The sequence below is a fragment of the Pectinophora gossypiella genome, unplaced genomic scaffold, assembly GCF_024362695.1.
Source record: "Pectinophora gossypiella unplaced genomic scaffold, ilPecGoss1.1 Pgos_34, whole genome shotgun sequence".
NCBI lineage: Eukaryota > Metazoa > Arthropoda > Insecta > Lepidoptera > Gelechiidae > Pectinophora > Pectinophora gossypiella.
Window position 1 is genome coordinate 382,781 of NW_026063244.1, and position 72,089 is coordinate 454,869.

The following is a 72,089-nucleotide window of genomic DNA, read 5'->3' on the forward strand; positions in this document are numbered from 1 at the left end:
TTTTCGTGTGTAAGATAAACATACTGGCGGCGTAGGGGTGGCCCAAGGGCCACCCCCGCCGCACCCTAACCTACTGTTATGCCTTGTAAAAATTTAAAAAAAAAGGATTATGATAATTTAAATTATGACAAAAACATTTATGCGTTTTAATAGAATCCTGTTTCAAGTAGTTAATGCCATCTGCGGCATATCTACAATAAGTCACGTCAAAAAAAGAAACTTTACGGACAGTAGGATCGTCTATATTTTTCTTTTTTAAAATTAATATCTCTTCATTCGCAGTTTTAATTATATATCATATTTTGAAATCCAATAATAGTCCATTGATTTACGTAGCGTGGTCACTCGACCTTCATTATTTGCCATATAACCTAAAAATAAAAATAAAGTTGCTGTCTACTGTTAATACGAGTTTATCTTTTCACCTTAGTGTCAAAACATTGCTTCAATGCACTTTTATCTTGTATTTGCTCATTATTATTCGTATTATTCGCGTTCACACAAGAATAATTATTGTCCGCCGCCATTATGCAAAACATAAACAAAGCGACACCAGCGCCACTACCGGTGGATAATGTTACTATTTTACGATATGATCGCTAACGTTTGGCCATATCATGAAGTAGTCATGCATTTAGTTGGTCATATCGTTAAACGTTTTGTGTTCATTGATCTGGCCAAACCACACCATGATGTGGCCAACGAATGTTGTTCTATTTCATAAAATACGACCATTTCATGAAATGGTCGATCATTTCATGAAATGATCAATTCTATGATATGGCCACGATATGTTCATTGATCTGGCCAAACCACATTATGATGTGGCCAACGAATGTTGTTCTATTTCATGAAATACGACCATTTCATACGAATGTTGTTCTATTTCATGAAATACGACCATTTCATGAAATGGTCGATCATTTCATGAAATGGTCAATTCTATGATCTGGCCACGACATATACATTGCTCCAGTAAAACAATGCCTTCGATGCATGCGTTATGGACATATAGCGAAATTTTGTAAGAATGCGGAAGTGTGCTCTATTTGCACTGAAAATCATAGTTACCGATCTTGTCAAACGAAAAATGATGATGCTAAGTGTGTTAATTGCAATGGTAACCATGTTGCTATTTCTGCTTCATGTCCCATAAAACTAAAAAAAATTGAGGAAAACAAAGTAAAGTCTCGCTCAGTCCAATATTCAGACCTTTTCAATGAAAATTCTTTCCCTTCTCTCTCATCAAAGACAATTGAAACTAGTAATAAGCTTATTTTAACTAATTTTCTTCATGATTATAATATTCACATTGCAATTATTTCTGAAACATGGCTACGACCTCATCAGAGGTTTAATATAAGAGGATATGACACTGAAAGAAATGATACCGGTAATAAACATAATGGTGTTGCTGTATTGATTCATAACAGCTTACATTATTCCAGAATCAATACCTATTTTGATAATTCCCTTCAAAATGTTTGTGTTCGTTTAGTTATAGGTAATCAAGAGATAAGCATTGTGAGCTTTTATAGCCCAACTAATTGTGAACCTGCATTTAACAAAAATAAATTTGATTCACTTGTAAAATCGATTCCTCAACCAATGATTTTTGCTGGAGATTTTAATGCTCATCACATTTCCTGGGGCTGTCATTCTACGTCTCTCCGTGGAAGAGAGGTTTTAGAAGTCATTGATGACAATAATTTGGTCTTGCTTAATGATGGTCAATTTACTACAACTGGTTCTTTAACATGGCGTCAAAATGCTTTGGATTTATCCATTGTTAGTCCTTCTTTGGTTTTGTCCTGTGATTGGTATGTTCATGATGATCCACTTGGCAGTTACCATTTCCCTGTAATGATAAATGTAATTTTAAATATTAAAGAACTGTACCGCTACATATTCGAAACCTCTTTATTTATGAGAGTGGCAACACTGTCTTCTTACTGATTGGTCGGCGGCGTATGTACCTGTCCTTTTCTATCATATTTCTATCTCTTTCACTTCTCCCACCAGGCAGGTACTTCTAGGGTTGAAGTGTACTTTGTCTCATTGGCGATTTGTTCTTCGAACCGAGTGGTCGTGGTAAGTGAACATTTATACCATTTCTAATTTGCATAAATAACGGTTATTATCGTTCGATACCTGTTCCTTATTATTATTATTATTATTATTATTTTTTATTACCCACGACGGAACGGAGCAGGTATATGCGTTTAGGGTGAGAGATGTTTGTGTGTGCGTTTGTGCAAAGAAATGTTATTAATTATCTTCTAAACTAATAATCCGATTTTGATGCGGTTTTCAATAACGGGTTTGTGTTTGATGAGTTCATGTTATTAGACAAGTGTCATGTCTGTAACTCACTAGGGGGCGCCACAATATTAGTCTTTAGAATAAATATTATCCGAAACGCCTCTTCAATTTATAATAGCAATTTATTTGCAATAGTTTTTATTAGTTAATTGTTTTTGACAGGCGTTTTTTTTTTCGGTTCCATTGATTACACGTAATTACGTCAAACACGGTGCTGTTTCATTGCTACCTAAATCCCTTAAAAATCAGTAAAAAGGCATTGATATGCCTTTTTGCCTGATGGCATATTCATGGTCCTTCGAGCCAGATTTCAGAGAAGATCCCAGATCACAATCAATAAATTGTAGATAAATTAATACGAAGTGATTGGCGAAGATTAAAGAGAAGATTAAAGAAAAATCAAGATCGACTATAAGTGGCACGTGGATTGTGTGGTCAAGTGAATCAAATTCATCCAATTAATCCTCATTTAATTCATAAAGTTGAACCCATCACTCAATAATCAGGTAGTATTAAGTAAACAGCCTCCGTGGTCTAGTGGTTAGAGCGTTAGGCTCACGATCTGGTGTTCCGGGTTCGATTCCCGATGGGGACATTGTCGAAATCACTTTGTGAGACTGTCCTCTTTGTTTGGTAAGGACTTTTCAGGCTTGAATCACCTGATTGTCCGAAAAAGTAAGATGATTCTGTGCTTCGGAGGGTACGTTAAGCCGTTGGTCCCGGCTATTAGCCGTAAAAACACCTCCACCAACCCGCAGTGGAGCAGCGTGATGGAGTATGCTCCATACCCCCTCCGGTTGATTGAGGGGAGGCCTGTGCCCAGCAGTGGGACGTATATAGGCAGTTTATGTATGTTATGTATTAAGTAAAGCAAAGTGTTGTTAATTACGGTTAGTATAATTTTAATTACATTTATTACCCACGACGGAACGGAGCATTTATATGCGTTTAGGGTGAGAGATGTTTGTGTGTGCGTTTGTGCAAAGTAATGTTACCACCTATCTTTTAAACTAATGATCCGATTTTGAGGCGGTTTTCAATAGCGGGTTTGTGTTTGATGAATTCATGTTCTTAGACAGGTGTCATGGCTGTAACTCACTAGGGGCGCCACAATATTAGTGCAAAACAATGTTGCAATATAATCAAAACGAAATGTCCGATTACAATTCTGTTTTCGGCAATGTGTACGTGGTAGCTTATTGCATGTTCCCAAATAATAAAAATTACGTCTTTAACTCACTAGAGGGTGCTACAATATTAGTGAAAAATAGTATTGCAATAATATTAAAACGAATTGTCCGATTTCAATGCGGTTTTCAGCAATGGGTTCGTAGTTGAATGGTGCATGGTCTAAGATAAGTTTTATGATATTAACTCACTAGGAGGCGCTGCTATATTAATGTGAAACGTTTATATTGCAATATTATTAAAATTAAAACGTATTGTCTGATTTCAATGCGGATTTCAGGAATGAGTTCGTGGGTGATTGGTGCATGTTCTCAGATGAGTGTTATAGAGGTAACTTTAAACAGAAAGCAACTGTATAATATATAATAAGGGACTTAATATTATGTGGTAGGATGAATCACACTTATTGTTTTGCGAGATCTTACCTACACATTATATAGATTATGATTCGTATATGCTCTCTAAAAAGTCTGAAATAAAATTAAGCAAAATTAAAAATTTTGAAAAAACCCACGACGGTAAAAATCTCATCGAAAAAGAATAAAATAACTCAAAACCCCCGACATAACCCAATTATTATGTAACGAAATATTATATTAGACTTAAAAATACTTTCTAAAAAGAGTTGATATCTCGAGACATCGGTAATAGATATACTTAACCGTCGTGGGTTTTTTCAAAATTTTTAATTTTGCTTATTCAATAAACACGCTTCAATGGAGCATTCTCCATCAATAACGCCTACAGGCAGTAAGCGTAAAGCTGTCGACTCAAATAAAACCGACAAACGCCCGCGTTATTTTGACCCGAATGTAATTAATAATCTAGCAACGCAAGTAAGTCATATTCAAAGTTTTTTACAAACCATGATGCAGAACAATATTTCATCTGAACATGATAACGATGAAAATAAATGTAAGACGCTATATCCCTAAATGCGAGTGGCGAACTTTTTGAAGAGGGAGAGTCTAACAATATATTACAGCTTAACACCCCAATAGAATCTGACAACCCGCAAATCAATAATAGCCTGCCGGAACCCAACATTCCGCAGGCCAATAATCTGCCTCCAGAGGCGACACAAGATTTTTCTCTTGAGGTTAACACTACAATCAAAGAACCATCTATGCCTAAAACTGACCCATTACGGTAAGAACGACTTAAATCAGTTCAACATTTTTGTTTACAAGACTGGTCCGAGCTTCGTTATTCAGATGCCCAAAAACGTTTTTGTTCTGCCCCCGGTTTCACTAACCTAGAATGTAACGATGAAATAAAACCCTATGACAGGTTTAATCACCTAGCAGTTACTGAAAAAGGGTTTGCCGCAATCACTCAAGGTCTACTCAAACAACAAGAAAATGTTGAACATGGAATACGTAGTTTAATCTCATGGTTTAGAAGTTCTGACGTCATTGAAATGTCTGTAGTAGAAAATAAAATAAAAGAAATTTTCTCGGGTGATTATCAAAAAACGTCAAACGACTTGTTACAAATGGCATGCGGTCATCGGGCCGATTTGATTGAACAACGCCGTGACGCAATTTTACGAACTGCCAAAGATAAATTCATCAAAGCAAACTTGAGAAAAATACCCCCATCTTGCGATTATTTATTCTCGCCCGACGAATTTTCGTCTGCTATTGATAAAAACGGAGGTATAACCAAATGCTTTTGGCCTGTCAAAACACTGAATTCAAAATCAGTAATGCAAACCGTAACACCTAGACATACTAAACAGCCGCCTGCGCAAGGCTTCAGTGCTTTTAACGATTTTTCATCCAGTATAATGCAAAGTGTTCCTCGACACATGGTGCCAGCGCATGGCATACCTTTTAGTCAATATACTATACCTCCTGCGCAAGGAGGATTGCCTTTATACAGCCCATTAATGAACTCTAACACTACCCCACGTGCTCACATGCACGGACAAACTTTTCGCCCTCGCGGGCCTAGACCTGGCCAAGAAAACACTAATAGAAATAACAACAAAACAGGACCTTCTCGCAGAGGTACAAACAGACGTAGATATTGACTCGCCGTTCCTTGCCGGTCGGTTACATTCCCACTATCAACATTGGGAAAATATGGGCGCTCCAGTTGTAATTCTAAAAATGATCAAGGTAGGTTATCGCATCCCGTTCCTTTTGAAACCACCACTTGTTATTCCTACACGCAAAAATATAACAGTCCCATTTTCACCCGATATGGTGACTCAAATAAAAACTTTAAAGGAGACAAATGTATTGGAAACGGCACAGATATCTCCAAGTTTTCTGTCGAGCATGTTCCTCCGTCCCAAACCCGACGGTACGACTCGGCCAATATTCAATTTAAAACAACTGAACGAATATGTTCACATAAGTCGGTTCAGGCTAATCAATCAACAGAAAGTCCCATCATTTCTACAACCAAACGACTGGCTTACCAAAATAGACTTATCAAATGCCTACTTTCATCTACCAGTAGCTCAAAGTCATCGAAGGTTTTTAAGCTTAGTTTTCAACGGAGAATTACTACAAATAACTTGTCTCCCTTTCGGATTAGCCACAGCCCCCAAAGTATTCGCAACTATTACAAACTGGATTGGTCAGAAACTCAGAGAAAAGGGCATACGCGTCATAATTTATCTCGACGATTTTCTCCTAGCCCACCAAAACAAAGAAATACTAGAAATTCAGACACAATACACGATAGAAATGCTACAGTTACTGGGATGGCAAATAAATTTCAAGAAGTCTATTCTAACACCACAAACAACTATCGAGTTTCTCGGTATAGTTTGGGACCCGTTCCAAAACACGAAGTACTTACCGACAGAAAAGCTCATAACTATAAGGGATCGATTATGTCGAACTCTAGTGAAAAGAACTTTATGCCTGAAAGAAGCACAGAGCCTTACAGGAATATTAAACTTCGCAAGCATAACAGTACCATACGGTCGTCTCTACTTTCGAAATCTTCTATTGTTTACCAACAGCTTATTAAACAAAGACCCTTACAAACAATATACAGTTCCAAGCGAAGTACTGTCAGAGATAATATGGTGGATGCACTTTCACACTACCCAGTCTCCATTACACACTCCAGCCGTGAGCCACTACATCTCAACAGACGCCTCGAGCTCGGGCTGGGGAGCTCAACTTGACAACACACGACTAAGTGGGAAGTGGAAGACAACAGAAAAATTACTACATTCAAATCAAAAGGAAATGATGGCCATTCTGAACGTCATAAAAGACCACGCTCACTACCTAGCGAACACGACTGTTTCACTGCAATCGGACAACACAACAGTTTTAGCTTATCTCAAGAACCAGGGGGGGACAAAATCAAAACCGCTAATGAAGCTAACCTACCAGATATTCCAATTGCTACAATGTTTCAACATCCACTTAAATCTACACCATCTACCAGGGAGATACAATGCAGAAGCAGACCGACTCTCACGAGGAGCTCCTCATCCAGAGTGGCACCTCCTACCAGAATTCACGGAGAAGATATTTCAAAAATGGGGGGTACCACAAATAGACCTTTTTGCGTCTCGACAAGCTCACGTTGTGCCAACCTATGTATCACGGGAGATGACGGACAAAGAGGCAATATTCATAGATGCCTTCACTCAGGACTGGAATTACACCCTTGCTTGGGTATTTCCACCACCGTTTTTGATTCCAAAAGTCCTTGCACATCTAAACAGATCGACGGGAACCTACTTGATAATAACACCTCGCTGGGAAAAAGCGTTTTGGCACCCCGATCTGAAAAGGAGAGCAATAACGGCTCCTTTCACCATACACCACCTCCAAACTGTGTTGATAGACACAGCAACAGGTCTGCCTCCACCAAAAGTAAACGAACTAACGTTAGAAATATGGAGATGTGGGGGTGGGAGGTAATTTTGAGGGAATGGACACCCGAACAGCTCAACTTATTGCAAAGTAGCTGGCGAAACTCTACGAAAAAATCATATAAAGCGGCATGGTGACGTTGGTACGACTGGGCTGCTGAATATTCGGTAAACCCTCATCATCCAAGTGGCTCTGACCTCGCTAGATTCCTAGCAGACTTACACCAGAAAAACAACTTTGCGTACAATACAGTTTTGTTTCATAGGTCGGTAGTATCCACGTTGTGCCATCCTAATCAAGAAAAGCTCAGCACACATCCTCTTGTAACCCGCATTATTAAATCTATCGGCTCGCAAAAGCCTAAATTGATGCGACCACCTATATGGGACGTAAACGATATGTCATCATGGCTGTGCAGAAATTTTAACAGAACTCCTGGCTTATATGAATGTTCGCAAAAAACGGCATGTTTATTACTGTTGTGCTCAGGTCGCAGAGTCCACGACCTCACCCTACTTAGCATCCACCCAGATCATTTTTATATGTCTGACGATTACATTACTTTTTGGCCATTGTTTGGCTCCAAAACCGACGCTCATAACTACCAACAATCCGGATGGAAATTACTTAATAACCCGAGCAACGACGCACTGAACCCTATATTTTGGATTAAACTACTCATCGCGCTATCAAGAGACCGGAGATCTAGAAGCAATATTTATAATCTTTTCCTTACAACACGTGGAAACCCTAAAACTGCATCACGGACGGTTATTGCAAATTGGGTAAAATCACTTTTAAAAAACGCAGGAATCAAAGCTTCTCCTGGAAGCTGCAGATCAGCTGTTGCGTCAAAGAACTGGATGCTCAACTTCCCGTTAGACGACATCCTGAGCAGAGGAAATTGGAGATCTCAAACTACATTTTCAAAATTCTATAGGCGAGAAATTAGAACTAGTAACGAGACTTCCTCATTGTCACAACTTTTCAAACCGGTATAAAAAAGTATAAAGTACCTACTCCATAATTCATTATCCATACTAATATTATAAATGCGAAAGTAACTCTGTCTGTCTGTCTGTCTGTCTGTCTGTCTGTCTGTCTGTCTGTCTGTCTGTTACTCTTTCACGCCTAAACGGCTCAACGGATTTTGATGAAATTTGGTATGGTGATAGATGATAACCTAGAAATGGTCATAGGCTATAAATAATCACGCCATCGTTCTTAGGGGGTAGGCAGTTGGCAGATAACTAAATTGATTTAGTGATTTGTAGTCGTTTTTGTTGGGACTTTTGCTCTTTCACGTCTAAACGGCTGAACGGATTTTAATGAAATTTAGTAAGGTAATAGTTGGTTATCTAAAAACGGTTGTACGATCAAATTGATCACGTCATCGTACTTAGGGGGTAGGAAGTAGGCAGAAAACTGAATTGAGTTAGTGATTTTTTTATGGTTTTTGCTGGGAGTTTTGTCTATCATGCCTAAACGGCTCAACGGATTTTGATGAAATTTAGTTAGCTGATAGATAGTAATCTAGAAAAGGATATGGCCTATTAATATTTATGCTATCGTACTTAAGGCGTAGGCAGTAGACAGAAAACTAGGTTAGTGATTTTTAATTGTTTGTTTTAAAAGTTTGCCTCATTCACGCCTTAACGTCTGAACGGAATTTTATAAGACTTGGTTAATTTAAAGATAGGATCTTAGGCACGGACACAGGCTACTTTTTATGGCGGGAAAATACCTCATTCCCGCGGAAATCTAGATTTCGTGATCGTGTCAAGAAGCGCATGACGCCATAGCTACTGGAATGATTTCGATGTTTTTTTTTAAACTGAGTGACCTCAAGTTAGTATTTGATCACTTTTCTAACTTAGAGGGTAGGTAGGCGCCATAATTTAGGGAATTTATGATAAAATTTTGATGCAACTGTCTTTATTAAACAGTTATATCTCATTCCTACAGGAACCTACACATAGCTATAGCTAGCTATCTATTAACATTAAAACTCTTTCTAGAATCACATTACGCCAATTAATTGATCTGATTTGTATAAGTTTTTTTATTCAACTAACTATTACATTACATACAGATAAAATCTAATTACTTACACCACATAATTAATATAGTACTACATGACTAGCTACGCTTTAAACTTGAGGAGGTAATTCGATAGACATTTATACGAACTTTAAGCCCAGTAATCAATCATAGTAATAAGGTAATACTCATTTTAGACAAAGAAACGGATAGGTAATCAGTTCGTCAACGAAATTATAACACCTACACTTAGTTTGTTTACTATTTAACGAGGGAAAATAATCCTTACTAATATTATAAATGCGAAAGTAACTCTGTCTGTCTGTCTGTCTGTTACGCTTTCCCGCTAAAACCTCTCAACCGATTTTGATTAAATTTGGCACAGACAATCTTTAGACCCTGAGAAAGAAAATAGGATACCTTTTATTGCGAAAAGAAGGGACGAAGAGATTGAAATAGGGGTTGAAAGTTTGTATGGGATATTTTAATTTTAAAATATAAATCCATGAAACTTTATATTTAAGCACTTGATAAAAAATAATTAAACATTTGTTCTAGCGTTGCTGAAATTTCGACCAGTGAGGGAGTGAAATGAGGGTTGAAAGTTTGTATGGGAGTTCGTCATTTTTGGGGATAAAACCACGAAACTTTATATTTAGGAACTTGATAAGAAATAAAAAAACAATTTGTTAAAGCGTTTTTGAAAATTCGATCTTTGAGGGGATGAAATAGGTGTTGAAATTTTTTATGAGGTTCGTCATTTTTCAAGATAAAAATATTAAATTTTGTGTTTAGGCACTAAATAACAAACAAAAAATCGTTTGTTCAAGCATTTTGAAATTTTTACCAGTATGGGGGTGAAATACGGGTTGAATGTTTGTATGGGTATTCGTCATTTTTGAAGATAAAACCATGAAACTTGGTACGTAGGTCTCTTAGGATGTGCAGAGTTTTTCAACAAACGGATTTTCCGAAATTCGAACGGAACGGAACGGATTCGGAACGGGAACTACGAAGCCAAACTTTTTGTATACAAAATATTAACCACTGAACCTAGGAACATGATATTTAGTAGTTTTGGGTGTATCAAGTTAAAAAAATTTGGCTTTTGTAGATAAAGTTCCTTTTAACGAATACTCTGCATCGCCGCCACTGCCGTCGGTCGTCGTTCGTCGTCGCGCACATTCGCCGAAGTGTGGCGGCAGTCAACGGCGCTGTCTTGTGGTGGGGGAGCGCACGTGGTGTATACGTGGCCTGCTCGCGAGTGTCGAGTCCAAACAATTTCTACATTTTAACAAATAATAACAAAATAGCAAACGTTGTGTACAAAAAAGTTTTAAATTAGGTCATTTTAAAATATTTTTGTACACAACGTGACGCTGACCCCTGTAAGTGTCTTGGACATAAGGGACCGATAAATATTCCTAGGTAATTTCTGCCACTCAATGGAATACATAGGTACTTTATAACGACTGTAAACAGATATTTTTTATTTTTTTTAAATATACCTACTTACTCTCTTTTAATCACATGCTATACCGTTCCTTTTATATAATCCTTAATATTCAAATTAAAAGTACGCAGACGAAGTCGCGGGTACCAGCTAGTTAATTATAATTGTATGCGTGCAGTTTAATTTACAATATTACTATGTGTGTCTGATTATGTATAATAAACAATAAAGATAAGGATGATTAATAATAAAAACGATTAAACATTCGGTATAAAAATATTTTATTTTTGTTCTTCAAATATATTTGTTCAACACACACTAAAATGTTTTTACTTACCAACTCCCACATAGTCAATAGGTAGTTTGCATTATCCTAATTACTTTCTTGACGTATTCGTTTCCTTGAAATACAGGCATCCTATAAATTACTTACACACCAAGTTTGGTCTTTGTTACACACCCATAAATTTTCAGTTAGTCACTAGCTCATACGCTAAAACATTAAGAAGTATGCAGATCTCACTACCAATTCTTATTACACCTTGAGTTTACATGAAAGCATTATGCATCACTACTTTCACTCCATGACAGATACTTCTTATCTTATCACATTGGCGATTCCACCAGGCGATAACAGACAGCTCTCATAAATAAAGAGGTTTCGAATATGTAGCGGTACAGTTCTTTAATGACAGCGTTTTACCAAACAATAAAACGCTTATTAAATAACTTACCATACATATTCGAAACCTAAAGTTTCTTCACCTGCCTGGTGATATAAACTAAACACAAGTACTCACTGTAATAAAAGTGTATTCACTTACATACACAATAGTAAAACATGCACAAAATTTTATGTTTTACAATATGTAGGTACTTGTAGATAATATTATTTATGTATCGCAATGAGACAAAGTACACTTCAACCCTAGAAGTGCCTGCCTGGTGGGAGAAGTGAAAGAGATAGAAATATGATAGAAAAGGACAGGTACATACGCTGCCGACCAATCAGTAAGAAGACAGTGTTGCCACTCTCATAAATAAAGAGGTTTCGAATATGTATGGTAAGTTATTTAATAAGCGTTTTATTGTTTGGTAAAACGCTGTCAATAATACAACTAGTGATGTTTCTAATAGAGATAATTTAACGCATGTTCCAGTTTTTCCAAATTACAATTTGGTGGATTGGAAGTTTTTCCAAACAAATGTAGAAACTTTGTTGTTAGAGTTTGATATTCAGTCTTATGAGCCATTAGAGGCTTATTCTTTATTTTGTAAGATTCTTCATTGTGCTGTGGAATCGTCTATTCCTAATGGTTGTAATAAATTTCAATCTAATATCTCTAATAGAAAGTCGGGTAAAAGACACCCCTTACTATGGTGGAACAGCAAATGTACAGAAGCTGTTAATAATTCAAAATTAGCTTATATTAATTTTAAAAATAATCCTTCTGATACTACTTATATTAATTTTAAAAGATTACAAGCGTTAAAGAAACTTACTTTAAAAATTGAAAGAAAAAATAGCTGGATAACATTGTGTAGTTCCTTTCATCGTTGTACTCCTCTTTCAGTTATCTGGAAATATATGCGTAAATTTAATAAAACTTATGCTCCTAGAAATAGTGACAATGATAAATGGATAGATGGTTTTCTAAGAAAATATACTCCTGACTATGTACTTAACAATTTAAATATTTCATCAAATCACTCCGTTGGTAATTCTTCTAATCTTTTTCTTATTGAACCCTTCTCTTTACAAGAACTAAAATCAGCTATTAATTCTAGAAGAGAAAGTGCTTTTGGACTAGATGGTCTCCCTTATAAAATTTTCAAGAATCTCAATACCAAATGTTTGACAACTTTTTTGAACTTACTTAATGGATTAATGATAAAATTCCATTAAGTTGGAAAAAAGATTGTTTAGTTCCCATACTAAAACCTGATAAGCCTAAACTTGATTGGGACTCTTATCGTCCTATTGCTCTAACCTCCTGCGTTGGTAAAATTTTTGAACAACTTTTAAAACAAAGAATTGAATTTTTTGTAGAAAAGCATCATGTCTTACCTCCAAATCAATTTGGATTCAGAAGAGGTCGCTCTTCTCGCGAGAGTATCTGTCAGTTGCATTTGGATATTCAAAACAGTCTTGTTCATCACAATTATTTGGTCTCTGTATTTTTTGATGTTGGTGGTGCCTTTAACAGTGTCAATGTCGACATGCTTTCCAAGGAATTGCTTTCCATTGGTTTACCTAATAAAGTGGTTCTTTGAATAGTAAATTTCTTGTCTGAAAGAGAAGTCTTTGTTAAATATAATGGGCATCTATATGGTCCAAGATATGCCTCGGTTGGGGTGTGTCAAGAAGGTATTTTGTCTCCTTTAATTTTTATTTTATACATTCGTCCTCTTCCCCCGGACCTCTGAATAGAGCAGACGCGTAATAAACCTGTACCATTTTATATTATAATTAAATTAAATCAAATTCAAATTTAATCTCCGGTAAAAAAATAGGAGTGCATAATTCGCCAAGAGGTGTCATTTGTGCATCGAGCTGCGCGGCGTAGGTAATTTACTGCACCGACGAAGTGAAAACGACAGCGCCGTGTGTTTCTGCTGTCCTGGTACCTGACCGTCCGGATCGCATTGAACAGTGAGCGAATTTACCTATTTTGTTTGCGCACATGGCGAGCTACGAACCAGTCCTCGCGATATAAACGCACACATACGCAACTACGTACTGAGGCCACGCCCACGACGTACATTGCTGGCTTTTGATTTCGACGTACATTGCTGACTTGCCGCTTCTAATTTAGCAGGCAGCACATAAACAAACAGATCGCCGCCTGCGCAGAGATACTTCTAGTTTTCATCACACCCTAGTAACCCACATAGAAAAATGAACAAATCTCACTCTGAATCGAACATTGGCGAACTAATCGACTCTCAAACTACCCCCCCATCGGATTATGTCAGCCAACGTTCTAAGAGAAGAAGGGGCGATGACTCCTTGTCTGAAATGGATGCTTTTAGGTTGGAGATGAAGGCAATGTTTGATTCTTTTATGATCTCGCAAAATAATAAATTTGATATCATTGCTAACAACCTAAAAGAAATTAAGCAAACAAATCTCAACATCGAAAAGTCGATTGATAATCTCTCCAGTCAGAATGAGGAATTTCAGAAGAGAATTGAACAACTGGAGACCCAGGCTAAAAGGGACAGGGAATATATTACTCTTATGGAAGAGAAAATTGAAGATATGCAGAGAACCCTCAGAAAAACAACTGTTGTAATTAACAACGTACCTCGGACAGGAAATGAAAGCAGGGAAGACCTGAAAAAATATGGTATTAAATCTCTCCAAGGCTGTAAATTGTCAGGTTGAAAGGCGGGACATCCAGGATATTTTCCGAGTGAAGAGCAGGAAAGAGGGACAAAACAACTCTTCTATTGTTTTTGAGACATCCTCCACTATGCAGAAAAATGATATCCTGAAATCCTGCAAATCCTTTAATATCAAAAATAAAACTAAATTGCAAGCCAAGCACCTGGGACTGAAAAAACAGGAGGACACCCCCATCTATGTCTCTGAACAATTGACCGCAAAAGGTTCCCGACTTTTCTTCTTGGCAAGAGATCTTGTGAAATCAAAGAAATATAAGTACTGCTGGACGTCTTTTGGAAGAGTATACCTTCGAAAATCTGATGAGGCACCTACTATTCTAATAACAAGCGAATCTCAAATCCATTTGTTAAATCATGGCGCATGACTCTTACATTATGTTTTATCCTCTATGAGAAATGTTTGCATGACTTTGCTTGCCTATCTCTGTTTTTGTATTTTTTTACTAACTAAGTTAATAACTCTAAATACGAAGATTGTTAACTCTCACTACACATATTCCACACTCTTCAAAAATCACACAAACACCCTTTACTCTAAATACTGCTCTCTCACACACTCTCATATATACACATCTTCTTACGCCAATATAGCCACTAATCTATTACTCAGCCTACTTTGTTTACCCATATATGTACTTAATGAAATTAGGCTAGCCATGAAACAAGACTGTTTAAAGTCATGTGAACACCCCAAAAATATAGCACATTACCCCCTCTCACAACAATCTAGACTGATACAGCTTAATCACGAATAACGCATTAAATACTTTGAAAGACATTGATGACTCAGAAATAGCACAATCTATGGAATGCTCTGTTGAATATTTAACTAAACTCTCTCACTTAAAAAAATCTACCTTAAATATAATAACACAAAATATCAGAGGTATTAACTGCAATTTTGACGACTTCCTTTTGACTCTTACGCAATTTGAATTTCATGTGGACATAATCATTTTAACCGAATGCAGATTAAATGCTAACAAGCAAATCCCCTTCTTAAAGAAACTACACTTCTTTCCTAACAAGTAACTTATTAAACCAAAATGACGGCGTGGTGGCCGAGTCTGAAACGGTTGTCCAACAGTCGATTGCTCCACAAGCGAATTCGTCCACATGACTTTTAACCAACGAACGTTTCGCCAACAGAACGTTACGTCAGTGAATGTTTAACCAACAGAATGTTTTATCCAATAACTTTTCGCCCCAAGAACGTTTGACCCATGAACCGTTCACCAACAAGACGGTATGACACAGAATAAAATAACTTTACTGCAGTGGTAGGGGATTGGTATCGTTTGTATGTTAAGGAAATTGTTAGGCCTTCGCATTTCTAGCAAGAGATAAACTCTTCTATAGTCCATTCAGCGGACCAAGACACTTAATGTAAACAATCTTGATATGTCTTTTTATGTAAAATGTGCTTTTAAAAATAGGAATTATCATAATATAACAACTAAACTAATGGATTTTCTAAAATAAAGGATAACTTATGTATTAAATATTCTCTCTTCTTAAAATGTATTTTTTGATAAAAAGACATATCAAGAATGTTTAGTAAAAGCACACTCAGCTCCATCTATTGGTGGCGTATTGAAAAGTAAATTTAGTTCAATACGCCACCAATAGATGGAGCTGAGTGTGCTTTTACTAAACAATCTTGATATGTCTTTTTATCAAAAAATACATTATAAGAAGAGACATGTTTATTATTACATTAAAATTAATAAAATCTTGTCAATATGTAATATGTCCCTTAATAATGTTGTTTGTTACCAATTATATAATATCTAAAAATGTGGGTAGGTTGTGTTTTAATCTACATTGTAAAACACAACCTACCCACATTTATAGATGCAATATCTATTTTTTTTACTTAGTAGTTTGTTACTGTCGGTATTCCGCGCATATCGCACATTAAAAGTATTTTATTAATAGTGAAACGCAATTAAAGTGCGATGAGTGATTGTGAGATCGTCAAGTCTAAACGCGGAAGAGATGTACTGGTACACGACGGTTATTCTTATCATTTACACAGCAAACGAAATACTAAGCACTACTGGCGTTGTGTAAAATGGAGTACATCTGGTTGCAATGTACTTATCGCTACTACGTTTATTGATAATACTCATACTGTGATGTCACATAATTATGAACATATGCATTTACCGGATCCAGAGTTGCCTGTTGAAATGAAATTAAAAAACAGTATCAAAGAAAAAGCTATCAATTCGATGGATACTCCATCACAGATTGTGCAAAGGTGTATACAAGACATAGCTACAACAAGTGCCCCTTACATGCCTAATAAGGATGCTATGAGGATGCTCGTACATCGTGAGAGAAGCAAAAACTTACCCACATCACCCAAAAAAGTACAGGATGTGAGTATTCCCGAGCAATATACCAAAATAGATAACGAACAGTTTTTGATTGGCCATTTTATAGAAAATGATGTTTGCATAATTGTCTTTACTAACAAAAATAATTGCCGACTATTAATTGAGGCACAATACTGGCTTATGGATGGGACATTCAAATCCTGCCCCGTCCCATTTGTTCAAATCTATTCAATACATGCAGTAATTGGCACAATAGACGGAATACCTAAGATCGTGCCACTGGTGTATGGACTATTATCCCATAAAACCACAAAATGTTATAATGTTTTTTTTGAAATTTTAAAAAGATTTGTATTTCACAATTTAAGCAAAAATCTGGCTCCAAAACTAATCATCACCGATTTTGAAACGGCAGCAGTTAATGCCATCAAATACGCTTTCCCAGACTGCTTAAACAAGCTGTGTTTTTTCCATCTCACTCAAAGCATATGGCGACATATCCAAGCATCCGGCTTAGCAAAACGTTATAGTAAAGACACAGTGTTTGCACATAAAATGCGACATTTTGCGGCATTGGCATTTTTAGAGCCAAATGAAATCTCCACTGCTTTTGACATGTTACGGAATGAAATTATACCCGAAGAAGCAAAAGAAGTACTAACATGGTTTGAAAAATACTATGTCAGAGGGACAATGAAGATTTCAAAAAATGTTAGCTCAAAGATGACATTGTCACGACGTTCACCTAAATTTCCGCCTTCTATGTGGTCAGTTGTTGGCAGTTACAGATCGCAAGTGCCCTTAACTCAAAATGCCATCGAGTCCTGGCATAACAGGTGGAATATTTTGCTAGGCCGACGAAAATGTAATATATTCATGACTGTATCTGAAATTATCAAAGAGCAAAAGAATACGGAATGCATTATTGAGCGCATAAACTCATCAGTGCCCATGGCAAAAAGGAGGCGAGAAGTACTTAAACATCAAGAACGCATCTTACAGCATATATCAAGGAAAGATGAAATGGACTTAAAAACTTATCTAAGCGGCTGGGCGCACATTTGCCATTTACGAATTTAATAACTGTTTCTGAGTCTAAAATGTGATTTTTTAATATACTTCTTTATCAGTATTCAATAATACCATTAAGAAAATGGTATTATTGAAAAGTACCCATGTTATATTTTTGCAAGATGATTATTTTATATTTTTTTGTATTTCAGTACTCAATAATATCATTTTCTTTATAGTACCTATATTATGTTTTGCAAGATGATTATTTTATATTTTTCTGTACCAGTATTCAATAATATAATTTTCTTTATAGTATGTTATATTTTGCAAGATGATTATTTTAATTAAATACATATTTGTTTCTATAGCGCTTTCTTATTTTAAGTTAAGTCAACAACACGTCAAAGTATCCATTTACAGTTACAGTCTTGTTGGTGAACGGTTCATGGGTCAAACGTTCTTGGGGCGAAAAGTTATTGGATAAAACATTCTGTTGGTTAAACATTCACTGACGTAACGTTCTGTTGGCGAAACGTTCGTTGGTTAAAAGTCATGTGGACGAATTCGCTTGTGGAGCAATCGACTGTTGGACAACCGTTTCAGACTCGTGGTGGCCTATATAAAAAATGGTGCGACTGTAACTGTCACAGAGATAATTCTTACACATGCGTCATGTATCCAAATTGTTACCAAAAACCACACTATATTGGGTATCTATCGTTCTCCCTCTAACCGAAACGCTGAGGATTTTATCAACTCTTTAAATATGCATCTTGAAATAATTAAATCGCATCAAAATATTATAATTACTGGGGATATTAATATAAACTTAATTTTAAAAAATAATGAACTTCCGCATGAACTTAAAAATAGGCGCTACTACCTTACAAGTCTGGCTACGCATGGCCTTCTTCCTGGTCACACGTTTCCTACCAGACAACAAAGTTGTTTAGATCATTTTTTATTAAAGATAGACAAAATGAAGTCTTCGGCTTTTATTGCTATACTGAATACTTCTATTACAGACCATCTCACTATTTTTCTTAGTTTAACTAATGCTGACAAATCTTATTTGCACCTAAAAATAAAAACTGTTATTGACTATGATAATGCGTTAAAAAGTCTACAATTAAGTAACCTACAGTACCTGTTTTTACAAAATGATCCTAACATATTCACTGATCTATTGATAAAAAAAATCATGGATTCTCTCAATTTTTTTTTTTATTTTTTTTGACGTGACTTATTGTAGATTTGCCGCAGATGGCATTAACTACTTGGCCGGACAAATGGGGAGCGCTGAAGGCTCTCACCCGGTACAACGTTTAAGACAACAGGCCTGAGGGTGCCCAGTTGGGCGCGAACCTCGGCTCAGGGCGTCGTCTGAGAGGAAAAATATTTGAAAGAATTAATCGACCCTAGCGGGTCGATAGCGATAAGCGCTGAATGAGGGAAATCGTCGATCACGCCGGCGGGGTCGGTATCGGGGACCTGAAGTGTTTGGTGTCGCGAGCTGATTGGCTGCCTCTATGGCTAAAGTAATCGGGTCGTCGGGATCGTATATTACGTTCTTCGGACGCCGATACTTTTCAGTACCGTCCCTAAGCGGAATGTACTCGGAAGTCGCAACTACCAGGGGATTTGGGTGGTGCGGAGCAGAATCGAAAAAACGTTTGGAAGCTAATTTGAGCCATTGGGCAATGGTTGGCAGACCTAGGTCAATGTGCAGATTTTCATTGCGAAGGAACCACGGAGCTCCCGTGGCTTTCCGCATGAAACGATTTTGTATTACCTGTAGACGGTGAATTTGAGAGGGGCTCGCGTGAGCGAAAACTACCCCTGCATAGGTCATGATTGGACGGATGCAAGTCGTGTAGATTTTCACCTTATTCCTAAGGGACAATTTACTTCGCTTGTTAAGGAGACAATGAAGACGGCCCATTACAAACGCGGCGCGATCGCGCACTCGTTTGATATGGGCCTTGAAAGTAAGACGTCTATCTAAGACTACGCCGAGATATTTGACTTGCTCCTCCCAAGGGATCGGCTTGCCAAACATCGTGATGACTTTAAGTTGACGGCGTGACCGTGGCGTGTTATAATAGCCCTTTGAAAAGTACACCGCTGCACTTTTCTCCGGGTTTACCTCGATTTTCCATTTGCGAAACCACTTGCCCAAGGCATTGGCCGCGCGTTGGAGGATTCCGGTCATCATAACTCGACCACGGCACGAAGAATAGATGGCTGTATCATCCGCAAATAAAGCTAATTCGGTATTAGGGATTCTCTCAAAGAACACACTAAAGTCATATCTATTAGGTCGTCAAAGCGTATTGTTAAACCATGGATCACTGAGGGCATTCTTCGTTGCATAAGAAATAGAAATAATATGCAAAGGAAACTAAAGGCTGATCCATGTAATGAGATTTTAAAAATTACTTATCGGCGCTACAGAAACTTATGTAATAATTTATTAAAAAAACTTAAACGCAAATATGAAAGAATAAAATTGGCTGATTCAAACAGAAATAATAAAATTCTATGGAATGCAATAAACGAAATTACTCAATTTAAATCTAAAAAGGACTATAATATTAATTTACTAAATAGTTCGTCTTCTCCTCAAAATTCTGTAAATTTTGTAAACAACTTTTTTGTAAACATAGGAGAGACACTTGCTCAATCTTTTTATTCATGTAATGGGGCACCTTATCCAAATAGTGCTAACTTATCTTCGTCTTCACAGCCCTCATCTTTTGTATTATTGGAGACCGATCCGCATGAAGTCGAAGGTGTTCTTATGAGTCTCTCCTCCGATAGTTCTCCTGGTTGTGATCATATAACAACAAGGTTCCTAAAACTATGTAGGTGTCGTGGCCAGATCATAGAATTGACCATTTCATGAAATGATCGACCATTTCATGAAATGGTCGTATTTCATGAAATGGCCAACTTCAACTGACCATATCGTTGAAACGTCAGCGTTTAATGATATTTCCATCCACGTTTGGCCATATCATTAATGTAGGGTGTCCATGATAAGTGGTGTAATAAAAACGCGAAATAAGATAGGAAATAATGTATTACTCTAGTACAAAGTACAAAAATGTTTAAAAGTCAATTAAAAATTAAAAAGTCGTTTTCGATTAACGGAGTGTTGATGTAGTTGACATATACGCCGTAACTGCATCTCGCTTTGAAGTCGTCGTCATATTTTTAGAGACTATTTCATGCCATTGGTCATCATTCAGTATACTTTTCGTGTGTAAGATGAACATACTGGCGGCGTAGGGGTGGCCCAAGGGCCACCCCCGCCGCACCCTAACCTACTGTTATGCCTTGTAAAAATTATAAAAAAAAGGATTATGATAATTTAAATTATGACAAAAACATTTATGCGTTTTAATAGAATCCTGTTTCAAGTAGTTAATGCCATCTGCGGCATATCTACAATAAGTCACGTCAAAAAAAGAAACTTTACGGACAGTAGGATCGTCTATATTTTTCTTTTTTAAAATTAATATCTCTTCATTCGCAGTTTTAATTATATCATATTTTGAAATCCAATAATAGTCCATTGATTTACGTAGCGTGGTCACTCAACCTTCATTATTTGCCATATAACCTAAAAATAAAAATAAAGTTGCTGTCTACTGTTAATACGAGTTTTTCTTTTCACTTTAGTGTCAAAACATTGCTTCAATGCACTTTTATCTTGTATTTGCTCATTATTATTCGTATTATTCGCGTTCACACAAGAATAATTATTGTCCGCCGCCATTATGCAAAACATAAACAAAGCGACACCAGCGCCACTACCGGTGGATAATGTTACTATTTTACGATATGATCGCTAACGTTTGGCCATATCATGAAGTAATCATGCATTTAGTTGGTCATATCGTTAAACGTTTTGTGTTCATTGATCTGGCCAAACCACATCATGATGTGGCCAACGAATGTTGTTCTATTTCATGAAATACGACCATTTCATGAAATGGTCGATCATTTCATGAAATGATCAATTCTATGATATGGCCACGATATAGGCACATCTTGGTTCCACTTATTAGTCACTTGGCTAATCTATGTTTTAATACTGGGGTATTCCCTAGGGCACTCAAGCAATCCATTGTAACCCCGGTGTACAAGGGAGGGGACAGAGACGATGTCAACAACTATAGACCGATTTCAGTATTACCCTCGATTTCCAAAATTCTTGAAAGATTATTAAATAATAGACTAATCAAATATCTAAACAAATTTAATATTCTAGCCCCTACTCAATATGGCTTCAGGAAAGGTTTATCTACGGAAGATGCTGTCACTGCGCTAAGTTCCCTAATAGTAGATAAACTTGATGATGGGAAAAAATGCTTGACAGTCTTCCTAGATCTAAAAAAAGCCTTTGACACCGTTTCTGTCCCCATCCTAGTACAAAGACTGGAACGAAATGGTATACGTGGTATCCCACTACACCTGTTCAAAAGCTATCTACAAGAATGTAAACAGAGAGTTAAGATTGGCGATTTTGAAAGTGATGATGTTGATGTGACATATGGAGTCCCTCAAGGAAGCGTGCTTGGCCCAACCCTATTTTTGCTTTATATCAACGATCTTTGTGGACTAAGTATTGCTTCTGGTAAAACTTTCTCTTATGCAGACGATACAGCTCTTGTTTTTTACGGAGACACCTGGGACAATGTACGAGTACATGCTGAAAATGGATTGTCTAAGGTAGCTGAGTGGTTACACTCTAATATCCTTTCACTAAATATGGGGAAAACCAATTATATCTGCTTCTCCATGTATAACTCAACACAACCAGATGGAACCTTCGGAGTGAGGATTCACACTTGCAATGATTCTCTGTCTCAAACTTGTAATTGCGATTTTATAAAAAAAGTAACCAACACTAAATATTTAGGCATCCATATTGATCAGCGTCTGTCTTGGCATTCCCACATTGATGCAACTGTCGAACGAATAAGAAAGTTTATATGGATTTTTAAGAATTTGAGACATGTGGCTACCAAGGAACTTATGAACAGAATTTATGTTTCGCTTGCTCAATCTGTGATTGCTTACTGTATCCCCGTTTGGGGTGGTGCCATAAAAACATTTTTTTTGCAGCTGGAACGAGCTCAAAGATCACTCATGAAAGTACATATACTTTAAACCTTTCCGATATCCAACCACTGATTTATATAAACTTAGCAACCTTCTTACAGTTAGAAAACTTTATATCTTAAATACTAAAAAATACTATACTTAAAGTACATAAAACCTTAAACTATGACCCCCTTAAACTAAATAAACGTAGAAATGATATTGTTATCCCCTCCTTTTCCACTAAAACATCCTTTGCTAGGAGACGGTATAAAAAGCAGTCCTCATATTTGTATAATAAAATTAATAGACAATTACATATTTATCCTTTAAAATTATATGAGTGCAAATCAAAACTTACAGTATGGCTAAAAACTCTCGATTATGAAACAACTGAATCATTGATGGAAATAATTTCGTAACCCTAGATAATGACATAAATTATTTAATTTATACAATGCACATATTACATAATATATATATTTCTATCTATATATTTTACTAATCGTGAAGGAATTTTTGAGTCCGGCCCAGTGGCTTTTGAGTTAACACATTGCAAACATACATTTATACATATACACATACAAATATACAAATCTTGCCTCTTTATAATATAGTGTAGAAAACTATTTATAAATCTATCCCGTGGCTTATAAAACATAATAAATATTTGATATATTTTATTTACACAACTTCTCATTAATATTCACACTAACACACATTATACATGCTCACTACACTATACACATACACGGGTACGTATTTGAATATCTAAAATTGAAATACTTTACGTAAAAATACCTACGTTCAGAATCCCTAAAAGCATTATACCTAATGGTTTTTCTAATTAAATTCAAAATACCGCAAGTTTAAAATGTCAAATGGATTATGCTACCTAAGTTAATAAAGCTAAAACTTGAAATATCTACGTTTAAAATCCCTTAAATTGATGTACCTCAAAGTTTATTGACCTAAATTCAAAATACTGTTAGTATGTGAAGATCAAAAGGTATAAGCAAAAAGAAACACGACCTATTACAGTATTAAATTTTAATCAACATAATGGTTATCAAAAATAAAAGTGTAATTTTCTACTTAGTAATACAAAGGTACAGAAATAATACAGTACACTAAAGTACGATAATAACCAACAAAAATTACAACTCCGATGATAATTATACGATAATTGACTTATCTTATAAATCAAATTATTATTTAAATTAAACCTAACATATTAATCATTACAGATTTTCTGCAATAGCTCGCAATAGATCCACGTGGCTGTATTCAGGATTTTTTTTAATATGTTGTCAATTTTTCTCAACTTGTAATGACCTTTTCTCATCCGTTTTTTTGGTACTGCTTCACCTTCCATAATTTTTTGGATTTCAATTAATTTCACCTTTGTTTCCTTGATCAACTCTGATACCAGTTGATAAAATCCCACATGTCTTTTCGAACAAATTTCATTTATGTGGTGGTGAAATGATTCTGCACTGTTCTGAGTGCGTGGAATCGTAGCTAGATAATTAAGACACCAGAAGTTTGGATTATACTTTGGTGGCTGATTATCTTTTCCTTGGACGTAATTTTCGCCAAACCATTCAGCAATTTTAAGGCTGTCATCTGACAATGTTTTCAATAAATCAATAAAATACATCAATACGTTATTCGGATGGACGTAGCATAATGCAATCAAGCATTTGACTTCCTTGTTAAATTGTTTATCACTGTTGTATTTTGTTGATAGTCCCTCTTTTTGTATTTTCCGATATAAAATCTGTCGCAAATGAAAAAAACAACCTTTCAAGGTTACTGTCTCAAAGTTTTGACGAATACTTAAAGCTGCGGCTTTTTCAAAATCCATTATTACAAATGATGGGCTTAATGAAATTTCGTTTTCTGCACAGTATTCGATTACGAGATCAAACATCACATCATATGATGCCTTATCTTTGTGCGTACATAGGACAAACAATAAAGGAAATGTTTTATCTGTATTGTGCAGTGAACCGTGTATCGTATATGTCGGTGGGTCGTCTCGTACGCCATCTTCACTATCGTCGCTCATGGTTCCGTGATTTCAAAATAAACGTCGATACGTGTAAATACAATCGCTGTGTATTCGTTGTTGACAAACAGGGTTAGAAAATATGGTTGATCACTAGGATTCGAATCGATGGAAAACGCGGTAATCCCAAAGAGATGTGACACGTTCGCTGCCTGTCTTAATAATAATTCCTTTTTTAAAAAAAAACAATAATTTAACTGACACTTGGTGTTGCCATTTTTAATCATAAAAACTACCCAATCCTATTGTCAGTTGAATCGACATACAACCACATGACACATGACAGGTGTCACACCTCTTTGATTTTACCCAAGCGCATCGCTTGGCGTTTTCAAGAATCAAAATAAATACATTTGACATTTGATCTTCGACACGGCCGTCCTGCTAATCACACGTCCTCGGGTGAGGTACCTGCAACAACAGATTCCGAACAGCACGTGTATAGCTCGGCCAACCTGACCGTTAAGTCAGTCAGATATGGACTAATCTTCTCAAATACCAAAACGTTTTACAATGTTATCTGCAGCAAAACAAGAAACTTAACAAAAGCAAGAATTTAAAACCTTCCGAAAGCAGAACACTATTACAGCATAGTCATTAATTTGACATTAATCAGTATTGATAAAGCTAGCAACGTAACATTAAGCAATAAATTACGAGAGAGGTTTGGCAGTATCCACATTTCACAAAACCGCTTATAAAAGTCATTGCTATAGTAAGCTCTACAGCAGTATCCACGGAAGTTCTTTACCCCCAGAGGTAGAGTATACACTCGAAGGTAGTATCCACTTACATATTTCAACAAAGTGCATCACTACATCCCTTGTGCAGTGGTATCCACAACAATGTTCTTTACCCAAAGGTAGTATCCACAACAATGTTCTTTACCCAAAGGTAGTATCCACAACATCATAGTACACCTTGCCAATCCTTTTAACAAAATCTAGTAAAATAAAACTAATTAGCAATAGAGTCTTCAGTTTCCACTTCTGAATCTACATCAGGTGGAATTTCTAAATCAGGGCTATTTTCGGGCATTTTGCGTAGTCTGTCATGGGCGTACTTATAAGTGCGTTTGGAATTCAAAGACTTTAAAACGTATCTGTCTCCATCCAACACTTCAAGAACTTTGAAGGGACCCTTGTATTTGGCATCCAATTTTGTTTGATTGCGCTCTTCGTTTTTAAGAAGCACATAGTCTCCGACTTTAAACTTGACAAGTTTAGCTTTTCCTTGATCAAATCGATTTTTGTCATATTGAGCTGTCATATCCATATTGTCAGAAGCTTGCGATCTAGCTGATGTTAAGTCAAAGTCCGTGTCACAATCGTCAGCGAACATGAGTTCCACAGGTCGCGCTACTTTGCCAATAAGAAGCTCAAGAGGGCTGAACTTGGTCACCCGATTCATAGAGCAATTTATTGCCAACTGCATGTCAGGCAGCGCTTCCTGCCAAGAGCATTCTCTACCAGTCTCTACAGTCGTCATCATATTTTTCAGAGTACTCATTGTTCTCTCCACCTGGCCATTTGCCCTTGAACTTCCTGTAGCTATCAAATGCAGTTTAATATTTTGGTTATTGCAGTACTCCCGAAAGTCTGCGCTGGCAAAACATCTCCCTTGGTCAGCAATAATCCTTGCAGGGGCACCAAATAACGTCACTGCATGTTTTACAGCTTTGATGCTGTTAGTCGTGTCAATATTGATGGTATGATGCAACAGGACAAACTTTGTAAAAGCATCGATAAGGACAAAAACGTATTCTTTTTTATCATTTTTCCCACTCAGTTTGCCCGTCGCATCAATATGAATAGTGTGCCATGGTATCGCGATTTTGGGTATGGGGTGCAGCTCAGCTTGAACTTTCCCCGTATGCGTCTTTGAGATTTTGCATGTGACACAGCCCTCTACAAACTTTCGAACATATTTGGACATATGTTGGAACCAAAATTGATCAAAAACCTTCTCTAAGGTTTTTTCCCATCCTAGATGAACCAGGGCATTGTGTGTCTCATTTATAACAGACCACCTCAAAACGCGCGGCAAAATAGGCAAACACTTTGTTCTACCTTTTCGCTGCACCTTCCTATGTAACACTCCAGACCGAATCTCATAAGTTTTCATAACATCATCACTAAGTTTATGATCATTAATATTCTTTATCAACTCTGAGATCTCTGGGTCTTTTTGTTGCTCAGCTAGCAGCCAATTTTCTGGGAGATTTGTGAAATTTACCTCTTTACGTTGTGTCGCTTCAAAAACTTTTGATTGAGGCGCAGGCACAGGGTTTCGAGAAAAAAAGTCAACGTGTGACATTTGCGTACCAGCTCTATGTATCACCTCAAAATCGAAGGCTTGCAGGAAAGCCCACCACCGATGCACTCTAGGTGCTAGGTCAAGTTTCTTTCTTGATGCTTGTAAAGAACTGCAGTCAGTAATGACTACAAATTTGCGTCCAAGCAAATAATGCCTGTAGTGTTTTACAGCGTTGACAACAGCGAGTGTTTCCAATTCAAAAGAATGGTATGTAGCCTCTGCGGCTGTCGTACGCTTACTGTAATAGCCAATTACGTGACGCTTTTTGTTCTTCACCTGCATGAGAATAGCGCCATAACCTATCGAGCTGGCATCGGTGTGGAGCTCTATATCCAGCTCAGGGTCAAATAGCGCAAGGACTGGCTCGCTTGTCAAAGTCTTAATGACGTTCTGCCTAATGGCTTCATTATCAGGTGTCCATGCAATATCACTTTTAATAGAGCTGATCATTGCATACAAGGGTGCCATAATTTGGGAGAACTTCGGAATGAATTGTCTAAAATATGATGCGAGTCCGATAAACTGGCGCAATTGTGTTACAGTACATGGGGGAGGTAGAGCTACCAGTGCCTCAATTTTCCTACTATTGGGACGAATTTCACCTTTGCTTACCTCATAGCCGAGGTATTCAACTTTTTGCTTTAAAAACGAACATTTTTTTATGTTAAAATGAAATCCGGCTTTTGTCAACGTCTCTAGTACTGTTTCAACTCTGTTCAATGCTTCATTTACATCAGAACCGCCCAGGACCAAAATATCGTCCATGTAAACCGCCACAAATGTATTAGCAAGATCTCCCAAAGCTTTGATCACTGCCCGCTGAAATACTGACGGCGCATTGCGCAGACCGAACGGCATAGTCAAGTATTCGAACTGTCCCTCAAAAGTCACAAAGGCTGTCTTTTCAATCGAATCAGAGTGCACAGGTACCTGATGGTAACCACTAGCCATATCGAGAATTGTGAAATAATGACAATTATGTAACCTGTCGATTTGATCAGAAATTAATAACAGTGGAAACCGATCAGGCACCGTATTATCATTTAATTCGCGGTAATCTACGCACATTCGATCCGTGCCATCTTTTTTTTTACCCACGACGGAACGGAGCAGGTATATGCGTTTAGGGTGAGAGATGTTTGTGCAAAGAAATGTTATTAATTATCTTCTAAACTAATAATCCGATTTTGATGCGGTTTTCAATAACGGGTTTGTGTTTGATGAGTTCATGTTATTAGACAAGTGTCATGTCTGTAACTCACTAGGGGGCGCCACAATATTAGTGTTTAGAATAAATATTATCCGAAACGCCTCTTCAATTTATAATAGCAATTTATTTGCAATAGTTTTTATTAGTTAATTGTTTTTGACAGGCGTTTTTTTTTCGGTTCCATTGATTACACGTAATTACGTCGAACACGGTGCTGTTTCATTGCTACCTAAATCCCTTAAAAATCAGTAAAAAAATAAGTTTTTGCCTGATGGCATATTCATGGTCCTTCGAGCCACATTTCGGAGAAGATCCCAGATCACAATCAATAAATTGTAGATAAATTAATACGAAGTGATTGGCGAAGATTAAAGAGAAGATTAAAGAAAAATCAAGATCGACTATAAGTGGCACGTGGATTGTGTGGTCAAGTGAATCAAATTCATCCAATTAATCCTCATTTAATTCATAAAGTTGAACCCATCACTCAATAATCAGGTAGTATTAAGTAAACAGCCTCCGTGGTCTAGTGGTTAGAGCGTTAGGCTCACGATCTGGTGTTCCGGGTTCGATTCCCGATGGGGACATTGTCGAAATCACTTTGTGAGACTGTCCTCTTTGTTTGGTAAGGACTTTTCAGGCTTGAATCACCTGATTGTCCGAAAAAGTAAGATGATTCTGTGCTTCGGAGGGTACGTTAAGCCGTTGGTCCCGGCTATTAGCCGTAAAAACACCTCCACCAACCCGCAGTGGAGCAGCGTGATGGATGTATGCTCCATACCCCCTCCGGTTGATTGAGGGGAGGCCGGTGCCCAGCAGTGGGACGTATATAGGCAGTTTATGTATGTTATGTATTAAGTAAAGCAAAGTGTTGTTAATTACGGTTAGTATAATTTTAATTACATTTATTACCCACGACGGAACGGAGCAGGTATATGCGTTTAGGGTGAGAGATGTTTGTGTGTGCGTTTGTGCAAAGTAATGTTACCACCTATCTTTTAAACTAATGATCCGATTTTGAGGCGGTTTTCAATAGCGGGTTTGTGTTTGATGAATTCATGTTCTTAGACAGGTGTCATGGCTGTAACTCACTAGGGGCGCCACAATATTAGTGCAAAACAATGTTGCAATATAATCAAAACGAAATGTCCGATTACAATTCTGTTTTCGGCAATGTGTACGTGGTAGCTTATTGCATGTTCCCAAATAATAAAAATTACGTCTTTAACTCACTAGAGGGTGCTACAATATTAGTGAAAAATAGTATTGCAATAATATTAAAACGAATTGTCCGATTTCAATGCGGTTTTCAGCAATGGGTTCGTAGTTGAATGGTGCATGGTCTAAGATAAGTCTTATGATATTAACTCACTAGGAGGCGCTGCTATATTAGTGTGAAACGTTTATATTGCAATATTATTAAAATTAAAACGTATTGTTTGATTTCAATGCGGATTTCAGGAATGAGTTCGTGGGTGATTGGTGCATGTTCTCAGATGAGTGTTATAGAGGTAACTTTAAACAGAAAGCAACTGTATAATATATAATAAGGGACTTAATATTATGTCGTAGGATGAATCACACTTATTGTTTTGCGAGATCTTACCTACACATTATATAGATTATGATTCGTATATGCTCTCTAAAAAGTCTGAAATAAAATTAAGCAAAATTAAAAATTTTGAAAAAACCCACGACGGTAAAAATCTCATCGAAAAAGAATAAAATAACTCAAAACCCCCGACTTAACCCAATTATTATGTAACGAAATATTATATTAGACTTAAAAATACTTTCTAAAAAGAGTTGATATCTCGAGACATCGGTAATAGATATACTTAAGTACCTAAACAATGAATATGGATGTTTACAGTTTTTTCCTAACGTGTCTGTTTCTCGAAAATATACTTAAATGTAGCGATAATAATTTTACCATAATACATAACCGAGGAATATCCGTCGGGGGCTGCCTTTTCTATATGAAATTTCAACAAAAATTTAATCATACTCATAAGTGTATTTTATGTCGTCGTTAAACATCTACAATTCTTCAATAATTGTATTCACGTCACTAGAAAAACTTTAGCTGGGTTAATGGCAGCCCCCGACGGATATTCCTCGGTTATGTATTATGGTAAAATTATTATCGCTACATTTAAGTATATTTTCGAGAAACAGACACGTTAGGAAAAAACTGTAAACATCCATATTCATTGTTTAGGTACTTAAGTATATCTATTACCGATGTCTCGAGATATCAACTCTTTTTAGAAAGTATTTTTAAGTCTAATATAATATTTCGTTACATAATAATTGGGTTAAGTCGGGGGTTTTGAGTTATTTTATTCTTTTTCGATGAGATTTTTACCGTCGTGGGTTTTTTCAAAATTTTTAATTTTGCTTAATTTTTGTCAATTCTCTTCACTACATTTTCTTTTACAACAGTCCCTTAACACACTATTTTATCATTCAAAGTTATCCCACTCATACTCCTCAACGTTCTCATTAGTAACCTTTTGACAGTTTTAATAAAATATTAAGCAATTAATTACATCATTGTAACATAAATATTTAATTCAGGTACCTACCTAATAAAATGACTTTAAGACCAATGACATCGAGAGGGTGACGTACCGGTATACAAACATTCAACTCAATTGATGTAACGCAACGCAAACCCTCGTTATAAAATATTTAGAAGACATGTCGATTTATTACACTGCACTTTACTTAAATAAAGGATTATACAGTCTGTTCTCTGCCTACCCCAATGGAAAATAGGCGAGATATTATGTATGTACGCAATGCAGCACTCTATTGACGGAATATTTCGAAAATTTAATATAAAATAACAGGAAAACGTAATACCACAGTTTTTGTTCTTCTTTTGATCTTGTTGCATCATAGTGTGAGATTATTTCAGACTAATACAGGTGAAGTAGGTACGTATATTTGTCAAAATTTAAAAAAAAAACCAGGCAAGTGCGATTTGGACTCGCGCACCGAAGGTTCCGTCCACAGAAAAGGTTAGTAAAAGAAAATTCTGATGCCGAAATTCAAGTACTTATCTAGATATAAGACGATCGAGTTGAACTTCACTTAAGCTATAGGCATCAAATAAAGAATAATACTACGTTAGAATGGTCTGTCTCGCTCGTACTTATGCGTTAGACGTGTATCTACGTATGATACGTATACATACTTACATACACAGATTTTTCCTTTACTAACATTTTCTGTGGACGGAACCTTAGGTACATATAAACATAAAATATAGTATAACATAGTATATATACCTACCTATATTATATTTTTACTGTATCAGGAATGTGGAGGTATGGTATTTTTTAGACACTCATTGTATTCGGCGTTTTCCATATCTTTAGATAGCTGTATAGTAATAAACAAAATAATTATTAAGTTGTTACTTTATTTTGCTTATTACTTTATAGCTGTCACAAAAAGTAATTAAAAAAAATAAAACGGACTTCAAAATCTGTCAAATAAAAAGTAAGAAATAATATTTAGTTAAATACATTAGAATCTAAATTTTGAAATTACTTTTTATTTGTATAAACTCGAGTGTCCCTAATAATATTAATACGCCAGTGACCATCGTTACCAAAACACTGAAATATTATAAAATAAAATGTCTTATAATTTGTTTAATGTATGTAGTGTCCGACACACCCTTGACCGTTTTCCAATTTTCTTTAATTTACTCTCAAACCATTAGTATCCATACTTACTTAAGCTCTAAGCTTCTATTAGTATAGTCGAAACACAAAGTTCCTAATTTTTAACTGTTTTTCAACCATAAGTTGGAAATTTCTAAACCAATTTTGATGAAACTTGCATTCTTTTCTATGTTGGACGATACTTAATAAAAAAGCATTGCAATACGATTTGTAGTTTTTCGAAATGCATGGACAAACATACAGGCATGTATATGGAAAATTTAACACACATTACGATATACATATGGGTCAAATTGAATACCTTTTTTTTGAAGTCGGTTGAATTAGATTAGTTTCCTTCAGTCCCCACCACATGGTCATCAAGATATATAACCATATCCCTAACCATATTCAAAATATAGACAAACCTACATACACCCTTTAACAGTAATTTAAATAAGTTTATTGTAGACAAATGTTATTAGGGTAAATGTGGGATAGTTGCCGCACTTTTTGAAATAGGCAAATAAATGATAGAATATGAGTTTTCATAAAAATTAAATGATTATGATGTGTTGTGTACTTATTAATGAAATAAATAATTAAAGTATTTTAACATTAATAGTTGTATTTTTTTTGTACAAAAGAAATAAAAAAGTATTATAATCGGGGATAGATGCCTAAAGTGTGGGTTAGATGCCATTCCGGGGCAGCCCTCGGCGGAGGGGGAGGCGCTAGACGCGCTCCCATGGGCGTTGGGCCCTAACGGGCATCCGCCGGCGGGGACGCGGTTGTGTGCAACTGCGTTCCCGTGTCCTCGCCACATGGCGGCAAGGAGGAACACCGTTGGTTTTTAGTGGGTATACCGGGTGGCGACACCCGGGGAGTCCCACATAACCACGTCGTCCCCCCGGGCGGCGTGGTATGCGTAACGCATTTTCCAACGTAAAAAAAAAAAAAAAAAAAAAAGGGTTAGATGCCTTAATAATGATTTGGCTTGTGGGATAGATGCCCTGCATATAATTAAAGATTGTCTTAGATTTATTTATTATGATTTAATTGACAAAGTACCTAAAGTAAATTTCTTAGTATCTTGTTTCACGAAACGTCTTTTCAGGGTCCTGGCAGGAATTCCATATCGACGAGATATTTCATTCAAGCCGTGCTTATTCTGCCTCATTTCTTCAAAAGCTTCTCTTAGGGCATCTTCCGTCCATTCGCCCCGAGGGCTTGCCCCTACTTTGCGCACGTACTTGCGAGGCATATCTAAAATATAAAAAAATGATTAAAGTTTCATACATGCCTCAAAGGGCATCTATACTCACAAAAAACTAGGCATCTATCCTTTTTCGAGGGGATAGACTCCGCGCAAAATATTGTTTACTTCAATGATAAAACATACGTAAATAATAAACAAAATCTTTTATTTAAGACATCTACACTTAAATAAAACAAAAATATAGACACTTACCTCATAAAATCAAAAGTTGCGAGCTTATCAATATTTCAGACGAACCAAATTCACGAATTAATTACCGCAAAAAATGTTCATTGTCTCACAATTCGCGACACGTCCATTCCAGCTAAGTGCGTGGCACTGACTTAAGGACGGGCGGGGGTAGGGTTACGTTAAAACAAAACACAACGGGTCTAATGTTTATACATGTCGCTATGTGTTTACTGAGGCAACTATCCCACTGAGGCGTCTATCCCACATTTACCCTATAGCATTTAAACTTTTTTTTCAGATAAACTAAATACTTCAAAGCTTCGATATCTCTATATCTATATCGTGGCCATATCATAGAATTGATCATTTCATGAAATGATCGACCATTTCATGAAATGGTCGTATTTCATGAAATAGAACAACATTCGTTGGCCACATCATGATGTGGTTTGGCCAGATCAATGAACACAAAACGTTTAACGATATGACCAACTAAATGCATGATTACTTCATGATATGGCCAAACGTTAGCGATCATATCGTAAAATAGTAACATTATCCACCGGTAGTGGCGCTGGTGTCGCTTTGTTTATGTTTTGCATAATGGCGGCGGACAATAATTATTCTTGTGTGAACGCGAATAATACGAATAATAATGAGCAAATACAAGATAAAAGTGCAGTGAAGCAATGTTTTGACACTAAGGTGAAAAGAAAAACTCGTATTAACAGTAGACAGCAACTTTATTTTTATTTTTAGGTTATATGGCAAATAATGAAGGTCGAGTGACCACGCTACGTAAATCAATGGACTATTATTGGATTTCAAAATGTGATATAATTAAAACTGCGAATGAAGAGATATTAATTTAAAAAAAGAATAATATAGACGATCCTACTGTCCGTAAAGTTTCTTTTTTTGACGTGACTTATTGTAGATTTGCCGCAGATGGCATTAACTACTTGAAACGGGATTCTATTAAAACGCATAAATGTTTTTGTCATAATTTAAATTATCATAATCCTTTTTTTTATAATTTTTACAAGGCATAACGGTAGGTTAGGGTGCGGCGGGGGAAGGGCCACCCCTACGCCGCCAGTATGTTTATCTTACACACGAAAAGTATACTGAATGATGACCAATGGCATGAAATAGTGTCAAAAAATATGACGACGACTTCAAAGCGAGATGCAGTTACGGCGTATATGTCAACTACATCAACACTCCGTTAAGCGAAAATGACTTTTTAATTTTTATTTGACTTTTAAACATTTTTGTACTTTGTACTAGAGTAATACATTATTTCCTACCTTATTTCGCGTTTTTATTACACCACTTATCATGGACACCCTACATTTATGATATGGCCAAACGTGGATGGAAATATCATTAAACGCTGACGTTTAAACGATATGGTCAGTTGAAGTTGGCCATTTCATGAAATACGACCATTTCATGAAATGGTCGATCATTTCATGAAATGGTCAATTCTATGATCTGGCCACGACATCTATACAGGGTGTAACGGAAGGGGGGTATCAAGCCGAAAGGGGACAAAACTATACCTTATGTAGATCTTATCTGCAAAATTTCAATTAAAAAAAACACTTTTGATATTTTTTTCAATTTCAGTTAAAAAAATATTTTAATATTTCCAGCATGTAAAAAACACGGCACAGCACTATTGAGGTCACTGTTCTTAATCCACTCAAATATTGGCACTACACAAATCTCCTAGCGCGTCCTGGTCGCCTGGTACTCGTCGCGCTCGCACGGCCGCGATAGGTACGAAACTCGAGCGGGCGGCGGCTTTGGCGGCAACGTCAAAAGGAGTCGGCGGCCGATTGGAACAATCCGAGTCGGCGGCACGTCGGCGACTGTAACAAACAAGAATGACACTAAAGCATCTAATAATTGGAGTCATTTTGCTTTGACAACTATTCTCACATTATTTTATGACATAAAATAAGTTAAAATTACCTACTTGTTTAGGTAAGGTATTTAATTTAATAGTAAATAGGAAAAAAAAGTGTGAAAGTGTGGGTAAGTAGGTAGGTAATTAATAATTAGACTTACGTTTTACAAGAAAGGTTCGAAATGTTGTCATCCCCGTTCGATGCACAGACCTGCCGCTTCATCTGTCCACAACACTTTCGAAGCAAAGTCTGGTGAGCTTTCCACTTGAACTCGGTACCATTCTCAGAATGCCACACGAGGTAAATAATCAGCAGGAATTAGCTCGGGCGTACGTTGCATGTGGTAAGGTTCGCGTGGTAGTCCTTGGGTTGGCTGCACGGCTAGTACGGCTTCTTCAAACTCCGGATCACGGGTCGCCGAGCGGCCAGTCTCGGATGACGCGTGGAAAGAGCCCGTTAAATGCAGTAGGCGATTGACCATTTTCCTGAAGCAATGCAGTGAAGGCAGTTGCCTGGCTTCATCAGCTGGTCTACCTTCTATGAATCGCTGATACAAGTTCCGTGCTTCACTTAAGTTGCCATCGCCGGCACCCACACACATCATCATTTCATAATAACCTACATTACTCAAAGACACCTCGAACTATCACTGATCACAGTTATCACAACAAATCCAAATTTCGAACTTCACTCCACAGATAGTAAACAAGCACTGACAAATAATTTGACAGTTTACTTTCGTGTGCATGTTTCTATCTCTTTCGAATGCTAGTATCCTGGTACTTAAGGGTATGTTATTTCTTTGTGCGCAATAAAATATTTTTATGGTATTGTTTGAATGAATGAATGTATTGTATTTTATGAAAGTAGGTACGTATTTTACTTTGAACCTAGAAAAGTAAAAAAGTCGTTTATCTAATAAGGATCACCCGCGCTCACACTCTGGCACTAACACAGAATTGCCACGTTTCTTCGCAAATATCCCGCGCAATAGCAGAAGGCGAAATTAATCTGTCAATAATAAGACATACTATCACTCTGCCCGTATCCCTAATGGGGTGGGCAGAGTCACAAGAACATCCCATTAGCGGTACGAGCATGATAATTATTTATGTACCTATGTTATGATTACTTGTGGCTCTGTCAGCCCCATAAGAGATAAAGGCGTGATATTATGTATGTATGTTTGGTACGGGCATGTAGCGATACGAGCGTGTAGTGGTAAGTGAAATTCCGCAGTCTCTGCCTACTCCAATGGGAAAAAGGCGTGATGTTATTGTTCACTGTTGGACAATACACGACTACAATTTAGGAAGGAAAAAAAATACAAAAAAAAAAATATTTTTTATCATGGTTAATGATAACTTTCCCTTAACAGCACCGCCATTTTGAATTTCGGGTGCACTAGGGCTTGCCGATCAAAAAATGTCTATCGATAATCTATCCCGACCGAGAGTCGATCGATAGCAAGACTATTGATAACTCGGAAAGTGGGAACATTTTCGATTTTATTACCTAAGTGCAATACAATCGATAGTATCGTTGCGGATTAATAACAAACTATCGATAATTTTGCCCTCAGTCAGTAGTATTGCTACACTCCGATAGTATGGTTATTTTGAGTGGGCTGATTGTCTAAACTGAATTTCAATAACTCAAAAGTCCATGGATTTAGATTTTTTGAAAAGTTATTTTTTTTATTTCTACCAATCAAAATCGTAGTTGAAAATGATTATGATCGATAATCGATACTGAACTATCGATAGTTTGAAACACTAGCGTGCCTTTTTCTATTCGCGAGCCCTGGCATCCTGGTACAGGGTATAAATCCCATTAACTGTCCCAATGCAATTTGCAATTCCGTGCTTCGGAAGGCACGGTTGGTCCCGGTGACTACTTACTCATGTAAGAAAGTAGTCATTACATGAGTCATGTCAGGGGCCTCTGGCGGCTCAATAGTTACCCTGACACCAGGGTTGATGAGGTTGGTAATCCACCTCACAACCCACACGATAGAAAAAGATTTAAAAAAATACTGTTATGTGTTTTTAATTCCTTGTACGCAATAAAGTATTATTGTATTGTACGAAAGTACTTATTTTAAGATTACTTTTACCATGTCATAGTAAAAGTAAAGTTATGTTAGGTAGGTACTTTACTTGAGAAATTAATTTTGTTTTTACTATGTTGTAAACGTAACATTAATGTCTCGTTAATAAGATACACAATCACTTGCAGCTGCTCGTATCCCTAATGGGGTGGGCAGAGCCATAAGTAATCAGAACATACTAACATAATATCACGCCCGTATCACTAAGGGGTAGGCAGTCACAACGGTACTTGAGAAATTTATTTTGCTTTTACTATGTTGTAAATCCCCAAGGAATTCTAACAAGCCTCTGACGTTGCCGGCCGCCTCAGGGAGGCACCCCGTCTGGCCAAAGTGCCGGACCCGGTAGTTGGCGGCTCCTTCACACTCCAGTAGCACATGGGCCGCTGTCTCGTCCATGCAGGTTCTGCACAGGGGCTTGTCGGTGACACCTAGTGTAAACAGATGTTTGTTGATATCACCGTGACCACACAGCTACACCTGCTACCTGCAGCTGTTACCTGTATTAGTGGAGACCTCTTCACATTTAGAATTCTTTTGGAGAGACAACTATTGATGTTGGGTAGTGCCATCTTAGCCTGCCTGCATTTATTTACGGTGGTTCATAGTCTGGTGTGTTTGTTCATTCCCAAATACCCTAATACCGAACTAGCTTTATTTGCGGATGATACAGCCATCTATTCTTCGTGCCGTGGTCGAGTTATGATGACCGGAATTCTCCAACGCGCCAATGCCTTGGGCAAGTAGTTTCGCAAATGGAGAATCAAGGTAAACCCGGAGAAAAGTGCAGCGGTGTACTTTTCAAAGGGCTATTATAATACGTCACGGTCACGCTGTCAACTTAAGTCATCAAGATGTCTGGCAAGCCGATCCCTTGGGAGGAGCAAGTCAAATATCTCGGCGTAGTCTTAGATAGACGTCTTACTTTCAAGGTTTGTAATGGGCCGTGTTCATTGTCTCCTTAACAAGCGTAGTAAATTATCCCTTAGGAATCTACACGACTTGCATCCGTCCGATCATGACCTATGCAGGGGTAGTTTTCGCTCACGCGAGTCTCTCTCAAATCCACCGTCTACAGGAAATACAAAATCGTTCGTGGTTCCTTCGCAATGAAAATCTGCACATTGACCTAAGTCTGCCAACCATTGCCCAATGGCTCAAATTAGTTTTTTCGATTCTGCTCCGCACCAACCAAATCCCCTGGTAGTTGCGGCTTCCGAATACATCCCGCTTAGGAACGGTACTGAATAGCATCGGCGTCCGAAGTATGTAATACGATCCCGACGACCCGATTACTCTAGCCATAGAATCAGCCAATCAGCTCGCGACAACAAACATTTCAGGACCCCGATACCGACACCGCCGGCGTGGTCGACGACTTCCCTCAATCAGCGCTTATCGCTATCGACTTACTAGGGTCGTTTAATTCTTTCAAATATTTTTCCTCTCAGACGACGCCCTGAGCCGAGGTTCGCGCCCAACTGGGCACCCTCAGGCCTGTTGTCTTAAACGTTGTACCGGGTGAGAGCCTTCAGCGCTCCCCATTTGTCCGGCCAAGTAGTTAATGTCATTTGCGGCAAATCTTCGATAAGTCACGTCAAAAAAAGGTGTGTTTGTTGGCTGCTCTCGTTCGTAGCAGCGAGCGGACCTGTCCGAATGAGATCGGCAATATCGGTTCCGGACCGATGGCTGTTACCTCCCGTTCCCCTTCTGGCCAACTTGTCCGCCGCGTCGTTACCTCTTGAACCGCTGTGTCCTTTGATCCATTGTAAAGTGAGGTGATAGTACTTGCACACCTTAGTCAGTGATTGGTGGTAACTGTGTATGAGTAGTAGTATTTGTTTAGGGCCTGCAAAACTCTGAAAGTATTCTAATGAAACTGTCCCGTACCTAGCTAGCCATGAACGCATTCGCCGCTAGCGTGATGCCCATTTGACCTGGATGACGGTGTTAAGGGAGCCTGATATTACGTAATCATAAAATAAAGCATACTACACAAGGAGACGAGATGCATTGTAAAGTACATTTCTTTATCAACTATTAATGTAGGTAATCGACTACATTTTTGGACAAAACTTGTACAACAAAGTGACTCTGCCCACCTCAGTAGCGCAGTAAGTGTGATATTAGATATGTGTAATTACTTGTAGCTCTGTCTGGTCCATTAGGGATAAAGCCTTGATTTATGTATGTTCACATCTTGTTCTATCCTATTGGTTGTGCGGTGGATAACCAACCTCGTCAATCCTGGTGCGAGGGTTATTATTGAGCCGCCAAATGCCCCTGACATGGCTCATGTAACGACTACTTATTACATCAGTAAGCAGTAACCGGGACCAAAGCCCATTGTTTTTTTAAATATTGTGTCTGGAAATCTTGGCCTCACAAGGATGAAACAAAACAATTTAAAAAATATTGATTAATATGGCCATCACTGGCACGTTTACCCTTTACTAGGGCAGGCATAAATAAAAGAGGTGGTAGCTGTTCACTCAAAAGTTAAATACCTTGAACAGCTGATTGCTACGTAGTGTTGTGCAAATTTGAATTTATTACATGAAGACCTGGAATTCAATTGCTCATAACTAATGCAAATATGAATTTAGGCGGCCAATACTCTCGCATGTGATTTGTAGATAGTGACAGAGTAGGCACACTTCGGGTTGATACCCCCGTTCCGTTACACCCTGTATACTTACTTAATAACTTGTTTGATATAATTTTGTTATTATAAATAGCTGTATTATATAATTAAGTAGGTAACTTTATAATAATTTTGTTACCTAGTTACTACTTATTTCTATAATTCTTAGTTAGATAGTTAATATCTTATAATATTATTATAAGATTGGTTATAGTTGTATTTAACCATCTGTAGTAACTTGTCATTTTTGATAAAATATGCTACTTCTTCTACACATAAAACAGACATAATTATTTAGTTGGCTTTTTCACGATTTTAGAGAAAGGTTTAACTTTTCACACAGAATATTAAGAGAGTGACTGGTGTTAGTATAGCATAGAATAAGTAATAATACTACGGTCATAGGTTAACTTTTGTGTGTATTATAGGTAATTTGTTACAGACCTACTTATTACAGGTCATCTAATGAGTGATGTTACTGTTGTAACATCACTCGGATTGTTAAAATTCAAAAAGGATTCAATCTTATTATTATCTATAGTGTTATGATCTCATCTAAATTTATCATAGGTTAATTAACTATTTCATATACCTACCAACATACTTACATAATCTAAAAAAATATTAATAGTAATTAACTATCGCCTATTCTAGTCACACAGCATAAGTAGGGGCAATGCAATTGATTTAAGTAGGTAGGTACCTATTGCCTGTTATTAAATAAAGTTTTTTCCATGACTGATGTCAAGCGGCTATTTTATCATCATAAAATCAATCGATCGTTTGGTAAACTGGAATTAAGCTCGTTAAAATCTAAATACTTACCGGCACCGATGCAGGTTGCAGCAGGCTCGTCGTCGACGCGACGGCGACGCATTGTAGAGCACGATGGAATTTCGACGCTTGAACGCTTCATCTGTAAACAAACCACTTCTGTACTATTTGTGTTTATCTAATAGACAATGAAATAAGAATTAAAGCTTTAAGTAGGTAGGTACTTACCTTTTAATGTTTCACTTTCATTATGTGAAAAAGAGAAAATCAGTACAGATAGTTAAAGATCTTACAATTATAATAATTATGTTTATATGGCTAACTATTTTACGATTTTAAAGATTATATACCAAAGACAAAGAAATTCTGGCAAAGCAGATTCAAACAGCCAATATCGAAAAATATTGAGGTACTTTTTTCTTCACTCGGTCGCATAGATGTCGATGGAATTAATAAATAAGCAATATAAAATCTAATTTCTTTTTGTTACTTCAGTACAATTTAACTTTTTTAAATAAGCAATGAAGATTAAGTATTTTCATTAATTTTTCCATTGTTTTTTGGCGGGAAAGTTGTTTTCTTCATTGAATAATCTATTTATATTTAATACGAAATGAAGAAGTAATCGAAAAACATTCACTTAAGTGTTATCATATCGGAAAAATATATAAATTTGAAGTATAAATAAACATTCAATAAACAAAGTGGTACTATCTATTTTCACTTCGTCCCAAGAAGCCGCTTCATAACTCGAAAATTTATGCGGACTTTTGAGTTAATTCGTATCACAAACCTAAAGGTCTATGTAACCAGGCCAAAAATTTCCAAAAAGAAAAAAAGATGAGGCTATAATTATGACATAATACATTTGCGTAACCTGTGGATTCCATTGCCTACCGATTTGAAAATATGAAAATACGTTTAGAAAGAAGAAAGAAAGAAAGAAAGAAAATATTTATTTCCATATTGGACGCCACATTTACAAACTTACATTACAGGAGATAAAAAAAAATAGAACAAAAAAAAAAAAACAAAGACAAGAAGACAAATAATACAGACATTAAATATACATACACAATGGAGGCGCCCAAAATAAAAAAAGGATCTCCCTCAGCATAATGCCGTGACACGTGCTTAGCACGGGCCGCGGCGCTGGTATTATGGGAGACCTATGGAACGTGAGCCACGGACACACCAAACTCAATTACGTACCTACTTATATATAATAAAGAAAACATACTATGATACTTACATAGATTATAATGCATTACTTATAATACTTGATATTATAGATATATATTCCTATCAAAAATATATTTGCAAAATGAATAAATGAATAAAACTTACTTATAATAACAAAACTACTAAACGAAAAGAATACATTATAATAGGTAAATTATGGAGACGTGTAACTGTGTAGTGTGACTGTATGTACAACGTTGCTATGTGTGCAAATCTCAGCCTCTCAGCGTTCAATATGTGCGAAAGAAAAGTGCGTCTATCTCGTTCTGCCATGAACCGCTCGGCGCGGCGCTCGCTTAATACTGGCTACGGCAGTCGCCGGTGACGCGTCCGCGCATCAACCGCAACTCAAAAACAACCTCAGTTTCGACAAAATAGATCGTTCATTTATAATAATATTGGACAACAAACAATACATTCAATAATAATGATTAATAATAGGATTCAATTAATATTAATAGTACCTAATCGTCAGCAAACCGAGCACAAACAAAAGAGTTAGACCAGACCGCATCCGTTAATGCTTGGAATGTAACCGCTGATGCCTCGCGTGTCGAACCTATTGGGTAAGTCATTGAGAATTATATATATACTGTGTGTATGTTTATAACTATTAAAACATATTTGATCACGTCGGGCTCCTTTGACAATGCAAAAGATATTTTTTGTACATTGTTTTGAATGAACCTAACGTTTTCAGACAACGAACCGGCGGCGGCAGATCGTTCCAGCATTTGGATGCGGCGAACCTGAAACTCCCGCGGAAGGCGACAGTACGATGGGGCGGCACAATCAGGGCATATTCCCGTGACCGCGTCTTGTACGACTGCACACTGTTTATTGTTTTTAACGAATTTAACGTACCTAGTATAGTATTTGGCTGTATGGGTTATGTTTCCTTTGCCTGTCCTATGTACAAAATAACCAAAAAAAACTAAACATAATGGTCTTATGGTCTCGTTCTGTGGTCTCGTCTCGTTGCCGAGAAGTTCTCTTGATAATTTCCTGTGCTACTTTGTTAGAATTTGTAGCTTACAAGTTCATCATGCGAGAGCGTCGACATTCTACTGTAAAAACTTCCAGAGCCATTGCGTGTTTTGGATAGAGCCGATATGATAAAAAGTTTCTGGATAATATTCGTTGATAAATTGCAATGTAAGTAACATACAATCAAATGACATTGTTATTATATATGACACTGTTATTATATAGTTATTTATTTATAGGTGTGAATGCTGATCGACTTTGTCATACTAACTCATACTAAGAGATGTAAGCAACAATAACAAGTTTCCTGAAGAATGTTCCAATCGGACAGTTGGAAACAATTATGTCTGTATAAGTTCTGGAATATCTTTGGGAAAGCAGTCACGAAGATAAAATCACAGGCCATGGGCTTATGGAAAGAAGTGAAGAGTGGTATTATATAGAAAAACAATCTCCGAGATAGGTATTAAAGTATTAAGTATTTTAATTTATGTTGTACATGAAAAAAAATTGTGTTTCAATTATAATTGTTATAAGGCAATACTTATTTATGATTAAAACATTGTTCTAATTTTAATTTATCGTTGGCAATGTTTCAGTTCCATTCCTACACATTAAATAATATTGATACAATCGGGCAAATTGTGCAATATACTATTAAAAACATTCATGTTTGCTTCCAGATGCCTGATGGATGCCCATGTATGCGTTGTTTGCAGGATGAGCTCACCTCAAAAGCATTAATATCTAGTGAACATAAAAGCTGTGTTAGGTGTGTTGTTGCAATGTATATAGTTCTATTTATTAACCCCCGACGCAAAAACAACGGGGTGTTATAAGTTTGAAATGTGTGTATGTGTCTATCTGTGGCATCGTAGCTCCCAAACGGATGATCCAATTTCTTCACCATTTTTCATAATAATTGAGTACTTTTGTTTTGTCGGGGGTTTTTTTTTGTTCATAGATGTTGGTAAACTATGAGTTTATATCACTTTATAATTATAATTTATATTATTAAATCATTAAATAGATAAAAACCTGTGAATATTTTAATGTTATTGTTAAGTTTATTCTCTACCTACTTACTAATATATTATGTTACCATATTAAGTCTGTTCAAAAATCATAAATAGGTACTTGTTCTTCTTCTATCATGTAGGTTGTGAAGTGGATGACCAATCTCATCAACCAGGGTTATTGCTGAGCCGCCAATATCGTTGGATCAGCCAGCAATGTCCTAACTGAATCAGGGATCACAAAGAAATTTTTGTGTTTTGTCCCCACCGGGACTTGAACCTGGGACCTCCGGAATGTTAGCCACTGGACCACATAGGCCGAGAGTATATGGTTAAGTTGCTGTTTTATTTCAACTATTTAATATTTAATTAAATGTAGGAATATTTTGTATGAGTATGAATTATATAATAAAACAAATTATTTCTAAAAATATATCTTTCATTATGTTTTTAATAAAATTGTTTCTTTTTAAAATTATTTTGAAAAATAAAAATAGTAATTGTAGTAAAATAGTAATTATAAAAATAGTAGGAAGATAAAATATGACACGGCGGTGAAGCTAATGGGCGATCATTTGCAGCCAGCACCGTCCGCGTTAGCGGAGCGTTACCGGTTTCGGCAGAGGCGACAACTGGACGGCGAGAACATTGCGGGCTATGTAGCGGGGTTGAAACGGCTATCGAGGAACTGCAAGTTCGAGGAGGCATTAAATGATAACCTGCGGGATCAATTCGTTTGCGGATTGAAAAGCGAGGTGATCAAACAGCGACTTTTTGCGGAAGATGACAAATTGACCTTCATGCAGGCGGTAAAGGTCGCAACTTCCCTCGAAGCGGCAGAGAGGGACGCGGCAGCGGTGGAGTGCCCGGGGGGCGGCGGAATAGCGAGTGCGGGCGGGGAGGCCGGCGCGAGCGCGCTGCACGTATTACGGGCGGAACGCCGCGGGGCTCGGCAGCGCGGGGGGGGGGGGCGCAGGCCGATGGCGGGTGCGACTGCAGCGGGACGCCAGCGCAGCGCAAGGTACTGCACTGCTTGCGGGGCGGACAGGCACACTACGGAGTCATGTCGTTATCGGGATTTCGTGTGCAGTAGATGTCGACGTCCCGGACATTTACGTCGAGTATGTCCGGATCAGCTGAGAGGAGCGGAGAGGACCAATCGAGACGGCTTCGGAGGAAGATTACACTATGGGGACATCGTCGAGGAAGATAATTTCGGCGGGCAAGTACACTCGGAAGAGAGTGCGACGGAGGACATGGAGGAGATGATAAATCATGTGTGTTTGAGCGACTATAAGGCGGTAAGTCTACCCATTTATGTAGACGACATAAAACTAGACATGGAGATAGATACAGGCACAGCAATTTCGTGTATAAGCAAAAAAACTTATGATCGAGATTTTGCACATATTCCGATGGAAACGAATGAGACGGTGCTGAAATTTTATGATGGATCGAAAGTGTGTCCAGTAGGTATTATTAAGCCGAAAGTTGGATACGGAACTCTTGAAAAGGAACTACAATTGTTTGTAATCGAGAGAGGAACGACCTCACTGCTGGGCAGGCAGTGGCTAACGGAATTAGGAATTACAGTACCTAAATTTAAAGGCAATGATATCGATGTATACAACGTAGGTAACTCAGATTGCAAGATTGGTAATTTACTTTCCAGGTTTGAGGAATTGTTTAGCGGTGGATTGGGACGGTATACGGGCGGCAAGGCGACCCTGCGAGTGCGCGAGGGCGCGGAGCCCGTGTTTCAGCGCGCGCGGCCACTGCCGTACGCGCTACGCGAGCGAGTCGACGCCGAGCTGGATGCCATGCTGCGCGCCGGCGTCATCGAGCCCGTAGACGGCTCGGACTGGGCCTCGCCACTGGTGCCGATAAACAAGGTGGACGGTTCACTTAGAATATGCGCGGACTACAAGGCGACCCTTAACCCCGCTTTAATTGTTGATCGTTACCCGCTTCCTAAAATAGAGGATGTATTAGTACTTAGGGTTAAATGGAGCGCAATTTTTTAGTAAGATCGACTTGTCCCAGGCCTATAATCAGATCGAACTAGATGACTCCAAGTCGTATACCGTTATCAACACGCACAGGGGTTTGTTTAGATATAACAGGCTAGTGTATGGTTTAGCGTCGAGCCCGGGAATATTTCAACGCATAATGGCTAATTTGCTAAGCAAAATACCTAACGTACAAGTTTTCTTGGATGATGTAATTATAGCCGGCAAAACGGAAAACGAACATTTTCAGGCGTTGGAAGCGGTACTTCAAACATTGAAAGATAATGGTCTTAAACTAAAGAAAAACAAATGCGTGTTTTTAGCCAAAGAAGTTTCGTATTTGGGGTATATAGTCTCGAAAGAAGGAATCAGGGCGGATATATCAAAAATTGAAGCAATCTGTAAAATACCAAAACCTCAAAATGTACCGGAATTGCGTTCATTTTTAGGTATGGCGAATTTCTTTGCAAAATTCATAAGAAACTATAGTGCACGGTTAGTACCGTTATATAATCTGTTAAGGAAAGGCGTGCCATGGGAGTGGAATGCTGAGTGCGAGCGAACTTTTATAGAAACTAAAACTTTATTGACTAGTACAGAAGTGTTACGCCATTATGACCCGAACGAACCATTAATATTGACATGTGATGCGAGCGCGCGGGGTGTGGGGGGCGTGTTATCACAGCCCGAGTCGCGTGGGGAGCGACCGGTCGCATACGCATCGCGGACGTTGAATGAAGCAGAAAAACATTATTCGCAGATACATAGGGAGGCTCTGGCAATAATATTTTCAGTTAAAAAGTTCCATCAGTACTTATATGGCCGTAGATTCATTTTACGTACGGACCATAAACCGTTGGTTTCAATTTTTGGGCCTAATACAGGTATTCCATCTATGGCAGCTAGCAGGATGCAGCGGTGGGCGGTAATTCTCTCAGCTTATGATTACGGAATAGAATATGTGCAAACAAACAATAACAGGGCCGACGGGCTGTCGCGCTTGCCATTGCAGGGTGGGCAGCGGTCAGATAAGTCGTTACCAGAGCAAACGTTTTATCACGTTGCTCAAGAGGCCGTGCTGTTAAACCATAAAGAGATAAAGAAGCATACTGCTAGGGAATCGGTACTATCCAGGGTTCTAAGTTTCATTAGGGATGGTTGGCCAAAGACATGCGAAATAGCCGGGTTGCAACCTTATTACAATCGAAAAGCCGAACTGTATGAGGAGTTAGGGTGCATAATGTGGGGTCATAGGGTTGTGGTCCCGGGGCCTTGCAGGGAGGCGGTTATTAAAATCATTCATGAACCACACATGGGTATAGTAAAGTCGAAGGCGCTAGCTCGCAGCTATGTGTGGTGGCCCGGCGTGGACGAGGCGGTGGAGGCGGCCTGCCGCGCCTGTGTGACTTGCGCCGAGCAGGCCGACGCGCCGCCGCGGCACACGCCGCGCAGCTGGCCGTGGCCCGCTCGCCCATGGACCAGAATTCACGTAGATTTTTTGGGACCACTATTCGGAAAAGTTTACTTAGTCGTTATTGATTCGACGACAAAATGGGTCGAAATATTTAGAGTGCCTAGCACCGCCGCCAACTACACTATTGTAAAGTTGAGGGGATTGTGGAGTAGGTGGGGTATTCCCAGGCAAATTGTTAGCGATAATGGGCCGCCGTTCACGAGTCATGAATTTGAAACATTTTTAGGCAGTGACGGTATTGAACATATTTTCACCGCGCCCTATCATCCGGCATCTAACGGCGCAGCCGAAAACGCCGTCAAGTCTTTAAAAAAGGTTATTAAAAAAGCAGTAACCGAACGGCGGGACATAGATGAAGCCTTGAATGTATACTTACTCTATTACCGAAATACGGAGCATACAACTACAGGCGAAAGCCCGGCAACATTATTATTAGGTAGGCGCTTAAGAACTAAGTTGGATGTGATAAAGCCTGATAGGGAGAAAGTAGTACGAGCGGCTCAAAAACGACAGGTAGATGCAGCGGGAGGAGTAAATAAAAGTTTTTACCCGGGAGATGAGGTATGGTATCGACAATTTTTGAAGGCGGAAAAATGGAAGCAAGGCAAGGTAATCGAGAACTTAGGGGTAACCGACTATAGGGTAGTGGATGATGGGGGACAGATTATTCACCGACATTCCGATCAACTGAAGCGAAGACCTAGGAGTTCCCTTGTATGTCCCGCGAGGGCAGAGTCACCAGAGGTACAGTCCGAGCAGTCAGCGGGCTCTCCATTGTCAGCCACGGGTGGCGGCACTCCAACTCCGCCTAAACAAAGTGATTCTCCGAAGTGGGCAACGCCTGAAGCCCCTATACCGTCCTCACCTCGCCGTATTAGGAAATGTAGGCTGGATAAAATACCAGTTTATAAGTATTGAGACAGGTACCTACCAATATATATGTTAAATGTACTTTTTGTATAAGTATTTACGGGTGAAATGTTTATAATAGCAACTATGTTTATAACTGTGTCATGAGGGTTGTGGGTATCGTTTAAGTTAGTTCCTTATTATACTTATTAAGAATTTAGTTAGGAGGATTGTGATGTATTTATATATGATATGTAAGGTAGTTGTATAAGGATATATTAGATGAGAAAGATTGTGGGTAGGTACAGGAGTCTGCATTATATCGAACTACAAGTAAGACGTGTGTTTCATTGTTAGCTACGCCCGCCCATATACCACAGTAATCACGTCAACTGATAGGATCTCACAATCAATGTTTTTTGTGGTATCAAAATTGTTAGTTAGGTACATTTAATTTTTGACCTCTTGGGACCAGATTTTCACATCAAACATCCTTTGGTGGTCTTTATTGGTCTAAATGCAAGACAAATATAATTACAAAATCTATAGGTACCAATGAGGGACTTTCCAGGCTACGTCCCCAAAAAAAATAGATGGCGCTGTACAGATGTGCGATCGTATAAATATGCCTATATACCCTTGCCATTACATTTAAATAATATTTATTTACCCGAGCAATCAGAAAATAGGTATTTATCATGTTAAATCTGGACAGCGCCATCTGTATTTTTTTTTTTGAGAGCCTAGCCTGGAAAGTCATCCATTAGCTTTTTTATAAAATATTTCTATTACCTACCTATTTACTAAATATGCAAGAGTAACGTGTGTTATTGGTGCTGATTCCAGTACACACTATCTAAGTTTATTTGAAGTTATACCTGTCATTTTATTATCAGCTGACGGGTAAACGACAGGCTTAAAATTTATGGAATAGGTTCACAAGAATTTTGGGCAGAAATTAAAAAACCCCAGCAAAAGTTGACAGCACACATGTCACCGGCGATAGAATTTGACCAAGATTTAAATATGTTATGTGAAATATAAGTTGCTCCAGGTTTTATCGTTTTGCCAGGCCGTAGGGTGTCTCCCTGATGCGGAGCATGTCACCGGCGATTGAATTTGACCAAGATTTAAATAGGTCTCGTGAAAAAAGAATAGTTTCAGGTGCGATAGTTTTGCCGGGGCGTAGTGTGTCTCCGTAACGAGGAACAGTTTTCGAAGACCGGGAAGTAATTCCGTACTCTACATGACGTTCCGATCACACCTCCCATACATCATTTTAGCCCCGAGGCTTTTTCTGTATAAGGGAAATTTTGTATGGCGGCCATCTTGTTTTTCCGCCATTTTGATTTTTGTCACCAGCGATTGAATTTGACCAAGATTTAAATAGGTATCGTGAAAACTAAAAAGTTCTACGTGTGATAGTTTCACCAGGCCGTAGGGTGTCTCCCTGATGCGGAGCAGTTTTTCAAGATCGAACAGTTTTTCCATACTCAGCTTGACGTTTCGATCACACCTCCCATACATCATTTTTACCTCCGAGACATTTTCTGGAAAAACGAAATTTTGTATGGCGGCCATCTTGTTTTTCCGCCATTTTGTTTTTTTTTTCACCGGAGATTGGATTTGACCAAGATTTAAATAGGTTTCGTGAAAAAAATATTGCTCCAGGTTTTATAGTTATGCCAGGCCGTAGGGTGTCTCCCTGATGCGGAGCAGTTTTTCAAGATCGAGCAGTATTAAAATACTCAACATTACGATCCGATCACATCCCTATACAACATTTTTACCCCCGAGGCATTTTCAGGAAAAACGAAAAATTTGTATGGCGGCCATCTTGTTTTTCGGCTATTTTGTTTTTTTTTTCACCGGGGATAAAATTTGACCAATAATTAAATAGGTTTCGTGAAAAAAAAAAGATTCAGATGCGATAGTTTCGCCAGGCCGTAGGGTGCCGCCCTGATGCGGAGCAGTTTTCAAAGATCGAGAAGTATTTACATACTTTCAAAGACGTTTCGATCAAAACCCTCATACATATTTTTTATCCCAGAGGCATTTTCAGGAAAAACTAAAAATTTGTATGGCGGCCATCTTGTTTTTCCGCCATTTTGGTTTTTTTTCACCGGGGATTGAATTTGACCAAGATTTAAATAGGTTTCGTGAAAAAATTATTGTTCTAGGTGCGATAGTTGCGCCAGGCCATAGGGTGTCTCCCTGATGCTGAGCAGTTTTCCAAGATCTGGAAGTTTTCTCATACTCAACAATACGTTCCGATTACAACCCCATACACAATTTTTACCCACGAGGCATTTTCAGGAAAAACGAAAAAATTGTATGGCGGCCATCTTGATTTTCCGCCATTTTGATTTTTTTTCACCGGCATCTAACTTTGACCAAGATTTTAATAGGTATCGTGAAAACTAAAAAGTTCCACGTGCGACAGTTTCACCAGGCCGTAGGGGGTCTCCCTGATGCGGAGCAGGTTTTCAAGATCGAGAAGTATTTCCATACTCAACAATACGTTCCGATTACACCCCCATTCACAGTTTTTACCCCCGAGACATTTTCTGGAAAAATAAAATTTTGTATGGCGGCCATCTTGTTTTTCCGCCATTTTGATTTTTTTTCATCCACAATAAAATTTGACCAAGATTTAAATAGGTTTCGAGAAAAAAGAATCGTTCCAGGTGCGATAGTTTTGCCAGACTGTAGGGTGTCTCCCTGATGCGGAGCAGTTTTCCAAGATTTGGGATTTTTCCCATACTCACCGGGAGGTTCCGATCACACCCCCCATACATCATTTTGACCCCCCGACGCTCCTTCTGGGAGAACAATTATGTCAGTGAGTCAGTCAGTCAGTGGGTTTGCAGCTATATATAATATAACTAGATGTCGCGTAGTTCGCTCGCAGCAAGCTGCTCGCGTGTCTTGTTTTCCCGCCATTTTTTTACCGCGATAGAATTTGACCAAGACTTGAATAAGTCTCGTGAAATCAAAAAAGTTCTAGGTGCTATAGTTTTGCCAGGCCGTAGGGTGACCCCTGATGCGGAGCAGTTTTCCAAGATGACGTTCCGATCACATCCCTATACATATCTTTTGACCTTGAGGAATTTTCTAGAAAAACAAAATTATGTATGGCGGCCATCTTGTTTTTCCGCCATTTTGTTTTTTTTTTTCACCGGCGATAAAATTTGACGAAGATTTAAATAATTTTTGTGAAAACAAAAAAGGTCCAGATGCGATAGTTTCGCTAGGCCGTAGGGTGACCCCTGATGCGGAGCAGTTTTCCAAGATGACGTTCCGATCACACCCCAATACATCATTTTTACCTCGTGAGACATTTTCTGGAAAAACAAAAATTTGTATGGCGGCCATCTTGTTTTTCGGCCATTTTGTTTTTTTTTCACCGGCGATAAAATTTGACCAAGATTTAAATAGGTCTCGTGAAATCAAAAAAGTTCTAGGTGCTATAGTTTTGCCAGGCCGTAGGGTGTCTCCCTGATGCGGAGCAGTTTTCCAAGATGACGTTCCGATCACACCCCTGTACATCATTTTTACACCCGAGACATTTTCATGAAAAACGAAAATTTTGTATGGCGGCCATCTTAATTTTCCGCCATTTTGTTTTTTTTTACCGGCGATAAAATTTGACCAAGATTTAAATAGGTTTTGTGGAAAAAATATTGCTCCAGGTTTTATAGTTTTGCCAGGCCGTAGGGTGTCTCCCTGATGCGGAGCAGTTTTTCAAGATCGAGCAGTATTGAAATACTCAACATGACGATCCGATCACATTCCTATACATCATTTTTACCCCCGAGGCATTTTCAGGAAAAACGAAAAAATTGTATGGCGGCCATCTTGAATTTCCGCCATTTTGATTTTTTTTCAACGGCAATTAAATTTGACCAAGATTTTAATAGGATTGGTGGGAAAAATAATGTTCTAGGTGCGATAGTTTGGCCAGGCCGTAGGGTGTCTCCCTGATGCGGAGCAGTTTTTGAAGATCAAGAAGCATTTACATACTCAACATGACCTTCCGATTACGTCCCCATACATTGTTTTTGCCCCCGACACATTTTCTGGAAAAATAAAATTTTGTATGGCGGCCATCTTGTTTTTCCGCCATTTTGTTTCTTTTTCACCGGCGATTGGATTTGACCAAGATTTAAATAGGTTGTGTGAAATAAGATTTGTTCCAAGTGCGATAGTTTTCCCAGGCCGTAGGGTGCTGCCCTGATGCGGAGCAGTTTTTGAAGGTCGGGAAATATTTCTATACTCAACATCACATTTTGATCACATCCCTCTTACATCATATTCACCCCCGAGGCATTTTCGAGTAAAACGAAAATTTTGTATGGCGGCCATCTTGATTTTCCGCCATTTTGATTTTTTTTTTCACCGGCGATAAAATTTGACCAAGGTTTCATTACGTTGTGCGAAAAAAAAATTGTTCCAGATGTGATAGTTTCGCCAGGCCGTAGGGTGTCTCCCTGATGCGGAGCAGCTATCGGAAACCCAGACATATTTTCATACTCGACATGACGGTCCGATCATATTCCTATACATCATTTTCACCCTCGAGGCATTTTCAGGAAAAACGAAAATTTTGTATGGCGGCCATCTTGTTTTTCCGCCATTTTGGTTTTTTTTCACCAGGGATTGGATTTGACCAAGATTTAAATATGTTTCGCGAAAGAAAAATTGCTACAGGTTTTATAGTTTTGCCAGGCCGTAGGGTGTCTCCCTGATGCGGAGCAGTTTTTCAAGATCTGGAAGTTTTCCCATACTCACCGGGAGTTCCCGATCACACCCCCCATACATCATTTTTACCTCCGAGACATTTTCTGGAAAAACGAAATTTTGTATGGCGGCCATCTTGTTTTTCCGCCTTTTTGATTTTTTTTCACCGACAATACAATTTGACCAAGATTTAAATAGGTTTTGCGAAAAAAAATTTGATCCAGGTATAATAGTTGCGCCAGGCCGTAGGGTGTCTCCCTGATGCGGAGCAGTTTTTCAAGATCAAGCAGTATTGAAATACTTAACATGACGATTAGATCACATTCCTATACATAATTTTTACCCCCGAGTTATTTTCAGGAAAAACGAAAAATTTGTATGGCGGCCATCTTGAATTTCCGCCATTTTGATTTTTTTTCACGGGCGATTGAATTTGACCAAGGTTTAAATATGTCTCGTGAAAACCAAAATGTTCTAGGTGCTATAGTTTTGCCAGGCCGTAGGGTGTCTCCCTGATGCGGAGCAGTTTTCGAAGATTGAGAACATTTTCCGAACTCGACAAGCCACTCCGATTACATTCCCATAGACAGTTTTTACCCCCGAGACATTTTCTGGAAAAACAATTTTTTGTATGGCGGCCATCTTGTTTTTCCGCCATTTTGATTTTTTTTCACCCACGATAAAATTTGACCAAGATTTAAATAGGTTTTGTGAAAAAAGAATCGTTCCAGGTGCGATAGTTTCGCCAGGCCGTAGGGTGTCTCCCTGATGCGGAGCAGTTTTCCAAGATCTGGAAGTTTTCCCATACTCACCAGGAGGTTTTGATCACTTTTCTCATACATTATTTTTACCCCCCGACGCTCCTTCTGGGAGAACAATTATGTCAGTGAGTACATGGGTTTGTAGCTATATATAGTATAATAATAACTAGATGTCGCGTGGTTCGCTCGCAGCAAGCTGCTCGCGTGTCTTGTTTTCCCGCCATTTTTTTACCGCGATAGAATTTGACCAAGACTTGAATAGGTCTCGTGAAATCAAAAAAGTTCTAGGTGCTATAGTTTTGTCAGGCCGTAGAGTGACCCCTGATGCGGAGCAGTTTTCCAAGATGACGTTCCGATCACACCCCAATACATCATTTTTACCTCGTGAGACATTTTCTGGAAAAACAAAAATTTGTATGGCGGCCATCTTGTTTTTCGGGCATTTTGTTTTTTTGCACTGGCGATAAAATTTGACCAAGACTTTAATAGGCTTCGTGAAAACAAAAAAGTTCCAGGTGCGATAGTTTCGCCAGGCTGTAGGGTGTCTCCCTGATCCGGAGCAGCTTTCGAAGATCGAAAAGTATTTCCATACTCAACATGATGTTTCGATCATATTCCTCATACATCATTTTTACCCCCGAGGCATTTTCGGGAAAAACGAAAATTTCGTATGGCGGCCATCTTGTTTTTCCGCCATTTTGGTTTTTTTTCACCGGGGATTGAATTTGACCAAAATTTAAATAGGTTTCGTGAAAAAAATATTGCTCTAGGTTTTATAGTTTTGCCAGGCCGTAGGGTGTCTCCCTGATGCGGAGCAGTTTTTCAAGATCCAGCAGTACTGAAATACTCAACATGACGATCCGATCACATCCCTATACATCATTTTTACCCTCGAGGCATTTTCAGGAAAAACGAAAATTTTGTATGGCGGCCATCTTGTTTTTCCGCCATTATGGTTTTTTTTTCACCAGGGATTGGATTTGACCAAGATTTAAATATGTTTCGCGAAAGACAAATTGCTCCAGGTTTTATAGTTTTGCCAGGCCGTAGGGTGTCTCCCTGATGCGGAGCAGATTTTGAAGATAGAGAAGTGTTTTCATACTCCACAAGACGTTCCTATTACATCTCCATACACAGTTTTTACTCCCGATGCATTTTCTGAAAAAACAAAATTTTGTATGGCGGCCATCTTGTTTTTCCGCCATTTTGATTTTTTTTCACCGGCCATAGAATTTGACTAAGAATTAAATAGGTTTTGTGAAAAAAGAATCGATCCAGGTGCGATAGTTTTGCCAGGCCGTAGGGTGTCTCCCTGATGCGGAGCAGTTTTCCAAGATCTGGAAGTTTTCCCATACTCACCGGGAGGTCCCGATCACACCCCCCATACATCATTTTTACCCCCCGACACTCCTTCTGGGAGAACAACCCTGTCAGTGAGTCAGTCAGTCAGTCAGTCAGTACATGGGTTTGCAGCTATATATAATACTAGATGTCGCGTGGTTCGCTCGCAGCAAGCTGCTCGCGGGTCTTGTTTTCCCTCCATTTTTTTACCGCGATAGAATTTGACCAAGACTTGAATAGGTCTCGTGAAATCAAAAAAGTTCTAGGTGCTATAGTTTTGCCAGGCCGTAGGGTGACCCCTGATGCGGAGCAGTTTTCCAAGATGACGTTCCGATCACACCCCAATACATCATTTTTACCTCTGAGACATTTTCTGGAAAAAAAAAACTTTGTATGGCGGCCATCTTGTTTTTCGGCCATTTTGTTTTTTTTTCTCTAGCGATAAGATTTGACCAAGATTTAAATAGGTCTCGTGAAAAAAGAATTGTTCCAGGTGCGATAGTTTCGGCAGGCCGTAGGGTGTCTCCCTGATGCGGAGCAGTTTTTCAAGTTCGAGCAGTATTGAAATACTCAACATGACGGATTCGATCACATCCCTATACATCATTTTTACCCCCGAGGCATTTTCAGGAAAAACGAAATATTTGTATGGCGGCCATGTTGATTTTCCGCCATTTTGATTTTTATTCACGGGCAATTAAATTTGACCAAGATTTAAATAGGTATCGTGAAAACTAAAAAGTTCCACGTGCGATAGATTCACCAGGCCGTAGGGTGTCTCCCTGATGGGGAGCAGTTTTTCAAGATCGAACAGTTTTTCCATACTCAGCTTGACGTTTCGATCACACCTCCCATACATTATTTTTACCTCCGAGACGGCGGCCATCTTGTTTTTCGCCATTTTGTTTTTTTCTCACCGGCGATTAAATTTGACTAAGAATTTAATAGATTTCGTGAAAACAAAAAAGTTCGAGGTGCGATAGTTTCGCCAGGCAGTAGGGTGTTTCCCTGATGCGGAGCAGACATCGGAAACCCAGACGTATTTTCATACTTGACATGACGTTTCGATCACATCCCTATACATCATTTTTACCCCCGAAGCATTTTGAGGAAAAACGAAAAATTTGTATGGCGGCCATCTTGTTTTTCGGCCATTTTGTTTTTTTTCACCGGCGATAAAATTTGACCAAGATTTAAATAGGTTTCGTGAAAACAAAAATGTTCCAGGTGCGATAGTTTTGCCAGGCCGTAGGGTGTCTCCCTGATGCGGAGCAGTTTTCCAAGATCTGGAAGTTTTCCCATACTCACCGGAAAATTTTGATCACGTCCCCCATACACCATTTTTACCCTCCGACGCTCCTTCTGGGAGAACAACTCTGTCAGTGAGTGAGTCAGTCAGTCAGTCAGTACATGGGTTTGTAGCTATATATATTATAACTAGATGTCGCGTGGTTCGCTCGCAGCAAGCTGCTCGCGTGTCCTGTATTAGTTCGAAGCTTTGTATGGCGGCCATCTTGTTTTCGTGAAATCAAAAAAGTTCTAGGTGCTATAGTTTTGCCAGGCCGTAGGGTGTCTCCTTGATGCGGAGCAGTTTTCCAAGATGACGTTTCGATCATACCCCTATACAACATTTTTACACCCGAGACATTTTCTGGAAAAACAAAAATTTATATGGCGGCCATCTTGTTTTTCCGCCATTTTGTATTTTTTTTACCGGTGATAAAATTTGACCAAGATTTAAATAGGTTTCGTGAAAACAAAAAAGTTCCAGGTGCGATAGATTTGCCAGGCCGTAGGGTGTCTCCCTGATGCGGAGCAGATTTTGAAGGTCGGGAAGTATTTCCATACTCAACATGACATTTTGATCACATCCCTCATACATCATATTCACCCCCGAGGCATTTTCGAGAAAAACAAAAATTTTGTATGGCGGCCATCTTAATTTTCCGCCATTTTGTTTTTTTTTACCGGCGATAAAATTTGACCAAGATTTAAATAGGTTTTGTGAAAAAAATATTGCTCCAGGTTTTATAGTTTTGCCAGGCCCTAGGGTGTCTCCCTGATGCGGAGCAGTTTTTCAAGATCAAGCAGTATTGAAATACTTAACATGACGATCCGATCACATTCCTATACATCATTTTTACCCCCGAGGCATTTTCAGGAAAAACGAAAAATTTGTATGGCGGCCATCTTGAATTTCCGCCATTTTGATTTTTTTTCACGGGCGATTGAATTTGACCAAGGTTTAAATATGTCTCGTGAAAACCAAAATGTTCTAGGTGCTATAGTTTTGCCAGGCCGTAGGGTGTCTCCCTGATGCGGAGCAGTTTTCGAAGATTGAGAACATTTTCCGAACTCGACAAGCCACTCCGATTACATTCCCATACACAGTTTTTACCCCCGAGACATTTTCTGTAAAAACAATTTTTTGTATGGCGGCCATCTTGTTTTTCCGCCATTTTGTTTTTTTTTCACCCACGATAAAATTTGACCAAGATTTAAATAGGTTTTACGAAAAAAGAATCGTTCCAGGTGCGATAGTTGCGCCAGGCCGTAGGGTGTCTCCCTGATGCGGAGCAGTTTTCCAAGATCTGGAAGTTTTCCCATACTCACCGGAAGGTCCTGATCACACCCCCCATACATCATTTTGACCCCCCGACACTCCTTCTGGGAGAACAACCCTGTCAGTGAGTCAGTGAGTCAGTCAGTCAGTCAGTCAGTCAGTCAGTGGGTTTGTAGCTTTATATAATATAATATAATAACTAGATGTCGCGTGGTTCGCTCGCAGCAAGCTGCTCGCGTGTCCTGTGTTAGTTCGAAACTTTGTATGGCGGCCATCTTGTTTTTTTTAGGCGATAGAATTTGACCAAGACTTAAATAGGTCTCGTGAAATCAAAAAAGTTCTAGGTGCTATAGTTTTGCCAGGCCGTAAGGTGTCTCCCTGATGCGGAGCAGTTTTCCAAGATGACGTTCCGATCACACCCCTATACATAATTTTTTCACCCGAGACATTTTCTGGAAAAACAAAAATTTATATGGCGGCTATCTTGTTTTTCGGCCATTTTGTTTTTTTTTCACCGGCGATAAAATTTGACTAAGATTAAAATAGGTTACGTGAAAACAAAAAAGTTCCAGGGGCGATAGTTTCGCCAGGCCGTATGATGTCTCCCTGATGCGGAGCAGCTATCGAAAACCCAGACGTATTTTCATACTCGACATGACGTTTCAGTCACATTTCTATACATAATTTTTTCCTCCGAGACATTTTCAGGAAAAACTAAAAATTTGTATGGCAGCCATCTTGATTTTCCGCCATTTTGATTTTTTTTCACCGGCAGTAAAATTTGACCAAGGTTTAAATACGTTGTGCGAAGAAAGAATTGTTCCATGTGCGATAGTTTCGCCAGGCCGTAGGATGTATCTCTGATGCGGAGCAGTTTTCCAAAATATGGAAAGTTTCCCATACTCGACGGGAGGTCTAGATTACAACCCTATACACAGTTTTTACCCCTGAGACATTTTTTGGAAAAACAAAATTTTGTATGGCGGCCATCTTGTTTTTCCGCCATTTTGATTTTTTTTCACCCACAATAGAATTTGATCAAGATTTAAATAGGTTTTGCGAAAAAAAAATTGATCCAGGTATAATAGTTGCGCCAGGCCGTAGGGTGTCTCCCTGATGCGGAGCAGTTTTCCAAGATGACGTTCCGATCACACCCCTATACATATTTTTTGACCTTGAGGAATTTTCTAGAAAAACAAAATTATGTATGGCGGCCATCTTGTTTTTTTTTTTCACCGGCGATAAAATTTGACGAAGATTTAAATAGTTTTTGTGAAAACAAAAAAGGTCCAGATGCGATAGTTCCACCAGGCCGTAAGGTGCCGCCCTGATGCGGAGCAGCTTTTAAAGATCGAGAAGTATTTCCATACTCCACAAGACGTTCCGATTACAACCCTATACACAGTTATTTTCCCCGAGACATTTTCTAGAAAAACATTTTTTTTTATGGCGGCCATCTTGTTTTTCCGCCATTTTGATATTTTTTCACCGGTGATGGAATTTGACCAAGATTTAAATACATTTTGTGGAAGAAAAATTGGTTTAGATACGATAGCTATGCCAGGACATAGGGTGCCGCCCTGATGCGGAGCAGCTTTCCAAGATCGAGAAGTATATCCATACTCAACAAGACGTTCCGATTAGGTCCCCATACATAATTTTTACACCCGAGACATTTCCTGGAAAAACAAAAATTTATATGGCGAACATCTTGTTTTACGGCCATTTTGTTTTTTTTTCACCGGCGATAAAATAAAACTAAGATTTAAATAGGTTTCGTAAAAACAGAAATGTTCTAGGTGCGATAGTTTCGCCAGGCCGTAGGGTGTCTCCCTGATGCGGAGCAGCTTTCGAAGATCGAAAAGTATTTCCATACTCAACATGATGTTTGATCACATTCCTCATACATCAATTTTACCTCTGAGACATTTTCTGGAAAAACAAAAATTTGTATGGCGGCCATCTTGTTTTTTTTTTCACCGGCGATAAAATTTGACGAAGATTTAAATAGTTTTTGTGAAAACAAAAAAGGTCCAGATGCGATAGTTCCACCAGGCCGTAAGGTGCCGCCCTGATGCGGAGCAGCTTTTAAAGATCGAGAAGTATTTCCATACTCCACAAGACGTTCCGATTACAACCCTATACACAGTTATTTTCCCCGAGACATTTTCTAGAAAAACATTTTTTTTTATGGCGGCCATCTTGTTTTTCCGCCATTTTGATATTTTTTCACCGGTGATGGAATTTGACCAAGATTTAAATACATTTTGTGGAAGAAAAATTTGTATGGCGGCCATCTTGTTTTTCGGCCATTTTGTTTTTTTTTTCACCAGGGAAAAATTTGACCAAGAATTAAATAGGTTTCGTGAAAACAAAAAAGGTCCAGATGCGATAGTTTCGCCAGGCCGTAGGGTGTCTCCCTGATGCGGAGCAGTTTTCCAAGATGACGTTCCTATAACACCCCTATACATCGTTTTTACACCCGAGACATTTTCTGGACAAACAAAAATTTGTATGGCGGCCATCTTGTTTTTCGGCCATTTTGTTTTTTTTTTTCACCGGCGATAAAATTTGACCAAGATTTTATTAGGTTTGGTGAAAAAATTATCGTTCCAGGAGCGATAGTTTTCCCAGGCCGTAGGGTGTCTCCCTGATGCGGAGAAGTTCTCGAAAACCTGGAAAAATACCCGTACTCTACATGACGTTTCGATCACATCCCTGTACATAATTTTTACCTTCGAGGCATTTTCGGGATAAACGAAAATTTTGTATGGCGGCCATCTTGTTTTTCCGCCATTTTGATTTTTTTCAACGGTGATTGAATTTGACCAAGATTTAAATAGATTTCGTGAAAACCAATAAGTTACAGGTGCGATAGTTTCGCCAGGCCGCAGGGTGTCTCCCTGATGCGGAGCAGTTTTCAAAGATCGAGCAGTATTTTCTTACTTGACACGACGTTCCAATTACACCCCTGTACATCATTTTTACCCCCGAGGCATTTTCAGGAAAAACGAAAAATTTGTATGGCGGCCATCTTGTTTTTCGGCCATTTTGATTTTTTTTCACCGGCTGTTAAATTTGACCAAGATTTAAATAGGTATCATGAAAATTAAAAAGTTCCACGTGCGATAGTTTCACCAGGCCGTAGGGTGTCTCCCTGATGCGGAGCAGTTTTTTAAGATCGAACAGTTTTTCCATACTCAGCTTGACGTTTCGATCATACCTCCCATACATCATTTTTACCTCCGAGACATTTTCTGGAAAAACGAAATTTTGTATGGCGGCCATCTTGTTTTTCCGCCATTTTGATTTTTTTTCACCCACGATAGAATATAATAATATAATAATAATATGTATTATAGGACTAGGAGGGGTGAAGGGTCAGAAAGGGAGGGATGGGTCAGGAAGATGAAAAAGGGGGTTCTTAAGGTTTGGGGGGTGGGAGGTTGGGGAAGGAATTGAAAGGATTACGAGCAGCCTTTCTACTGCTGTGCTCGCTTGCCAGGGAGGGCAGTTGTACAGGCCTTCCTCTGGCAGCGGCACCAGCTCCTCGACCTCGAATGCCACGAGCCCTAGGGGCACCACCTCTTCCACCCCTGGATCTGGCACTCGAGGCGCCGCGTTGTGGGTGTCGCTGTGCGACCCCACCTCTGCTGCCTCCACGGGTTATGGCCTGCACCGTCTGTGCGGGGCGCAGCCAGGGTACTGAACCCGTTGAGGTTGATGGAGCCGAAGGGATTGGCTCCTTAATAACCATGGCGGCTACTTGGCCTGAACTCCCTACGGATCCGTCTGACTCGGACGGCTCAGGAAGAGTGGCTACCCGCGCAGTGGACGTAGAGGACAGTGCTCCGCCCTCTTTGTCTCCCGCGCTTTCCGGCATTGCCAACCCTTCATCCTGCACCATCCCAGTCTTCGGGATCTTAGCGCGGAAGGTGACCGTTGTCAAATTCAGGTTTAGCTTGTAACCGCGTAGTCAATGCGTTGGCATCGATGGCAAAGCACAGAGTGCGCCCGCCATTTTCCGCCTTGCAATTGAGGAGCCTCCAACGGTCACAGCCCATCCCCTTATTCTGAACGGCCAACCTTCCGCACAGGACCTTCGAATCGGTCCTGGCGTCATTGACCTAACCGGTTATAATGATCGGCTTGGGAAGGGCATCCTCTCCCACCACACTCAGTGATGCTCCTTCCCAAGGCGCGATTGAGCCAACGACAGACTCCAGCCAATCCTTCGTCGCCCTATCCTGACAGGTCAGGCATAGCCATCCCTGCCTGGCAGAGCAACCAGCAAACACCGGCCGGACCACATCATCGCTCTCCACATGTGGTATCCTGTCAGCGATGGCCACCTGAACCTGATCCAACTGAGCCTCAGTCATGGGCCCTGCATTGTTGATTACACCAACTTTGTAGGACCCAGCGACCTCAGCATACGCCGGAGCAGGCTTGGTGACCTCTTCCTGACCTCTCGCTGCCTTCCGTTGCGGTTGGTCCAGCGGGGAGGTCTCGCTTGATCGGGGCCTCTTGTCCGTCCGCTGCTGAGACCCTGGGGTTTCCACCCCAGTTGAGGCTTTCTGCCTGAACTCTGGGAATTCAGCGAGCGGACGCACACATCTTTTGGCGGCCTCTGCCTTTGGTAGCCCAATCTTGAGCCACAAGGCATACCTCCGCTTCTCGGCCCCCGATCGGTGTTTTTTAGGGGACAGTTTGGGCCCCATTGAGCCCTGATCCGTCCGTGTATCGGTTTTGGATAAATCCTCCACCGATTCCATGGGCAGGTCCACCATGATGCTTTCCGGGTTCCCAGAGGGTTCCCGGGTAGCTGTGTGATCCTTGGCCTCAGATGGCCCGGGGATCACGTCCGAAGAAGGGTCCATGGACACTTTTCCGGTTAAAATCTGGGTAAAACTACTCAGCAAATTATCGAACTCCATATAGTTCCCACGAGAAGCTAGGGAAGGGAAGGTCCACCCCTGCAGAGCCCCGCTTGCAGAGGTAAGGCGACTGACGACGAGTCCGAGATCGCCTGGTATCGGAGCCCCTCCGTTTGAGACTGAGCACCCCCTCAGCCACGCACCCCTCGGCACGGTGCGGATGACACCTTGGGTTGGGGATTTTTGGGGTCGAGGTTTACTCCTCCAGGAATATTGGAAAGGGAAGTCAGAGGATAGGAGGTGGGAGGGGTAGTGGGATATGGGTGGGGTCACATTGTCATTGTCTCAGGGATAATGGCAATGCGCTCCCGTGCCCTCCTCCTTTACCCGGGCTTGGGACCGGCACTTTAGCCCGCCTTAACCCGTTTTACCGGGTTAAAACTGACCACCGTGGCGGAGTTTTAAGTCAGTCGATTACATAAGATTACTAAATCTTTTAAGGGGCAATGTATACGTTTTTACAATAAGATTCCCATTGACATTCAGAATTTGCCTTTCAACTGCTTTAAGTCAGTAGTTAAACAAAAACTTTACAAAAAAGGTTATTATAAAGTTAGTGATTATTTAGAAGATATGAATGCATGGGATTAACTGTCTGAGAACTGATATTAGGCAGCTAAATTACTCAATTGTATATCAATATTTTATGTTTATTTTTTTTATTTTTTTAAAGAACGTCTAGGGCCCTGTGCCGAGGTTTTTCTTGCAGCTTCTTTTCCCCGGCTATACAGGTTGTGAGAAGCTGCAGTAGTTTTAGGCGGATGAGACGTTCGTTATGTAAAAATTGACGGTTCAAAGTGTAACTATGTTACCTACTGAATAAAGATATTTTTGAATTTGAATTTATACACAGCACTACAAAGTTTAAACCAGTAGATGTGAATAAGTCAAATAAAATTAAGCAAAATTAAAAATTTTGAAAAAACCCACGACGGTAAAAATCTCATCGAAAAAGAATAAAATAACTCAAAACCCCCGACTTAACCCAATTATTATGTAACGAAATATTATATTAGACTTAAAAATACTTTCTAAAAAGAGTTGATATCTCGAGACATCGGTAATAGATATACTTAAGTACCTAAACAATGAATATGGATGTTTACAGTTTTTTCCTAACGTGTCTGTTTCTCGAAAATATACTTAAATGTAGCGATAATAATTTTACCATAATACATAACCGAGGAATATCCGTCGGGGGCTGCCATTAACCCAGCTAAAGTTTTTCTAGTGACGTGAATACAATTATTGAAGAATTGTAGATGTTTAACGACGACATAAAATACACTTATGAGTATGATTAAATTTTTGTTGAAATTTCATATAGAAAAGGCAGCCCCCGACGGATATTCCTCGGTTATGTATTATGGTAAAATTATTATCGCTACATTTAAGTATATTTTCGAGAAACAGACACGTTAGGAAAAAACTGTAAACATCCATATTCATTGTTTAGGTACTTAAGTATATACTGAGCATTTTCAAAAATAAGTGTACCTCCCATTTTCACGTTGTCCCTTGTGTTTGAAGTCTAATAACTAGTAAAATTTACTTCTAGCTAATTATTTTAATTATTGAGATACATTAAATATATTCTAAACTAATTAAATTCTAACAAAATTTTCATGGTTATGAGGAATTATTTAAATAAAATGTAAATTTTTATCACTAAGTACTAGATTTTGCCGTGTCCCCCACTCAAACTGATAAATGTTTGAAGAGATTCTTAAAACTTTTTGTACTAGGGTATCATTTGATGTTTGGTATTGGTTGAAGTTTTCTAAAGGTTCTCTCATTTCCAGTAGTTTATAATTTAAATCTTGTGCTTATTTAAATATAGTTAAATTTTTTCAAAAGTCTTAAAAAGTGTACCGACCGGACATGTCGGGTTTGTCACGACTAAAACTGCCTATTGAAATTATTTACGGTAGCTATTTTCGTTTTAAAATGGCAACATTATCCTTAATTTACCGGTCTCCATTTAAAAAAAGACTAGTGACAAAATATATTTCGTGACGCGAGACGTGTTTTCTGGTATTCCACGGCCGTCAAAATTTTATCTGTCGGGTTTGAGACGATATAAAATCAGATTCAGGTAAGTTTTATTTTATTAATTTATTCAGAAGATGAACTATATTATAATGCAAAATTATTTACATTTGGTGACAAGACTAGGTATTTTTTTTCCTTTTAAATATCGGTTTGAATACAAAATGGGAACAGAGCGTCACGTCAGTATTGCGACATTTTTCCCTGTGACCTACAGGCTGACTAGTAAAGTCGCAATACCGACACTATAAAGCTGAGACTACATACTGAAAAGGTTTAAATTTTTTAGGCTCAACAATGCCACTAACTAGTGCAGAACGGTCTCGGAGATATAGAGAAAAATTTAAAAAAGAAAATCCCGAGAAATTAAACGCCCAAAGGTTAAAAAAATTACAAAGAATAAAATCGAAGAAGAAAAAAATATCTGAAATGAATGAAGAAGAAGCTGAAAAAAGAAGACAAGTTTGGCGCAAAGAAAAACAGGCAAGCAGACAGAAAAAAAGAAAGAATGGCTCAAGTACTGTACAAAAGGAAGTTAATAATTACAATAATGATCTACAATTACATGATATAGATTACGAAAAAACTGTTCTAAAACTAAAAAAAAAAATTGTTTACTGGTTAATAAATGCAGACGTTTCATAACATGCAACAGAAAAATAAAAAAACAAAGAGAAACATATAAGAAACGTTATCAAAGATTAAAAAAATTAAAAGAACAAGAAATTGAAAATCTAAAAACAGAGTTAATTAAAATGAAAGCTCGAGAAGAAGTTTTAGAACATACTTTGAAAAAAACTTATGAGAATTGCTCTACACATTCAGAAAAGCAAACGCTAAAATACCTTGTCAAAAATTCAGAAAATAGAGGGTTTGTTACAAAAATGCTGGGTTTGAAAGGTAAAGTAAGAGAGAAGAAAAAAGTAAAAAAGATCAAAATCACAGAAATAATAAATTTTTATATGAGAGATGATGTCAGTCGCAATACAGCAGGGACGAAAGAAACACGAACTAAGAATAAAAGTAAGAAGCAGATAAGATACTTGTGTGATACACTTGTGAACAGTTTTAAAAAATATAGATCGGAAGGAGGCCGCTATGGTTTCACAATGTTTTTTAGAAGCAAACCGTTTTTCATTCTTTCACCAGGAATAAATTCAAGAAGCACCTGTTTGTGTCCTAAGCATAGCAATATAGACTTTTTACACATGGCACTGCTGAAACGTGGAATCATCAATGGCACCCGGAAAGAAGCTTTAGAAAGTATATGTTGCGACACAAATAAATATGACTGCATGTACAATATATGTCGGAAATGCAAGGATAAAAAGGTACAGTTCAATCCAACCACAGAGGAGCAAACAAATCAGGAAGTACAATGGTTGCAATGGGAAAGAAAAAAACATATATACGATAAGAAAGATGAAGGAACAAAGAAGGAAGCAAAGACAATGAGAACTGAAAAAGTGATCAATAAAGGAAGCATTAATGATTTGAAAAACAAATATGAAAATGATTTGATATTACTTAAAAAGCATCACTACAACAATGTACATCAGCAGAAAGAATATCAAAAAGCTGTTGCTGGGTTACAAGATAACGAATGCCTGATTGTATGTGACTTTTCGGAATCTTACGAAGCGAAACTGGCAAATGAAGTACAAAGTATGCACTTTGGTGCATCTAAACGCCAAATATCTTTGCACACAGGTATGGTTTATTGGAAAAGTGAATCGCAGTCTTTTTGCACTATGTCGGACGATACTAACCATCAACCACAGGCGATTTGGGCACACTTGTCTCCCGTAATAGAAATGATAAAACAAAGAACACCAAATGTAGAGATACTTCATTTTTACACAGACGGCCCATCTTCGCAATATCGACAAAAAAACAATTTTTACTTGCTGGCTCACTTCACAAAGGCTTACGGGTTCAGATATTCAACTTGGTCTTTTTACGAAGCGCATCACGGGAAAAGTGTTGCTGATGGAATAGGTGGTAGCGTGAAACGGAATCTCGATAAAAAAGTGTGCCTTGGGACCGATATAGTAGACGCAAGAGATGCCGTGGACGTGTCCAAAGCCTGTTTGAAAAAAACCAAAGTGTTCCTCATTCTAAAAAGTGACATTGACGAGATATCAAAAATATTGCCAATTAAGCTAACTATCCTCAAAGGAACAATGCAATTGCATCAGATAATAACAGATGAAAATAATGAAACAAAAATAGCCTATAGAGATGTGAGCTGTTTCTGTGGACATTTGAGAGGGCAATGTAATTGTTTTTCTCCAAAATTGCACTTTATGATAGTCCCGGGACCAAGTCGAGATGGTATGGATTCTCAGGATTCTTGTCAATCTAGTTCAGTTTTGCAAGATGATACAATTTTTTCCAATAACTTACCTATAACGGCTGCTCCGGAAAAAACTAAGCTTGAGTCTCTGGACGTAATAGGAGTAAACAAATGTTTTATCGAGCAATCACCTGAAGAAATAAAAATGAATCTACCCCATGATCTACCATCAATGATCATAGACCTTGAAAATGACTTAAATCAAGAAATGAGTAACGAGTTCAAACAAGAATTTCATCTAGATAAAAATGATCCTCTTGAGACAGCACCAGAAATTAATTTGTCATCCAAAAATTATTGCAGCCTTGCACTAAACACCAACAACCCTGAAAATAAGACAATTAGTAAGTGCAGATCAATTAAACCTAAAAGCTGCAAACCTGAATCTAAAATAGAAAACTGCCTGCCTGTTAAAAACTGCCAGGCCACTCATGAGATACCAAAAAACTACCTATCAAGAATGCAAACAACATCCATTATAGAGACACTTGAAAAATCTGAACCTGGTGATAGTGGGTCTGGCTGTTTATTACCCATAGATTTAAAAGATTGCACAGTAGAACCAATTTTTTGCGATCTGCTTAACGTTGATATAGATGAGTTTCCAATAATTACCGTACAACAAGAACAAAATTTACCCACAAATGAAAACAAGTCCGTAAATTATATGCCTGACCAAGAGGGTTATAATAATCCAGTTCAATTGGCAGTAAAAAGTAAATCTTTTTTTGGGAATGACTATGATATTACTACGAATAATGCCCCATTTACTAAAATAGGCAAACCTGAAATCGACACACACAAAAGCTGTAAGAATAAAATAAAGATATTAGAAGTGAAGACGTACCTTCCAAAACGAAGAAAACTCTTACCAGGAAGTTCTTGTACTCCTGTTGCGAAAAACTTCCCAATCAGTGAACTTGGCGAATCTAAAGTTAATATGAAAATAAGTCTGGAATGTCAAAAATGTTCTACTTCCATCTCTGGACCAAAAATCGCATGTATGATTTGCAAAAAACGGTTTTGCAGTGAATGTGTTGGTCGGGAGATATCCTCTATTTACATGTGTGATCAGTGCCTGGAAAATTAAAAGGTATAGTTACCTAATCCATATTAGTTAGATTAATTTTACCTTACCTTTTCACTGAATGGGTGGACAAAGCCTTCATTCTTTTTACTGTTTCGCTTGAATTACTCGTAAACTTTAATTTTTTTTTTCTTTTTCAGACTGAACTACACTTGAATATTGCAAAACCAAAACATCACATAAGGTGCTGCATCATGGTTATTTTTTATGATATTGATAAAATTCTGTCAATATATGATTTTGAACAGTTTTATAATAATGATGCTAAGTGGCCTTGGCCTGTAACTCATTATGTAATTTCTGAATATTGCTATGGATGTCGACAGAAGCTGATTATGAATGACGCACGAAGACCAAAGCATTTTATATTAGCCATGAGTAAAGCTGACATTTTTCGTTTATTAAACACTTCATATTTTTGGTGCAGTGATTGCAAATTATCTGTTTACGATCATTTCCCTGCAGACGAATGCACAATCTGTTATGATGGTTAATTACTTATTATTTTCAATAAGTAGGTACCTATACTTGGAAGTAATATTTTGATTAGATTTTATATTAATTATTTGTTCATTGAGATTTATTACGTTCGTTAATTATAATTATGTCAAGCCATGACGACTTAAAATTATTAAGTAAGTAGGTAGGTACTTACCATATTTTGATATTACTTTTTGTTGGCTTTGTTAATAATTTTATATACATTTTGCAAAAAAACAATGAGCATGTACGTATACACAAATACAACTAAGTATATATTATATAATAAGTTGTGTGGCAACCGTTGTTATTTAAACTTGTAATGCTTGTAATAAGTACTTAGATGATTTTATTTTGAATTTTCATATGTATCTACTTATTTGATCAAGAATTTTGATAACTGCCACTATTCTGATTTTTTTTATTGTACCTAATGATACAGCTGTAATAGATATTAATATAATATAACTTTGTGAAGTCAAATTCAGTCCTGATCTCAATTTTGTTAAATACAGGGTGTTAGTGACATCGTAACGAAAAAAAAAATGGAACGCCTATTTTATTGTACTAAAAACGATGGTGGGTGTTTTTCTTGTCGCAAATGTTTAATTAAGATTTTCAATTTTTACTGTGCCGCAATGTAAGTCGAACAACGCGCCACACAGACGCTAAACTTACGCGCGGCTACGTTACGCGTGTGAGATACGATGTTGAATGTTGATATCTAGGTAGGAGTTTTCATTCTCTTGTATTTAGATGCTTAGTAGTGGTTCAACGTTTAAAAATGTTGTTTGTTGAAGTAGAACACCTACTGCCACGATTTTTCACGCACGGTACCTACCTACCAGTTATTTAAACGTTCCTAACTTATTAACAATAAAAACCCTACTCTTGCCTTACCTTAATTGTTATTCCTTCAGATGAAGTACCTAGGTAGGTACCCTAGAACATGTCACGTCACGTAGGTATGCAACATCGCGTTTCCTCCGCGGTAGGTAGGTATCACACGCACTCACAAACACAACACCTTGCTCTTTAATAAACATCAACAATCTTCCATACTTTTGCGCAGTAAATGGTCTATGATCTATCATCATAGTCGACACTACTCATTTACAGAATGAAACAAACACTCACAAACACGAAAAAAATATCCTCGAAAAACATCACGCGATTCGGGTCAAGCTTAGTATTCGACTGAGCGGAAGCGCGCGGCGGCGTTAGCGCAAAGCATCAAAGGCGCCGACTAAGGGCGCCGACGACGCACCGGCCGCGGCCGCGTCGAGCCGACGACTAGAGAGAGAGAGAGAAGTATGTTTATGGTGCAAGTGACAGAGAAAGAAATAGTATCTGTTCGTATGCCTACTTTATTGGCGAGCGTTGCCCTTGACCCGTGCGCCGGCTATTCACCTGCGCATAGCTGAAGTTGTAGATACGTTATTATTATTATTGATGACATTGATAAAATTTAATAATTAGTAATTTTTATTTGTTTATTTTAAATGTGCGTTCTATGCAGCTTAAAACACAATATGGGACTGAAAAAAATCTATTATTTTTATGAATTTGGCGACAGGAAACTTCACTTGATACCTATCAACTCAAAGAAATACCTAGTATCTGTTCGTAATGCCTACTTTATTGGCGCGCGTTGCCCTTGATCCGTGAGGCTATTCACGTCCGAGTATCCATCAAGACAGATCAAACAAGCCCTAACTCGGAGGTCTTGCGTCCCAGGATCCTTTAATTATGTCTTAGAACCTTCTTGGCCTATGTGGTCCAGTGGTTGAGCGATGGGATGCGGAGGGTCCGGGTTCGTATTCCGGTGGGGACATATCACAAAAATCTGTTTATAAGGCCTTTGGTTGGGACGTTACAGGCTGATCACCTGATTGTCCGAAAGTAAAATGATCCGTGCTTCGGAAGGTACGTTAAGTCGTTGCTCCCGTCTACTAGGTACTTATGTAAGCACGTAGCCGTTACATGAATATTGTACACAGAACAGGATAGGTTTAATTAGTTCTTTACTGATGATTTAACAATGAGATTTAAAACTACGAATAACTTAGTACTTAGTACCTCGGTACGGTACCAACATGTAACAAGAAAAATAAGATCACTCCACTCGGACAATTTTTTTCTTTGAACATGCCGACATTGCCTACGCGGCGGAGTTGCCGAACTATCGATAGGTAGATTATCAATTGTTGAACTTGAAAATTGTCTAAACTATCGAAAGTAGTGATAGTACATTTAGATCGATACTAGCGATAGTACCGATAGGTCTTGCTTTGTAACAATAATGGGTATTGATCTAAAAGATTTATTTATTTTCGATTTTTGTGTAGCGAGGTTTTGCGTAGGTACTTACATACTAAGTTGGTGGATGGTTGACATAGTAGGTAACTAATTACCTAATCTGTGGTGGTTGTGTTAGTTGGTTGTTAGTTATTCTAATGACAACAAAGAATACAATTATTTACTGTTTCAACTGTTTTAGGTAGATAATGGCCCTGATTCCTATGAGTAAATGAATGAATAACCCGGTCGAATCAAAAAGGTATCTCGCTGGTAACTTAATTCTGTCGGTTGTTTTAGATTTCTGCTTAAAATTGACGTGTATTCCATAAATTTTATGCCTGTTGATTATCCGTCCATTTAAGAATAAGAATAAAATAAATTTATAATTTACGATAGACAGAGAAAGAAATAGGATCGGTTCGTAGTGCCTACTTTGTAGGCCGCGCCGCCGCCGCGCCGCCGGCGTGCGGCGCGGGGCGCGCGGAGCGGGGCGTGCGGAGCGGGGCGCGCGGCGCGGTGCGTGTGGCCGTTGACCCGTTCGAGCAGCTGTTGTCTCCATTACATCGAAAATTTTCGATAATTTGTCATTATTGTTTTTTTTATTGAAATTTGGGTTCTATGCAGCTAAAAGCACAATATGGAATTGAAAATAATTAAAAACAAAACTCAAAATTTCATGAATTTTGCGACGGAAAATTCCACTAGATATTAACTCAGAATCATGGTCTGAATCATCCCTTTCAGTATTCGTTACGATGTCACTAACACCCGGTATTTTGTTATATTATAGACCTAAGTACAATTAATGATTGATAGAGAGCAATATTATAAGTGCCTAAAACTTAACATTCTGTGATAACTTGGTACATATACAAGACATAGAAAAGTAAGTACTTGCATTCTAACTGTAACCAAAGCTTATTTTAATTAAGTAATAATTGGCTAGTTAAGATTATGCCAATAATAATATTATACTTACCTAATTGCATCTCATACTGCTCA

General features: G+C 38.4%; 2 long non-coding RNA genes across 3 annotated transcripts; both read left to right on the top strand.

Moving 5' to 3' along the window:
* Nucleotides 1–42,153: 42,153 nt before the first annotated feature.
* LOC126381045 (uncharacterized) lies at nt 42,154–44,575 on the top strand. The gene is made up of 4 exons (XR_007568645.1): nt 42,154–42,703; nt 42,838–43,292; nt 43,364–43,587; nt 43,808–44,575. It is a non-coding gene; the product is annotated as an uncharacterized LOC126381045 (long non-coding RNA).
* Nucleotides 44,576–50,394: 5,819 nt separating this feature from the next.
* Nucleotides 50,395–60,041, top strand: LOC126381053 (uncharacterized). Of its 2 annotated transcripts, none has more exons than XR_007568655.1 (2): nt 50,395–50,423; nt 59,941–60,041. It is a non-coding gene; the product is annotated as an uncharacterized LOC126381053 (long non-coding RNA). The 2 variants fall into 2 exon arrangements; XR_007568656.1 differs by lacking the exon at nt 59,941–60,041 and adding an exon at nt 59,197–59,297.
* Nucleotides 60,042–72,089: the final 12,048 nt, after the last annotated feature.